Source organism: Cupressus sempervirens, chromosome 9 (genome assembly GCF_028749045.1).
Source record: "Cupressus sempervirens isolate cs-2001-9-10 chromosome 9, ASM2874904v1, whole genome shotgun sequence".
Classification (NCBI taxonomy): domain Eukaryota; kingdom Viridiplantae; phylum Streptophyta; class Pinopsida; order Cupressales; family Cupressaceae; genus Cupressus; species Cupressus sempervirens.
The window spans coordinates 55,922,311-55,994,399 of record NC_143126.1 but is presented as its reverse complement, the minus strand read 5'-3'; positions in this window follow the sequence as shown (position 1 = coordinate 55,994,399).

Sequence of the window (72,089 nt, the reverse complement as noted above, 5' to 3'; positions counted from 1 at the left end):
GTTTTGCTCTATAGGGAATTAGACCCTCTAACTTGCTCCAAGGACCACATAGACATATTAAATAACACATATGAACTAAAAAAACCTATTCAACCCTTTAAAATCCTATTTTGGTCACTTTCTCACATTTTGGACCTAAATCACCTAGTGAGCAACTTTAGGCCTGTAGACCCATTTTGGATCCTTCTAGCTTAACCAACCTTACCTAAGGACTAGTATAGTCCTATTATTGCACTAGTGATGTGGCTAGCATCACTACAAGCCAAAAATAAGGAAATACCTAGGTTTCAAACTTAGCCTACCTAGGTGCTCCTGCACCAAGACTGTAGGGCCTACTAGAGATGAATAGGTACAATTATTTAGAACTATAAGTAGTATTGTATTATTGCTGACTATAATTTGGATTTCTATTAGTAATCAAAAAATCATTTCAAACAACAAAAATGGCAGCTACAAGTAGATTATAATCATTGAAACTATATTATGCATTTTTTTATTTTTTTTGAAACTCTATGATTCATATACTTATTTTACAAAAAGCATCTAATATGTGCATAAAGGTTTGTGAAAAAAATACTTCCGTCTATAAGGAAATATCATTCCTAGTATTTTTTAAATAAGTTTGCAATGAAAAATCATATTATGAGATGAGCTAGGATTATTTGTAAGTTAAACATCTTTGGCCGAATCATTTATGGATTTTGAAGCATTAGACACATTTTGTTTCAAAATTTATTGAAATTTACAAATACCCATGTCTTAGGATCTTTTTGCACATTTTTGTGAATTTTTAGATTAAGTCTTGTCTTCTTGTGAGGCGGCAGTTGTTTTGGGGAAATTGTGTCATGTTATCTCAACCTTTGTATCCTGTGTTCAACCTAGTCATCTAGTTTATATATGTATTATATATATTTTGCACTAGGATGCCTTATCTTCTATTGTAGTACTAAATTTATTCTTCTTTAGAGTAATTATTTTTTACTAATACCTTATTGGGCTTTTCTTATCAACAAACACTTTTATCATGCCAATTATGTGTGTAGTCAGCTTGCTTTAAAATATTCAAGGCTTTATCAATAGAAATATGGTTACAAATGGAGGGTTGAATCTAGATACTAGAGAGCTATGTCAGTAGATTTTTTGCTCTTAATTGTTTTGGGGTTGCTACCAAGATTGATGTTGTAGTTGGTTTCACAAAATTGATCTGCTTCTATACTCATAGTTGAAGACCTTCTCTTTTGCATGTTTCCCTAACTCATCTTATCTAGAAGTGCTATGACTTCAGGGGAAGCTCCACTCTAGAAACAAAAAATCAAAGGTCAAGAGATATCAGAATGGTGACACTAAAAAGGAATTGAAATAGTGGGTCAACCCATGAGAAGTTTGGAAAAATATTTTTCAAAGACCAGCAACTACAATAAACAAATCACACCTTTCTAAATAGAACACAAAACATCTACATTCAAAGAAGTACATAATAATTTATGAAATCTTATGATCCTACACAACTTTCCCATCCCTAATCTCCAACTTAACTCAAGTTGTCTATGTCTTCTGAAGCTACACATTAACCTCAATAGATAACACTTCACAAACCTCCATCAGCTAGGAATATTTCCTCATAGTAGTTTGTAGGAACTTGCTAAGGAATACATGTCAATAATATTTTTAAGATTGCATCTAGAATGCCACTGAATTTTCCCAGTCAACAATATATTTTATATTGGAAGCATCCACCATAGATAGCCAGAAGTTTTATAGTCAAGGTTGCTATATATGCAAGGCTCATTTATAGACAACCCTCACTAAGACTGCATGCACTTGATGATTTTTTTGTGATATTATAGCAAACTATTTTAGTTCATTCTAGAACTTGATGCTACAATTCAACTTCTTATATTCAAACCCATTAAAAATCAATGTTATCTTTAAAAAATTTATGAGGTTCCTCATCAAATCTTTTAAATGATTTTCTCTACAACCTCTTTATGACGTTCTTGGAGCAACCCACAACTAGAAGAGCTTGACAATTAGAGCTTAAAAGTAATTCTAGTGGTTGTATACACATTTGTAGTTGTCCTAATTGGTGATAGAAGTTAAGAATGTGTGTGTGTGTGTGTGTGTGTGTGTGTGTGTGTGTGTGTGTGTGTGTGCACCCTATTATTCCTTCTCTCTAGAAACAAACTACTGACATGCCACACTTTTTGAGAGATATCTATTAGAAAATTCTTCTTCTTGTTATGTTCAATATTATATATTGTTATGAATGACTAGTGATACAACCATTATTATAGATACTAGCTTGATATGGTAAAATATAATCTCTTTTATATAATATATTGTGTACTTAGATTTTGTGTTTTTCCTATCAGTCATGTTTGGTTGGATGATCATTAAATTTACTCAAATTTTATGTCCAACAATTGTATATATGGATAGAGTAATGATTTCTTCATTATGCTATTATCTCTATGAAAAATAACTACACAAGTTTGACAAAGTAGTAAAATTAAGCTATTGTGGGAATTATGTTGATTCTTTGGTATAAAAGACATTATATTGTCCTATTTTTGTTTTATTTCTTTTCATAAGAAAATATAGTAATGCACTTTGATTTAGATGAGAAGTACAATAATTTATTTACTAAAGTCTTGAAATTTGTATCAAGGTACAATAATATGGTGTGAAATCCATTTTTTATTTTGGTAATTCACATCTTTCTACTTTTTATGCTTGATTTTTCTAATCCGCAAGTGTTTAATGGCTATACAATATCCCCTAGGAAGGGCTTTGTGACTCTTTGATTAACATCCAAAATTTAAGGTGTATGATGGACCCTTCATACTTTTTAGTCTTCCTATAAGTTTGTAGAACATTTCAAAGTTAGAGATTTTTATAGTCCTATTGTTTGGTCAATTTATTAGGTTTTGGTTCAGAGTTGTCTAGATGACTCATTTAAAATATAGTGGTTAAAGCCTAAATGGGACTTTCCCATAGAAATTTTCTAAAGTCTGAAAGGATGACCAAAACTACATTGTTGGAGGATTTATGAAATGCTACAAAATAAAAGGTATATATGTCTTTTATTTATAATTTTGAATTAGTCTAACTTGGAGGCAGTTTGGTGATCCCCTTCTCTCTTTTTGTTCCATATAAACACTTCATTGTAAGTCTCAATGTGTAGTAGATTAATCATTTATATTGTATCAAGAAAGGCTTCATAATCTCTATCCAAGCATCTTATGTCTTCCTTCTTTTCTTCAAGGATAGTGATAATGTTGAATTCCCTAGTCACTATCTGATATGTGTAGCTTAGTGATGAGTTGATGACCTAGAAGGAGTCTAGCATGTTAAATTTTTCATCCAAATGGTGTGGGCCAAAATATTCATTAGGTCTATAGAGCCAATGATCTAAAAAACTACTGAAAGAGTGTGTTGAGTAGATATTGCTTGGAGAAGGATGATTTATTGGGTGTCTCATAGGATGAGCATGCCTCTTTCTGTAATTTCTATGTTGATATATCCTTGCCAAAACTACTTTTGGAGAGGAACAATTTAATACAAAACACAATTTTGTTTCTTATAGAGTAAGAATTTTGATTTCATCCTCCATGATTCTATTTTTAAGGATTCTATGCTTTGAGGAGTCATTGAGTCCTTACATATTCTATGAAATGACTTTCATTGGGAAATAGTAGAGGTGGGATGAGAAGTGCCCTTACTTATCCTTCATCTATTAATCTAGCCTTGAGTTTTGGGAGGATTGTTGGGTTGATCTGCAACCTTATTTCTTACCACATCCTTTTGGATTGTATTGGTCAGGTATTATGTATCTTTCATTCCCAATTTCTATGTCTCACCATGTTCTTGTTTGAATCCCACTTTCTTCAGCTCCTCATGGTAGAGATTTCTTTTTCATTCTTTTGTCGGTGTTCTCCAAGAATGTTTTCCACCCCTTTCTTGTCACAGATCACTGTGTTCTTGTTTAAATGAAGATCTCATAGATCTATTTCTTCAATTTCCTTTATATTTATGGATTTCTTGTTTCATCCATGTTAACATCCACTTTTTCTTTCTTAACTTGAAATGGCCCATTAGATTGACTTGGCTATACCTTCATGGTTTTAATACCCTTTACTAAGGTTCCCTTAACTTGCTGATTGAAGGGTAAAGATATATAGTCAAATACTTGTCATGAAACCTCAAATTTGTTGTTATTTTTTTAATATGTCTTTTATTTATACTTTTTAGTGATTAATATTGAGATTTAGTTCAAATATGAATATTTTAGTTCCATAAAATATAATTTTGGTAATTATTATTATTTTGGTAAGAAAAGAAACTAGAAGAAGATTAATTGAAAATATATAATAAAAGTTGAATCACAATGAAAAACCAATGAATAAGAGAGTGATAGAACCAAAAACTTTAATACAAGGACTAAACAATGACTACACAATATAGAAATTAAATCATAGAATATATAATGACCTTATATTAAAACCCAATGTTCTATCTCTTGAATCAACAAGGAGCTATAATATTGGATAAAAAATATACTATCAATTTATAATGATATTGATTTGTGGGTTAATAGCCAATGTAATGTTTATCATATTACAATAATAGATACTCATCTATTATTAGTTAATGGTTATCTATTGTAAATATCTAGTTAGCTTTAGTTCGATTTCATTTTTTAGCTTTCTCTATTAGAATATAATGTTTCTATTCTTTATGATCATTTCTTAAGGAAACATCATTTTATTCTTTTGTATAAATTGACCTTTTAGTCTTTGTTCATAACAAGGAAATATTTTCCAATTACTTTGTAATATGGTATCAAAGCTAATACATAAATTTTTTTTGACAAAATTTATAATTTCTTCTTGAAATTATTTGTTTAAACTTTTTTGAAATTATTTTTAGCCAATTTCTTCGAAAACCCAACCATAGTTTATGCCTTGAGAAATTCTAATGCAAAGAAACATGTTTTGTTGGAAGTAACAACTGTATTATTGCTTGGGTTTTTTGCATCACTGCTAGGTTGCTAACTCAAAATTGTGATTTTTCTTGCTACTAATTTGTGATTTCCATGTGTGCTTTCTTCTTCTACACATGTGGCTTCCTCTTCCATCTGGTTGGCTTGTATCTGCAAACCACTGTAGTCTTTTAAACACAGAACAACCCATATTTTTGCTCCCCAAAGTTGCATTTTTCTATTTCATATTTTTATCAATGTAGAAACCCAAATTTGAGCATCAAAATGCCATATTTCATGCCACCTCAAATAAACACCTCACTCTGCTATGGAAAGCATCTATTTTTTTGCCTTTAAAACTCCATTATTCTGCAAATATGAGCTTTCATTGCTGTTAACTATATTTTTTTGAAACCCTAATTTTTGAGCTCAAAAAAATATTTTGATTTTAAATTATTGGTGGGTTTTTCAAGATCTCAATTGTATTGTTGTCTATTTATTCTAGATGCCTAATTTTTTATGCCTCATTTTTCAAGCTAGCAGATCTAGAAAATGATAACATATTCCTTCTAGGTTTTTTGAGCTCTCTTTTGGGTCACTCTCCATTTCTTCTGGGTCTTCCATTTTTTTTCCTTGAACAACATGCATTTATAGACTTCCATATTTTTTCATTAAAAAATGTGCCATGGCATCTTTGACACAAATTTTGCTCAAGCACAACTACAAATTCAATGGTCAAAATTATGGCACTTGAAAGTAATGGATCATCACAATTTTTAAATATCATAACATCGATCAACTTGTATTGGGGTCTACAAAGTGTCTAACTTCTTTGGGTCTTGATCAAGATACATGGGATTAAATAATTGAGAGTCAGTGATGCTTCTTAAATTATTTGTGGCTGATGATCATCTTTCTTAGATTCCATCTAGCAAGATAGCTACCAAGATCTAGACACATCTTAAAGGTCTTCATGAGACTTCTGAAAAAAGCATAGCCTTCTTTATAAAAAACACATTGTTTTCTATTATCATGGATGAGCACACCTCTCTCTAGGCACATCTAAATTGGATTTAGGAAATAAGTGATCAGTTACTTGCCATCGGTCACCAGATGGAGGAAGAGGACATTGTACTAATCACTCTTTAGAGCTTACCAAAATCCTATGAGCATTTTACAAGACTCTAACCATCACATCTTCTAATGTTGATTTGAAGTTCACTGATCTCTACACCCTATTACTTTAGCAAGATTAGTGAAACAATAGCGTGGTAGTAGATCCAATTCCAACTCCACAAAGCAACCCTTTGCTATGAAATCCTTTCATAAGGATAAAGTCAAGTTTCGATAGCCATCTCAACAAAAGTCTTCTGCTCTAGCTTTAGATGTTTCCCAAAAGAATAAAATTCAATGCAACTACTACTACAAGTTTGGACACATGAAGGTTGAATGTCATAAATTCTTAGCTGCATAGTCTAAGCAATTAGATTTGTAAACCAAAGTGAAAAATGTAGAGTATACAGAGTAGGAGGAATCTTCCTTTTATGCCTTCCTAGCTAAAAGGCCTATAGATTATGTCAAGTCATCTACCTGGTACATTGATTCAGGTGCTTCTCGTCATTTCACTCACAATAGAGAATGGTTTACTAACTATCAGCTTTATTCAGACTTTTTAAATTTTTGTTAGCAAAGAAGAGTACATAGTTGTTGAAAAAGGAAACATTTAGATTCAGTCTATTGGGAGAAATCTCACATTCCTTAATATATACTACATTCTAGAGATGGAACTAAATCTACTCTTAGATAGTCATTTTTTGTGACATTCTCTACACTTGGCAGTCACCTTCAATTCACATTAGTGCATCATCACTGATCAAGTGACTAAGTCTACTATTATAGTGGGTCTTGAGTGTCACAGTCTTTTCAAACTTACTAATTCTTGTCATTCTTAGGACTTAGCTATGGTTACTAAATGGTGTTTTGTCAACACACTTTGGCATCAATGATATGGGAAATTAAATGTGCATTATCTCCTACAACTTGCTTGGGATGAGCTTGTTCTCAGATTGCCTAAGATTCAGACTCAACAACTTGGATTTTGTGATGCATGCTAGGTTGGCAAGCAACATCAAAAACCTTTCATTAGTGATGATTCATGGTGAGCTTCTTAGGTACTTCAACTTTTTCATGCCAATATTTGTGGCCCTATGACCACTCCTTCTATTCTTGGGTCTACGTATTTTCTATTTTTTGTTGACAATCTTAGTAAAAAAATGTGGGTATATTTCCTTAAGAGGAAATAAAATTCATTTCATGTATTTTACAATTTTAAACCTTTAGTTGAAAAAGAATGTAGGAAATCTATTATTACTCTTAGATTAGACAATGGGGGGAATTTTGTTCTAATGTTTTCTCCAACTTCTTGGATACACATGGCATCAAATGATAGTTAACTACACCCCACCAACCATAATATAATAGTGTAGTTGAACATCAAAACATGATGATCACCAAGATGGCTCAATCCATGCTCAAACACAAACATGTTTTGAAGTAGTTAACCCTCTAGTTTATCTATTGAACTAGATACCCATAGTGACAATCAAAGATAAAAAGCTTGGTCAGGTCATAAGCCCAAAATCAGCCACTTGAAGGTTTTTGGCTCCCTTTCTTTTGTTTGGATCCTTGATGTGTCACACACCAAGTTAGATGCCAAGAGTTAGAAATTCATGCTTGATGGATATAACAGTCTTCACGAAGCCTATTTCCTAATCAATGTTGAGACATCTCATCTCATCTAGAGTCATGATGTCATCTTTGATGAGAAATGATGACCATTTATGCATGTTTCTCCTATTCTTGATCCAAAAAACCAACCTTTGATAGCTTATGATTTAGGAGTTTGGCTTCCATTAGGTATGTACCTAATGGGAGGGCTCCAATAGCTCATGTAGCTCCAATGATACCTAAAAAAACACTTCTAGCTTCTCCTATAGGATCACCTCATTTTGTAGATACTTCACTTGAGTTTGATCCATATTCTTTTGATGAGGAACTTGCTACTCAAGAATCTCCTAATACTCATGTTGGTTATTCTCCTATCCATCCTAAGTGGTGGGCTAAGACACTTGCTGATCTCCATGATGATGAGCTCATTAATGGGAAAACTACTTGGAAAAAAGAAAAACTATAGATTCTATTAAATTTGCTCTCATGGCAAACATTCATAGTGTGTTTGAACCTCAAACATATTCTATGGCTAAAGGAATTCTAGAGTGGGAACAAGCTATGACATCTAAACACCAGAGCTTGCTAAAGAAAAAAACTTGGGTCCTTTCTGATCTTCCACCAAGGGAGAAATTGATTAGCTACAAATGGGTCTACACAATCGAATACAAATTGGATGGTACTTATGATAAGTACAAAGCTCATTTAGTGGTGAAGGGATTTTCTTAGTGTTAGGACATTGATAATGAGGAGACCTTTTCTCCTATTGCAAAGATGAGCACCATCAGATTAGTCTTAGCCATGGTAGCACAATTTGGCTAGAAGGTCCATCAAATGAATCTCAAGAGTCCTTTCCTAAATGGTGATCTCTATGAAGTGGTCTACATGATGTAGCCTCCTAGTTTCAAGGTTACTGGTAAAGACCATCAGGTTCTCAAATTGGTAAAAGTTCTCTATGGATTGAAGTAGGCCCCATAGGCATGGTACTTAAAAATTCATAAGTACCTCAATTGTGATGAGGACACAACCCAAGAACAGAATGGATACAATAGAAAAGGGAAATTATATTAACTGAGAAAATAAGCTAGTACAAATAGTACAGAGAAAATAAACTTTAGAACATGCCCTAAGGGCTTACAATAGCATAAATTTGGAGAATATTTCTCCTTTTAGTACCTCCTCTCAAACTCCACTCCGAACTGCCTTTTACAATGCTATTCTAGAAAGTGCTAGTAGGCATCCACCGACGAAATAGAAGGTTCCAGAAGCTGCATTAGAAGTTGGTGCAAATCTAGAAGAATCCAAAAATGGTAACCGAACTTTTGAGAGGCATAAATTTTGAACCGTAGCTTCGATTGACGAACCGTTTACATTTTTGGAAAGCTCTCGAAGCGCTCTATAGCCCTATGGACTAGCTTCACTCATCCCCCATTTTTTGACCCTTTTCAAGGTCATTTAATGCCCCAAACCTGACTTTGAAGCATTCTTAGGAGGTCTCCAAAACCCGAAAAACTACAATAACTTTCAAACCGTGGGGCCTATTGACCTGATTCTTTTTTTGGAATGCTCTAAATCATGATTACATTCATCTAGCCAATTCACACCTTCTAGTTTACCAAAATGATGGCCCAAATACATGCTCCTATTTTTTTAGGATTTTCAAACGCACTGATAGTTGAACTATGAGAGTTGGAACCTTTATTTGAGACAAATGGGTATCCAAAAATGCAAAGACATGAAACAAAAAAACTAAGTCTAAGTACATCTTTTTTGGGTGACACAGGATTGCCCTTATACCTCTGGATGCTCTCGCATCAGACACCCAGGGTAGATTGAAAAGTGACCCTGTCACTTTATGGATGGTAGAGGAAATCCCAAATGGGAAACCTCAGCTGCTGAAATCCAAGTTGAGTCCTCGATTGGCCATCCTTTCCATTTGACCAAATACTCTTCATACTGCCTGTTTCTAGTACTCCTACCCACATGATGATCTAGAATGTCTTCTATCTCCTCCTTCTTAGAAGTAGGAATCAGACATGGCTCTAACACCAGCTCCTCATCTGCACCATCATCATGATACTCTGTTAAATTTGCAATTTTGAAAATGGGAGAAATCTGAATACCATCTGGCAGCTCTACTTCATATGCATTTCCTGAGTCATGTTTCTTCAAAATTTTGCAGGGGCCAAATTTCTTCATTTTCAGCTTGTTGTAAGTACCGGCTGGAAATCTTTCTTTTCGTAAGTGTACCATGACTAAATCTCCTACTTGGAATTCCTTATGTCTTCTCCTTTGATCAACCCTAGCTTTATACTCTTGATTCATCTTGGTTATGTGTGCTTGAATCTCCTCATGTAGATGCTTGATATGTTCAACAAATTCCTTAGCTTCAGCACTTGTCCTCTCCCCTTGTTCTATCTTCCTTAGCTCTGGTGCAATCCTTGGGCTATTCCCATATACAATTTGGAATGGCAATTTTCTAGTACTCCTATTTATAGAGTTATTATAAGCAAACTTTGCCTGTGGTAGAATCAAATCCCATCCCTTGGGCTTATCTCCAACTAAACATCTCAGCAAATTGCCCAGACTTCTATTTACCACTTCTGTTTGGCCATCAGTCTGTGGGTGATGCATGGAACTGAATTTCAAGTCTATTCTCAACTTCTTCCACAATGTACTCCAGAAATACCCCACAAATTTAGTATCTCTCTCAGAAACTATACTCCTTGGAAGACCATGTAGTCTTACCACCTCTTTGAAAAACAAGTCTGCAATATGGACAAGATCATGAGTTTTGTGGCATGGAATGAAATGTGCCATTTTGGAGAACCTATCAACCATGACGAATACTGAGTCATTACCCCTTTGTGTCCTTGGAAATCCAAGAAAAAAATCCATACTTATGTCCTCCTATGGCCTTGATGGAACAGGCAATGGCTGATATAGGCCAGTATTTTGACTAAACCCCTTGGCAACTCTGTACAAACTTCTTCACATCCTGTGTAATTTGAGGCCAAAAATAATGTTCTCTAAGAATGGCAATGGTCTTATCCTGACCAAAATGTCCTGCCATCCCTCCACTGTGTTTCTCCTTAATCAGATTTTCCCTCATGGAACTCCTTGGAATGCACAATTGACTACCTTTGAACAACATGCCATCCTGAATCAAATAGTCTAACCACTTGGTTCTATCTACAGCAACAGGTTCTTTACAAGCTTTCCATGCTTCAGCAAAATCAGGATCCTCGGGGTACAAATTCTTGAGTTCATCAAACCCAACTACTTCAACCTGCATTGTTGTAAGCAACAACTGTCTCCTACTTAGTGCATCTGCAACCCTATTAGATTTTCCACTTCTATGCTTCAACACAAATGTATAACTCTGCAAGAATTCTACCCACTTCATATGCCTCTAATTAAATTTACCATGGCTATTTAGGTACTGTAATGCCTGATGATCAGCATACAAAACAAATTCCTTTGGCAATAAATAATGCCTCCATTTCTTTAAGGCCTGAACTATTGCATAGAACTCTTGATCATAAACATAATACTTCTTGTTTGCATCATTCAATTTTTCACTAAAATATGCAATAGGCTTACCTTCTTGGCTTAATACAACCCCAATAGCACTACCACTAGCATCACAATCCACCTGGAATACTTTTCTAAAATTTGGAAGTGCCAACACAGGCTATTCAGTCACCTTCTTCTTCAGCAATTCAAAACTTCTCGTAGCTGCTGCAGTCCATTTGAACTCTTTTCTATCCCCTCTTATTGTATCAGTTAGGGGTGCACATATGCCACTAAAATTCTTAATAAACTTCCTGTAAAAACTAACCAGACCATGAAATGATCTTACCTTAGTAGCAGACCTTGGAGTAGGCCATTCCAAGATGGCTTTTACCTTCTCTGGATCCATTTTGAGACCTTCAGGTGATATAACAAATCCCAAATAGACTAACTCCCTTTTTGCAAAGACACACTTCTTTAGATTAATTAACAGTTTCTCTTCCCTTAGCCTTTCAAGGACACTATGAATATGTAGTAAATGTTCTTCCAAAGTCTTGCTAAAAATTAAAATATCATCCAAATAGACAATAACAAATTTTCCCAAGAACTTCTTAAGTACCTCATTCATGAGCCGCATGAAGGTGCTTGGGGCGTTCGTCAATCCAAAGGGCATGACTAACCATTCATAAAGACCCTCCTTGGTCTTGAAGGCTGTTTTCCACTCATCTCCTTCTCAAATCCATATCTGATGATAGCCACTCTTCAGATCTATCTTTGTGAAGTACTGAGCTCCACTCAAGTAGTCCATAAGATCATCCATCCTTGGTAAAGGAAACCGGTACTTGATGGTTATCCTATTCATAGCTCGAGAATCTGTACACATCCTCCACTCTCCATCCTTCTTTGGTGCAAGTACTATAGGTACTGCACATGGACTCAAGCTCTCTTGAATCAAGCCCTTCCTCAAAAATTCCTAAAACTATCTATTTAGCTCCTCTATTTTAGTAGGAGTCATCCTGTGAGCAGCCTTGTTAGGCAAACTAGCTCCTGGAATCAGATCTATCTAATGACTGATTTGCCTTACTGGTGGCAATCCATCTAGAACATTATCAAAGATAATATCTCCAAATTCCCCTAGTAAATCTAAAACTTCAAATGGTATTTCACTACTACCTTCTTTATCTTTCCTAGGAATCAAAGCATAGCACATATGCTGATGTTTCATGCCATCTAAAAACTTCCTTCCATCAACAAGACAAATCCTAGCACTGATGCATACCTTTTCACCTTCCTTTTTCATGGGCTTCAATTTGTGGCGAACTCCATCCTTTGTCAGAGAGTATGTGTTTGCATGTCCATAATGTATTGCATGTCTATCAAACTGCCATGGTCTACCCAACAATAGATGGCAAACATCCATCGAAATAACATCATAGAGAACTTCATCATGGTAACTCCCAATTTTGAATTTTACTAAACATTGTTCACTTACCAGGACCTTATGATCATCTTTTACCCAAGAAATCCGATAGGGTTGGGGATGTTTCTCCCTCTTGAGCTTTAGCTTAGAGACCATCTCTTCTGATACCAGGTTATCAGTGCTACCACCATCAATGATCACATCACAACATTTATCCTCATACTTGCATCTGGTACGAAACAAACTCCTTCGTTGTCCTGGTTCATTCTCACCACTTAGTAGGACTCTTTCATTTACCAAGGTCTCTCCTCTTTCTGCATCCTCTGAATGTGATGATTGTGCATCCTCATCCACATGAGCAACCCTAGCTTGGCCCTTAGCTCTCCTATCTATCCTTCCTTGTCGTTGAGGGCATTCAAAGGCATGATGACCTTCTTGATTGCAATGGAAATAGGTACCACGAAAGCCTCCTCTTCCTTGTCCACGTCCTCTACCTCTTCCTCTTTGATTTCCAAAGTCTTGATCATGGGAGCGGTTGAAACCCTCATTCCTTTGGTTTCTGCTAGTACCCACATCTTCATTTTTCTTTTGGGTTTCATTGCGGCCTCTAGATGATCTACTGCTTCCCCTTCCTCCTTAACTACACCCTCTTTGTCTTCCTTCAAACCTTTTATTCAGCTTCTCTTCAACTCGTAGGGCAAACTGGTATGCCTCTTCAACGCTGGTCATTCTTACCAGACTTAATTCCTCCTGGATGCTAGGTTGCAACCCACTGATATAATGAGAAACCTTCTCCTTATTTTCTTTTGCATGCCTCACTCTAATCAAGAGTTGATAAAACTCCTCTGTATATTCTTGGACTGATCTTCTTGCTTGCTTTAACCCATGCATCTTCTTAAATAGATCAAGCTCGTAGTCCACAGGAATGAACTGCTTCTTCAATTTGTCCACCATGCAATCCCATCTTGTGATCTTCTCCTTTCCTCTTCTAAGTCTTTCCAATTGAACCTCTTGCCACCAAATTTTGGCATGGCCTTTTAGTTTGGCCTTTGAAAACTTAACCCTATCTGGGTCCCTTATATCCTCATACTCAAAGTATTCTTCCAGTTCATTGATCCAATCGATCAACTCATCTGGTTTCAGATTTCCTAAAAATATACCCACTTCAATTGTAGGTCTTTTCCCAAACTTAGTAATGGCCCTAAAAAGCCTTTCCTCTACAGGATTCAGAACTTCTCTGTCAACTTCCTCTTCTGGTCCCATTACTTCCTCTTCATTGTCATCCTCACTATTGTCACCTGCGGCAACATTTGCTCCTCTACGAAGCTCCTCTTGCAATGCTTGTACTTGCCTCTAGAGGGCTCTAACCTCCTCAAGATCAATAGCTCTGGCCCTTTTGCCATGCTCTCTTTGTGGAGACATCTTCTAACTTGAACCCACAACCACACAGTCCTGGTGCAAACTGCCTCACAGTCGGCGCTTTGTCTACACATTCAGGAAAACCCACTCTGATACCACTTGATGGGGACACAACCCAAGAATAGAATGGATACAACAGAAAAGGAAAATTATATTAACTAAGAAAATAAGCTAGTACAAATAGTACAGAGAAAATAAACTTCAGAACATGCCCTAAGGGCTTACAATAGCATAAATCTGGAGAATATTTCTCCTTTTAGCACCTCCTCTCAAACTCCACTCCGAACTGCCTTTTACAATGCCAGAAATCTCCTTAAATAGACCCTAGAGGGTTAAGGACTAGGAGTACATTCTAGAAAGTTCTAGTAGGCATCCATCAATGAAATAGAAGGTTTTGGAAGCTACATTAGAAGTCGGTGCAAATCTAGAAGAATCCAGAAATGGTAACCGAACTTCTGGGAGGCATAACTTTTGAACCGTAGCTCCAATTGACAAACCATTTACATTTTTGGAAAGCTCTCGAAGTGATCTATAGCCCTATGGACCAGCTTTTCTCATCCCCCATTTTTTGACCCTTTTCAAGATCATTTAATGCCCCAAACCTAACTTTGAAGCATTCTTAGGAGGTCTCCAAAACCTAAAAAAATGCAATAACTTTCAAATCGTGGGGCCTATTGACCTGATTCTTTTTCTGGAATGCTCTAAATCATGATTACATTCATCTAGCCAATTCACACCTTCTAGTTTACCCAAATGATGGCCCAAATACATGCTCCTATTTTTTTGGGATTTTCAAACGCACTGATAGTTGAACTATGAGAGTTGGAACCTTTATTTGAGCCAAATGGGTATCCAAAAATGTAAAGACATAAAATAGAAACTAAGTCTAAGCAAATTTTTTTTTGGGTGACACAGGATTGCCCTTATACCTCTGGATGCTCTTGCATCAAATTGTCAAGGCTTCAAGAGGAGTTCTTCAAACTCAAATCTATACATCAAGACTACTAATAGTGACATCATCCTTCTAGTTATTTATGTGGATGATTTTCAATCATCATTGGTAGTTTGACACCTTTGATTCAAGGAATCAAATAGAATTTATGCTAGTATTTTGATATGACTAACCTTGGGCTCATGCATTATTGCCTAGGTGTTGAAGTTTGACAAAAATCTTCTAGTATATTCATATCTTAGTCCAAATATGCCAGGGCCCTATTAGAAATATTTTGGATGCAAGATTGAAAGCTTGCATCTATACCTATGGAGAAAGGTCTCAAGTTATCTACAAAGTCTAATTCTTCTTCCATTGATGATACTGCATACAAGAAACTAATAGGTAGTCTCATCTACCTCTTTGCTACTAGGCCTGATATCAAATTTGTAGTCAACTTTATTTCAGGCTTTATGACAACTCCTAAGGCTGATAATTGGATGACAACAAAGCGTGTGCTTTATTATGTAAAGGGTACTTCAAATTATGGACTTCTATACTCTTAAAGTTCTAATCCTAAACTCAGTGGGTTCACATATTTGGATTGGGCAGGCTTTGTTGATGATAAAAATTCAACTTTTGGATAAGTGTTTAGTTTGGGATTTGGTGCAGTCACATGAACTAGTAAGAAGTAGCAGGCAATTTCTCTCTCCTCTATAGAGGCTGAATATAGAGGGGTTGTTAAGGTATGATGTGAAGCTGTTTGGCTTTCTTAGATGCTTAGGGATATGCAGATGTCAATAGTATGATCAACTACTATGTTTTTTGATAAGGAAGGCATTATCAAATTAGCATGAAATCCAGTCTTCCATGAATGAACCAAGCATCTGGGTGTTCATTGACATTACATATGACAACTAGTTGAAGATAGGAGTATAGATTTTTAGTATGTTCCTACCATAGATCAGACTATAGACATTCTCACCAAGCCTCTTGGCCTTAATAGGTTTGTCAAATTTAGAGGATAGCTTGGTGTTCTCGACAGATTAATCATTAAGGGAGGTTATTATGATAATAGTTAATCATCTATTATTATTTACTGGTTATCTATTGTAAATATCTAATTAGCTTTAGTTTTCTTTCATTTTTTAGCTTTCTTTGTTAGAATAGAATGTTTCTATTCTTTACAATCATTTCCCAAGGAAACATTGTTTTATAGTTTTGTATAAATTGACCTTTTGGTCTCTATTAATAACAAGCAAATCTTTTCCAATTACTTTGTAATATATGATTCATTTTTCCTTTGAAGCACACATTCTCTTTATGATGACCTACTCATAGTTTATTTTGAACATTAGCATATTTAATGATACCTCTTTTGGGGGCTTTGGTGGGCAATGTTTTACCTAGGATATCTCTATCAGGGGAAGGTTTTAACCAAGAGTCTTCATCTTATTTTATTCTTGTTTTCTTCAACCTTGTTTATCTGTGAGTGAAATTGAACTTCAAAAAGCCTTAGAGACATATTTATCATCAATAATTATTTAATCATGTTTCCACCGACAATAGAATAAACATTTGATTTGGCTCATTATTTTATTAAAAGTCATTTTATAATTATAATCTCTACTCCCTTGTAGGAGCCCTATATGATGCACTAGTTTTTACTACAAACCAAATGTAACCCAAGGGTTAGAAATGAAAGAAGATTTACAAAAGAAGATATCTATTGATTTGCAAGGGAGACTAGTCTTCAAAAGAAAGAGTAGAGGGTTAAAGGTATGTTCTTTTATAGTGGGTATGTCTAGATTCAATCTATTCATTTATTAATTTCTACACTTTGTATGAAGGTTCAGATGAGAAGTGGTTTCGTAGTCTTGGATGAGTTCCATGAAGTTATAAATGGATTATTTGATCTTCAATTTTTCCATGAACATACATGGCATTTCTTGTTGGTTTTCTTGCTCTCACATTTGGTGAAGACTTCTATTTATTAAGGCAATTGTGATGCATTATTCATCTTTGATCTCTTCAATCAATTGTTTTGATCATGAGATAAATAAAATTCTATAATTCAATTTGATTGAATCAAATATTTGTTTAAATTTATTGTTGTTTCAATTTGTCTCTATTATTTATTCACAATCTATGTATTTGTGAAGCTCAAGAATATTTATTCTTCATGGCATAATTTTGGTCAATGTTTGGATTAAAAAAGGTATGAGTTTTGTGAAAGGATAGCTTATGGTGGCATATTGGATAATATGGTAATTTAATTCACAACCACACAGAATGAAGACATTATTTCTGCCTCAACTGATACCATTTGGATTGATACTATGTCAACTATGCCTCTCCTTACTGCTTACATTGCTAATACTGACTGTGGATGATACTGGAATGCTTAAATTGTGGATAAATAACTTTATGTCTTCTCCACAGAATTTTCAGATTTCCTAAGAAGGTACATTTTCTTTAGCATAAAAAATACCTAATCTCCATTTCCCTACATTTGGAATTCTCAAAGGTTTTGGCATTATTGTTTAAGTTTTCTTTGGGAGATGAGGAGCATCTGTAATAGGTAAACAAGGCCTTCTTAAAGGTGTTTGTTTAGTTGGAATTTGTAGTTGTAATTCAAACCCTTGACAGATGACCACAATTATAGTAGTAAACTATGGTACACAACTGACCATCAAATACATGATCCACTATAGTTACTATATCTTGTGTACTAGCACATGATTTGTGTTTTCATATGTATTGTCTTTAGATGATCTCAAATCCAAAGAAATAGATCCACTGGAATTTATTATTTGTAATTCTTTTGTCTATAATCAATCAAGTAAATATCTCCATAACTCATGGCTATATTGCTGCTAAAATCCATTGAATTGTGATTCCTTGTCACAAATGGCATGTAAAAGAGCATTAGGGTTGATGATGCCATTCATTTTCATTCCATTTTTAGACTTACCTAGATCTCCTTGCCCCAAACCCTCTAAACTTGTTTCAAAATAAAACTTCCTTAGAGCCAAAGTCATGGGTCCTTATTGACTATGCTTCAACATTTTTCCCATATGTCTATCTATGCATTGATAACTACTACCTTGTTCAAATGCTCCCATTTTGGTACATGTAGGGAGTATGCTAGAAAAGGTAGTGGAGTCTACCTTTACACCTACTTACAATATTTCCTTGAAAGTTTTAAAAGACTCTTCAACAAATTCCTTTTTTGCATTTCCTATAATCACTACATTCCATACAATGACACTTATGAGGTATTTTTTTCATGCACTTTATCTTTCTTTACACATGTGGCATACATGTCTGTCAGGGAAGTCACAACCACAACTCGTTCCTTGCATCTGGTGAAACAATGTGACTACCTCATGAGGATAGCCATGTCTTTTTTATTTTTTAATAATCATACTCCATGAAACCCTATCCTATTCTTTCATATAGTCAAACACTTTTGAGAATATACCAAACTTCCACACTTGAAATACATGTAAATAAGCCTATTATGAAAATTTGGCTATGCAACAAATGCAAATCTCCTATGAGTGATGAAAGAGTGTACATGTTTTTCTTATGAAAATACATTTTTGAGAATACAAGTTTCCAGTAATTGAACATATGCAGAGGATTCTTGTGGTAGGTTTTTTCTGGTAAGTGGAATTTTTAGCCCCTCCTTCAACTAATCATCTTTGCATAATGTCAAAGATTTAGATGAATTGTGGATTGCAATGACAAAATTGGAGCCTAGAAAATGTGCACTCCTAGTTATATTTTCAATATGTAAGCAATTTTGCTGGGTAATAAGTAACAATACCAAACACTCAAAGGATTGTTCAATATTTTGTCTTCACAAATTTTAATGTAACAAAGTTGTAAAGCCAACTCCAATATTTTTATGTTGGTTGAACACCTGCATGTGGTAGCAACTAGTAGTTTCACTCCTTCAGCTTCTAGTACAATCCCCAATGTATCCATTTCTCTTCTCTAATGTGAACTTGAAAAATTGGAATGACCTTAAGAGAATATAATTAATTCAAAGTCCAATTAAGGAATGATTTTGGTTTCAATTACTAATCAAAGTTTATGCCAACAAAAAATTACTTTTGAAGGAACATTACGTTAAACACATAATATAAGAAAAATTGTCCATAAATTTATGCTATGGGTAAATATCATTTTTATGATCTTGTTTATCAAGAGCATCTATGACTAAATGATCTTGGTTATCAAAGAGTGTTTGTGACCACAAAAATAAGATGGGTTGGTTTAATAGAGCCTTCTCTAACAACCTGATTATAAATATGAGTAGATGTGTGTTGTTATATGAGCTCTCCATAATTTTTCAATATAAAATCAACATCTAGACTAATCTCTTTATGGATCCATCCCTTGATATTAAGGGCACAAAGAACATTGACCATTTTTATTGGAAACCAACAATGTTATATGTTAGTTAGTTACACCTTAAACACACTTTAAAAGCCCCTCATAATTATTAAATTTTAACCAAGATTCCAAAGATCAATTGATTTGGATCATGTGAGAAAATTTTCTAGAAATATAAACCAAGGAACATAGTTTGATGAATTATCCCTTAGAAGTAGACAAGTCTTTCTTAATTTTGATGAAAGTGTTAACTAATTTGATTAGGGATTTGATGAGACTCATGGTTAGCATAACCAAAGGAAAATTGTAAAGACAACTGAATAAAAAAAAAGGAAATCCAAACCAAATTTAAAGATTAAAAAGGAGACCAATGGGCCCAAAAAAATAACAAAAATTGTAGTAAAAACAAGGTTTGTTGTCCAAAAAAAACATGTAATCATCAAAATTAAGAGAAGTGGCAAGGAAGAAACTGTGGTCTAGAAGCTCCATTGTAGCAGTAGGAAAGAAACCTTAATTCCTTTAAGACCAAATTGTCAAATCATCTAGTGAAGGCATCCTTTGAAATATTCTAAAAAGAAGTGCTTGTATCTTCATCATCTTCTATCCTTGAGAATTTAGTCTTGTACCATAGACTAGAAAACACGACTTGTTTTACTTATTACAAGTACACCATATTTCTTATATTTGCATAAAGAAATTGTATGGAAAATAACATCAGTTGGTTATAAATAGTCCCTTCCAAGTCTATAAATGGATTTTTGCTCTTGCCATTTCACAACTACATGATTATTGATATTGATCAATTTTTTTTTGCTTATCACATTTTCTTATACACTATCTTATGCTGAAATTTACTTTTATTTTTTACCCTTTTGTTTCTTAGCTAACTTTTCTTCTCTTTGAGTGTTAACACCACCACTAGAGTGGTAGTGTTCAATTGTACTAGAGTTGCTCCAATGCTTTCGAAATACATGGCAAAGGCCAAGTGAATTGACTTGAATCTTTAACATACTATATCTAAACATGACATCTTAGTGTTAGGATGAACCTCAAATAGAAATAATAGTTACATGGAAATATAACCAATGTCAAAAAATAATAGATTACACAGAAGAGAACACAAGACACTAAGATTTAACATGGTTCACCCAATCCTTGGGGTACATCCACCAACAATTAGCCCAAAATTATTAGTATCCATTGATTACAATCCAAAATCCCTTATAGCTCAATACTACCGCAAGAAGCTACAATATCACCATTACATTATGATATCTCTAACCCTATGAATTTTTATACAAGCTTTTTCCACTTACAAAATTAGGGCTAGAATAAGTTGTCCAATGGAAATATAGTGATTGACACCTTTTACAATATAAGGTCATTTTTGGCTTCCCCAAGACCTTGTAGGGGCACTGCCCCTTGACCCCATCTTGGGTATGCTACCTCCAAACCCATGTAGAAAAAATATGGGGAGAAAACCATGATGAATAAACTTCTAAGTATGATTAGGCTCCACATCACAACAATTTCCCACCTGGAGATTGATCAAACTCCACAATAATAACACTTACTATTAGAACTACATTATATGAACAAGAGTTTTCTTGCATTAATTTAACACAATGTTTCCCTTTAGGGTTTAAATTTACAATTGGTGATGATTCCACTACATATGTTACATCCTAATCAAGTTGAGTTTACATTGAAATGTGTGCACAGTTTGAGTTTACATTGAAATGTGTGCACAGTTCTATAAATAATGGATCTAGGGAAAAGAAACTTGAGCTTCTAATGCAATTGTGTCTGATAACAATGGTCCTTTATATGTAATGTGTTATCATCTATATATTCTTTTACTATTGATATAACGAGGTGAATGAAAGGACATGGCAAGGTGAATTTTTATTTTTGGCCTTATGCTTTCTATAGGAAAATTGTACAAGATAGTTTCTCAATGTTGTTTATCCAAACATGTAATAAAGAAGAAAAAAAATTACATTTAAAATTTAGCTCTCAAGATTAAAGTTAAGGTGAATAGTGTGATATTTTTTCAATTTTTTTGGATGTTCATTTGAATTATAGATATGAAAAATAAATTCAATGTTTTCTATATTGAATGAACTAGCTCCAATGGAAGATATAATTCTAGCTTAATCTATTTTATATGGTGGGATTCATTATAGGTGGGTGGAAGGAACAAATTTCTTGTAGATGCTCTTTACAGGAGGATATCTCTTGTCACTAATTTTCCAACTATAATAGTTGGAGCGAATTTAACTCATCCTCATCTTGGAGAGGACACCAATCCTTCCATAGCATCTGTAAGAAAATAATGTCGCCCTCTTTAATTTAGTTCATTGATGTTGTGTATCTTTAAATTATTTCACAAAATTTATTTTAAGTGTTAGAGTTGGCATGTATGCTTTTTTTGTAGAGATAAAAAAAATGGGATATATCAACGACTTTCCTCATGATTTCTAATTATTCACATAAACTACAGTTTGAATTTTTATCTTTGTCCCATCTTATTTCAAATCTATGTGATAGATGTCAACCAGGTCATGGCTTCTCAAGATCAACCACAAGTTACTAGGGTAGGTGCTTCAATTATCCTCAATCACATCATCAAGAGATGATTGAAGACCTTTATGAGGTTGTCCAAGATCCTAAAAGAGGACCTATTGCTGGTGTTATGATAAGGTATACTTAAAATCTTGAACTAATTTAACTAGATCTTTGTAGTGACTCTTAAAAGTATATATTGAGAACTTGGTAATGTATCATCCTACTTCTAATTTGTTAAGTATGAGGCTTTTTTTCAAAGATGAATTTTATTTTTTTGTAGATCTCCATGAAAGGGTTTGTGAAAAATTATTATGAAAACTAGCTGATTTGAAATTTATGCAATGCAGGTGTTTGAATTGCCTAGCAAAGACAAGTTCTTGGATCCAAAAATTGGAGATAATTATTATGTAGCATTTTTTAGAGTTATTCAAGTGACATTTTCTAAACTCAAGGAATGAGTGCTACCCAGCCATCAACAAGCTTGATGCTTTCAATACTATTAGGGGAGGCTTCTAGTGATCATATCTGTAAAATGAGCTTTGAAGATTCCATAAGACTTTCACTACTCTCATCAAGTACAAAAGAACTTTCAGACCACTTACACTTACTTCAACTCTTATGGTTCTTCAAATAGTTGTCAAAAATGTGGTGGGCTCTATGGTTCTTCAATCACTTGTCAACCATTTTTTTTTATTACAAAAAAAAAAAAAAAAAAACTCCTATACACTCTTTTTTGCACATACATAAATGTGCAACTACTAGTGTTTGATGTCATGTTCATGATATGTTCCTCTTGAGGATTAGCTCCCACATTATTTTGTATGAATATATTGATAATGAATGTACTAAATATGATTTCTTTATTCAAAATTATTTTATACCATTTTTTAAAGTGCTTTGCAAGAATATATATTGAAAATAATTATAGTAAATACTGTATAATTGATATTTGGAAACATTAAATGTGAAATTCATATCAAAATTAAGTTGCTTTATTTTTATTACATTTATTCTTATAATGATATTAAAAAACATAGTCTCTCAAATTAAAGAACTATTATATCGACACAAAGTGAAATTAAAGATGATAATTAAAGGTTTCATATCATTTTGAAGAGACAATAATTATAGATAACAATTAAAGATGATAATTAAATGCTTTAAATTGTCTTCAAGAGATAATAATTAATGGCAATAATTAAAGAAATTGAATTAAAGAAAATATTTATGAGAATAAACAACTTCTATTTCATCTCAAATAAAGACAAGTAACTCAACAATTGTCTCTATTTTTGTCTTCACTCCTAGCTTCATGTAGTAGTGTGTACGTGTGTGTGTGTGTGTGTATGATAGAAGAATCACCCATGAAAACTACAATGTCTCATGTCAAAAGTTACCTGACATAAGAAGAAACATTTTTGCTCATCAAGTGAGCAATGGAAGCCATGGCTAGGAAAATATATGTTTGGCAACAAAAAAGACAATGGCTTGTGAAAGTAGAAAAAAAATTTAAACATCATTGCAAGTAGAAAAAAAATGGATTAAACTAACATCATCATGCACATGTCATTTTTATAGCCTCTACCTTGAGGCACATCAATTCATCATTATCCTCAACCATGACCAAGAGATAAGAGGTTGTATACCTGAATTAATGAAATCATTGTGCATAGATCTTGTGTGTGTGTGTGTGTGTGTGTGTGTGTGTGTGTGTGTGTGTGTGTGTGTGTGTGCGCGCGCGCGCGCGCGTGTGTATGGTCAAAGAATCACCCCTAAAAAATGAAATGTGTCATGCCAAAAGTTTTCTGATGTAAGAAGAAACATTTGCACTCGTCAAGTGAGCAATGGTGGCCATAGCCAGGAAAATATATGTGAAGCAACAAAAAAGATAATGGCCTGTGACATTAGAAAAACAATTCAAACATCATTGCAAGTAGAAAAAAAGAGAGATTAAACTAAAATTATCATACATGTGTCATTTTTCTAGCCTCCACCTTGAGGCACAATGATTTGTCATTATCCTTAGCCACAACCAAGAGATAAGAGGTCACACACCCAAATTAATGAAATCTCCTAAGGGTGTGGCTTTCTCACCAGCTTAGGAGGACAATACAAATACCATCTCAAAAATCAAAAATAATATGGAGAGTAGTAATGGAATAGATTTACCTCCACTAAATAAGGAGATCTCAGTTAATTCAGCAAGTAAGGAGAAAAAGGGGCGGGGTGAAGACATCAAAATTTTGGAGGAGCCAATGGACATAGGTAAAACCCACTACGCCAAAGGTGACAAAACTATGGAGGAGATTGAAAATGAAGATAAAACCCTAGAATATGTATTTCCTAATGATGTACTCAAATCTGTTGAGGATTATTAGTATAGATTTATAATTTTTTTCTTTTCAAAGGGCATTCTAGATGAAAGTGATTTGTTTAAATAGGCTAAATTAAACTAGGACACCAAAGGGTGGGAAATTGAAGCTCTGAGAGGGCTGGGTAAAGGTTATATTTCTTGTAAATTCAAATTTTTTGATATTCTGTAGATAGTTCTCCAATATGTGAGATGGGTAATATTTGGATAGATTTGTTATTTATAGGATTGGACATTATAGTTTCATCCTGAAGGCCCTACTAGATCAAAATACCTAATGCAAATTGAGTTATCATTTCTTAATCTAGCATTCAGACTATTTTTGAAAAATATAGTGGAGCAACTTGGGAGGGTTATTTGGTGCAAGAATAATGATGATAAGTTCTCTAGCTTAAGAGTGCATCCAAGGGCTTGAGTGGAGATAGATTTGAATAACCAATTACTAGAAACTATCAAGTTAGTTGGGCCAAGCTTTGAGTTTTCTTAGCCAGTAATCTAGTTTAATAAACCCAATGCCTATTTTTTATGTAGACAAGAGGGAAATTTGATAAGAGACCACCCATCCCATGAGAATAGAGTTAGTCTCTCCTAGGCCATAGTTCCAACATCAAAGCCTAAGTTGAAAACTCCTCAGCTTATGGTGAGGTCAAATATGACTGCCTAGTCAAAACAATCCAATCAATCTACTAGTGAACCTAAGATCCTAAATGACACAGTTTCATCTCCTACCTATAAAGATGCCATAATGACAGATAGTTGGAGGATGATTAGGAAAAGAAAAGATCCTTCTAGGTCTATTGCTTCACAAAATATGAGGTTTTCATCTTTTCATAATCATTCTCCTTTGCCAACCAGAGCCAATCAAGAATAAGGAAACAACCCTATCTTGTCCTTCCAAAAGGCATAGATCTCCTTCTCCTTCAAAGAGAATCAATTTTTTTTGACTCAAGAGAAATTGATTAAGGTTACCTAGTCCTAATATTAAGGATTAGGGGAATTCTGAGAAGTCTATTGCACATGCAAACTATTTTGATGTGTTGTAATTGACTCTTCTACCTCAATCTACTTATGAACTTTAAAATTATGCCTTGGAATGTTAGAGGGTTATCCCTCCTCACCACCAATTTGAGATTAAGAAAACTATTGTTAAATAGAAGCTTGATGTTGTATTCTCACAAGAGGTCAAGTTAAATGTCCCCTACCTTGCAACTTCATTACTCAATGTATGGAGAGAGGGAATCTTCTTCTACACACTACATAGTTAAGGTTAGGGGGGTGGGGTAGGGGGGGGGGGGGGGGGTGGGGGGGGGGCTAGTCTTGGGGTTGACTTCTTAAATCAATAGGTTTGTCATTGACAGAGGGGAGGACCTTGCACATAGTTGTGTGTGGGTCCTTTCTTTTATCAATGTCCAACCTATTGATTTTTTTTCAATTTATGCCCCTAATAGTGTAAAAGAAAGATGTGAATTATGGGATTAGTTGTCAAATAATTTACTTTAGGCTAATTGGGTTTGTGGAGGTGATTTAAATATGGTTGAGCATCACTCAGATTGTAATTGGTCCATATGTGTAAAAATTTGCAATGATGAATTTGACAAATAGTTTTTTGTTGCAACACTATTGGGGTCATGGATCCAATTAGTAAAAAATACTCAATGCACCATCAAAATTGGTTTACTTGGACTAATTGTAGGATTGGAGCTAAAAGGAAACTTACTAGATTAGATAGATTTTATATCTCCCAAAAATTGCAAATTGTTGAAGGTCCCATAGTTATTTTGGTTAATGTATATTATACTACCACAATTTCAGATCACTTTCCTATTGTTTCTAACATTACTAAGTGGAATTCGATGGTGGATGAATCACAATTACCATTTAAACTTAACAACCCCCATTGAAAGATTTTGTCTTGCATTGATGCTTTGGTTGGGTTGTCAACCTCATTCCCCAAGATAAAAGAAGGAGAGTCTTATAGAGTGTGGTGGCATTTAGCTATCTCAAAATGTGCTAATTTTTTGTGTTCATTTGGCATAGGATTAGCATGGAAGTGAAAAAGGAAAGAGAAGTCTCTGCAGGGAAAACTTGAACTCCAATAAAAATTGTTGAATTCTAATCTAGACATTATAGTTATTCAATCATCCATAGCTTCCATTGAAATTAAACTTCATAATCTTGACCACTATAGAGGCAAGGGAGCCAAAATTAGAGCTAGATTACATTGGTATAAAGAAGGTAATATAGGCTCTAAATATTTCTTTTAGTATTTAAATTATAAGCATAAAAAAAAATTCATTAGACCTATATTCAATGAGGATAGTCAAGTCTATTCTTATTAGATATTTATCTAAAAAGTATTTCAGAGAAATTTTTACGAAAAACTCTTTAGGAAAGATAAATATATGTAGGATATGCATTTGGTCTTAGAAGATATCCTTGAAGATGTTATCCTAAGGAAGGTGGATATAGATTATGGTCATTATATTGATCATGACCTTTCTATTGAGGACTTAGAACATGTTATTTTTTCAATGGCTTGTCACAACAGTCCTGGGATTGATGGATTATCAATTGAGTTCTATAAAACTCTATGGAAGCATATTAAGGAAGATTTCTATTATGTATACCTTGAAGCTATTAAGGAAGGATCCTTAGGTCTAGAGAATAATAGAGGTTTGATTAAGCTTCTACCTAAAGGGAAAAATATAAGTTTGATATTAGGATGGCATCCTATCACACTATTGAATAAATCTTATAAAATTATTGCAAAAGCTTTTGTGACTAGGATTAAACTAGTGACCCAAATAATAGTTAGACCTAGACAAATAGGGTTTCTTGATGGCAGATTCATTTTGGATAATCATATATTAGCATGGGAGGCATGTGAATGGGCCCAAAAATCAAAAGAAAATGCATTGTTAGTTAAGTTGGATTTTGATAAAGCTTATGACAGAATGCAATGGGACTTTATTATACGGATGCTGCAATTGTTGGGGTTTGGGCCAAATATTTGTAGGCATGGTCAAATGTTATTTAGAGATGCTAATTCTCCATTAAGGGTCAAAATCTCATTGTCTAGTCCATTTCCTTTACAATTCTCTATAAGAAAAGGATGTCCATTATCTCTGTTCTTGTATGTTTTAGCTGCCAATGCTCTTGGAAATATTTCTCATAAATACAACCAAATGTGTCTTATTAAGGGCATATCTATTCCCAATAATTTACTGGTAATCAAATCTCATTTTTTTGATGACAGCCTATTATTTTTTCAAAATTCTTAATCTAAAATTGAACATGTAATGGAGGTGTTGGAGTTGTATTGTTTAGTGTTAGGCTCTCAACTTGCGTAACACAAAACAAAGTTCTTGATGATCCAGCCTAATCATGTATCTCCTTGGATTCCTAATCAACAAAAGCTTATTAAACATGGACAAATTACATTTTATCTCATTATTCCCTTTGGTTTGGGGGTCACTCTTTGCGACATGTGGAATTGGTATCTTACTAATTCAAGAACAAACTTTCAAATTGGGGCAACAAATATCTTTCCTTAGCTAGGAAAATACAAGTGATTAATCAAATCTTTTTAACATCACACGTGCATTATTCTTCTTGCTAGATGTCATCTACTAAATATTTTGATGATTTTACTAAGCTTATCTACAAATTCTTGTGGGATAAGTGGGATTGCAAGGCTAGCTTTAGGGCTTCCTTGTGGCTTCATTGTATTCAACCCAAACATAGAGGAGGGTTGGGACTACTAGATCCAAAGATGCAGAGTTTTTTTTTTCTACCAAATGGATAAATAGAGTTGTTTTAGGTGATGAGTCATGGAAGATCTTGGTGTGTAAAAAAGTTACACTTGTTGATATGAATAGGAGGTGGCATTCCATAGGCTAGATGGATAAAATTCTACTTGCCCTGCTTTTCTATATTGGAGGTTCTTTACCTCTGCACTCCATTTGGTGGGCTTGGTAGTTAGTTTGCAGTTGTTTTGAATGGAGAAAAAAATCTTTACAACATGGTTTTAGCTTTTCCAGTTCTTCAATTTGGTGGAATAGGCTTGTTCAATACCATGCACAACCCTTAGCTATATATTTCCCTAAATAGGCTTGATAACTTTTTAGCAAAGGCATTAAACATTATAGTGACATTTGGGACTTTAATGCTCTTTTATGGGCTTCTTGGAAAGATTTCAAGGCCTGCTTTAGTCTACTTAATAGGATTGAAGGATTTTTAATTTTTTTCAGGTCACTAGTGTCTCAGGATCTCTTAATGAAGATGTGTACTCCCTTGCAATACAACGTTTTCAAGGATTGGTGGTGGCTGAAATTTTTTCCATTTTCTACCTTCCCCTTAAAAAAAATCTACCTTGAAATTCTGCCAACCTTAAAATTGAATCCTTGAATTAACAATAAGTGGAACTATAGGTTTTCAGAGAGGACATGGATCAACTTGAGTTTGCAAATTTGGAAATCCAAAGCATAGGAAAATGCATAGATTTTGTCTTGGAAAGTTTTACACCAAAAATTACCAGTTAATGATAGATTAAGATTCTTGTTTGTGAAAGCTAATTCATGCCAATTTTTTCATTAGGCTAAAAATTTGAAACATATCTTTTGGAGTTGTCCTAGAGTAAGAAAGAAATGGAATGTCATATTTCACTATTTTCCTACTATTTTTTTTTCATCATACTTTGAGATGGAATGAGACAATCTTCAGGATCATTGGTCTTCATAAGAATGTAGTTTCAAATTCTATATAGTAATTTATTTCATTACATATCTAAAAAATTAGATGTCGAGCACTTTTTACTAATCATTGTTTGCATTAGGAAATAGATATTCTAGTGTTTTACTTAGAGATGTTGTTTGAATTAGTTTATCTATGTTCACAGCTAAAGATTAAGCATAAAGATGGAGCAAGATATTAGAGATAGCTACATGAGATCAAGTATCAATTTTTGTAGCTGCAGGAAGGTGAAATAAAATGCTTTAGACAGTTTCAGCAACTTCTTAGTTTTAGAGTTTGGTTGATATTTTTGTAATAGTTATTACTTGCTATATGTGACAGCTTGTGAGCTTCTTCTAGTTCTGAGGCCTTTCGTTTGGCTATATGTCATAGCAAGTCAGCTACTTCTAGTTTTTAAGCTTTTCAACTGATTAGAGTATGGTTTTGTTTGTTTAACACTATAAGTTTGCTCTATATATTCATAACTATAGTTATTCGTTTGTATTTTTTTATCAACTTTCTTCAATAAAAAAAGATAATCTTACATGTGAACCTATATTATTTGAAGAAGGATAATTAATACTAATCTTAGGTATTCCCACTAGAATAATATAAGATCATTTACCTACTCTTTAAATTTTAGAGAACATTTCATTGTAAAGTCGAATTAAGAGAACAGAGGTAGTCAAACAGTGTATAGACTTTGTTGTTTTCACATAAGAGTGAATTGGATCATATTGTTAGCAATCCCCATGATGACTCAATAGGAAAATATAAAATAATGACCAAAAAAATAATGATATTGCTTGACAATAAACAATGATAGTGCAATCAATAATAAAATAGAGACAGATTAGTAAGTGATGTATGCTAGTTTCCGTTGTGGTAGTTCACTTTATAATATTTATTAAACTTTAAAAATAATTAATAAAAATATAAATCTATTGTATTTTAATATTTGAAAAAAATAAATTATATTTATAGTGCCCAAAGTCATGGCCAATGTTAACAAATGTTAATGTTTCCTTAATCACTATTATAATATTTTGAAGTAATTAAAATAAATTCAATTATTTATATTATAGAAAGTACAACAATATCCTTATAATTTATATTTAATAATATTGCATACATAATATAATTTGAATGGTTGAACTATGAGTAATTTAGGTGTATTAAAAAAAGGAAAACCTTTTATTGGACAATTCAAATATAGAAAACTAATTTATATAAATGTTATTCAATATTTTCAAGTACATTATAAATATAGTAAATATTATAAAAAAAATGTATAAATTTGAATTAATTACACTAAATTCATTAATTTATGCTTGAATGATTTGAAAAATATAGGTTATATTTCATTGAGTTATTTAAAGAATTAAGTTTGGATTTAATATATTATTCTATTCAATTCTATATGTTTTGCTTTATTTAGGATTTAACATAGAATGTATATTTTATATTATACATTAATTTTTACACTTAAATTTTACTCATAAAAATTTTATGTTATTTTTTCTCAGAGAAATTATCAATTACAAAAGGGTAATTTTTCATAATAAAAAATATCGTTTAAACTCAACTTAAAGATAAGAAAGTTAGGGTGTAAAAATAATGTAGGACACTCTTTATCTTCCCCTAAACAAGAAAAAAGGGGAAGGAGAACTTTAAGGAGAATAATGGAAAAAATGTCTAGGACACTCTATCTTCCACTACGAAATAGAAAAGGGGAAAAAGAATAAGTTGACTTTGAAGGATAATAATAAAAAGAAGGGAAATAATGATAATGTGGAGGAAAGAGAATGTGAGAGACAATAAATAAAAGGAGGAGGAGGAGGATGAGAAGATAAATAAAAAAGGAGAGGGGGAAGATTAAGAAGAAGCACAAGGATAATAAGTGGAATAAAAAGAGAAAAAAAATGAGGAGCAAAGAGGTGGAGAGAGAGAAAAAATAGATTAAGGAGGAAGAGGAGGGGAAGATCATGAAGAAAAAAAAGGTGAAATAGGAGGAGGAGGAGATGATAAAGTAGAAAGGAAAGGGGAAGATGATGTGGAAGAAGAAGAAGAAAGCACAATAAAGAGAAGGAGAGAAAAGAAGAGAAAGAAGAAAATGGATTAAGAAGAAGGAAAAGGACAAGCAACAAAAAAAAAATAACAAAAAAGAGGGGGAGTAGAGAAGAGGGAGAAGAAGAAAGAAAGGGAAAATGAGAAGATAAAGAAGAAAACACAAAATAAGAAGCAAAAAATGAGCAAGGAGAAAGGGGATGAAGGAGAAGGAGGAGGTGAAGAGAAAGGAGAAGGAGAAGAATGAGAAGAAGTAGTAGAAGACAATAAAATTGAAAAAGGAGGAGCAGATTGAGAAGGAGAATACAATTGGTTTTCACTTCCTTCAATTCCTTAGTATATTGAAGAAAATATATCTTTCTATCAGTGTAACAATTGTACCTCATTTTGGTGCAAGTGATAGTATTATAATATCTATAATTGTTTGCATTGTCCAAGATTTCCTTTCCTATCCTAATCATAGTATGAATATAGACTCTAATAAAACATAAATTATACCATGAAAGTCTATGAAATAATGATATTTTGTAGTATACAATGTTTCCTTGTAACGATGAATAAACACACTGTGTCTTTCTTGAGAACTTGAGAACCTTCTTGCTAATTGAAAAAAGGTAAAGTTGTGACTAAAGGACCTAGACCAGGCGAGGTTTTCTCTTTCTTATAAAATAAAGATAAGTATTTTTTGATATATTAGTTTTTCTTTAGATTAGTTTTATTTCCTTGAGCCTATCCAATGAAGTAAGAATCAATATTTAAATAAGAGTGTGTTTCTTATAACTAGAAAACAAAGAAGTTTTTGAAGATAATTTTTTTTTTGATCTTTACAAGAATTAATAGGTAGGAATTTATTTTTGAAGAGGATTATGCATAGGGTCCTCCTTTGTTTTAAGCTTGTACATGCTATCAAAAGCTTGAACTCACATAAACTTTGATCATAATTGGCATGCAAATTGTCATGTCCCTTTTTCATAGGATTCTAAATGTGTTCCTCTCCTTATTTATAGTTGGGTCATTTTCAATTGAACCCATGATCTATGACTTCAAGCTACAAAGTGCATCACATGAGAATGATGTTGGTTTGATTGGACAGTTAAGTGGGCCTTGTACTTCTTTGAATCTATTCATTTTCAAAATTACCTCTAAACTTTAGAGACATATTTTCAATAAAGATAGGTTTTTCACTTTTGTAGTTGTCTATATTGAGCATTATGAGTCTAGAATATACTCAAATCTTAAAGATATTTCATTACATGGGTTCATTGTTAAAACATATGACTCTTTGATTGGTAAATTTTTGGTGAAATACCCAACCATAGTTGTAGTAAGGAAATTTATTGTACCTAAGTAGGTCATCAAGGGTGGTGTAACCATTTTGAGTCTCCCAAATGGAATGTTTTCCCTCTTCCATTTACATGAGGATTCAATCTAGATCTTCCTTCTAGTTTGACTTTATGTTAAGAAACATTTTCTATAGTGAATTTTTTATAGTCAAGGTTTGATCCTTATTCTCAACTAGCTAGCTCTATCCCTACTTGTATTTGCAGGTTGGATCTCCTAAAATTCTAGGATGAAGAGATTATTGTGGGGATTGCTATCTATTTTGGTTAGTCCCTTTCACATCTAGTTAAAAAGAAGAAATCTTAGTTCTTGTATTTTATAACTTTCATGTATCTTTAATTTCTTTCTTAATGTTGTTTCCTTCTATTAAGTTGAGTCTAGATTGGCTTTTTCCACCGAACCTTTTCAACATATGAAAAATTTGTCATTTTTTGATAGCTTTCTCTTTTTTGACTTACCTAAGTGGTGGGTGTCTATGTGGAGGTTGCACAAAGACTAGGCTATTGGCCAACTTGTAAAGCATATATTTGTTCGAGTCTTTTATGGATCTTGGTTCCTCTTGCCATAACTTTATTCCCTTGTATGTTTTTGCTATTTCTATCTCAAAGGTCATGGAGGAAGTTTATGTAAACTTATTGACTCTCCTAGTGGAGTATTATTATGGATCTTCTTCTTTGATGAATGTAAATATGTTCATGGAATCAAAATATTCAAATTATTTCTATAATATAGTTCCCTTGGTTGGATGTTACTACCCTGTATTAGATGGGGCCAATGTTTAAATTTTTGTGGTTGATCTTTCTTTAAGGATTTCAAATTTATTTTCATTCCAACTATGCATATTGCTACCATTACATTCTTAGAAGGCCTTTTGGATGATAAGCATCCTATTGGTCTAGAATACCTATTGTATCTTTTGATGATACCCCATCCTTTGTTAATTTATTATCTTCTCAATTGGGATCCTTGTCCAAAGTTGCGACTAGTTTTGTAGATCCTCCTTGTGTAGGTTTGTTGACTTTAATATAGTTTCTATCCTATAATCAATTTGGTTCTTTAGTGTTGGGACCCCTTTATGTAGAAAAAGGTTAAAAAACTAGTAGAAAATATGATCAAGAGAGAAGGTAGACCTTGGAAGATAAAGACATGGCTAATGGTAGTTGAAGTACTTTAGAGAAAATTTTATCTTTATATAGAGAAAATCATTCATGTGTGTGTACACACACACACACACACACACACACACCCTCTTATTAGGTAAAAGCATAAACTTGTGTCACCCTTTTAGAAAGGGAAAGACTAGAAAAAGTATAATTGTTCACCTTCAATGACATAAAATTGGTATTATTATTAGAATTTGAAAATGAAGTGAACTAATAAAATGTATAGAAATGGATGAATTTTAGGATTATAATTTTACATAATTATTTGAACTAAAAAATGATATATTTTCCTATTTTTTAATGATAACTTTTTAGTTGTTGAAAAATGCTAGAAATCAGGGGTCTAGTTCCCACCACAAAAAACTACATGGAAATAAACTTATTTCTCCTTGATCTCATATTATGTATGGATAACATATGTAGCTAGAAAAATAAAAAGTAAAAATCGGCTTTAGACATATATTTTCTCTTTTATAGCAATTTGAACTTCAACTTATTCAAATTGATAGTTTTCATCTCCCACCACATTTTCCAAAATAATTCTATTCTAACCAAAATAAAACTTATAGATTATGAAAGAGGACTCTTTGCTCTAGAACGTCTTTAGTAATTGGATACTAACAAGTATAAAACATACATTTAATAGATAGTTCCAATTGGAAATGTGTGAGACCATATATAACTTAGCCAATTTTTTTTTATCAAGATCATATGTTTGAACAAAATTTAGTTTTAGATAGAAATACTCAAATTCAGTCATTCTAATAAGTAGCCTAAAAGGTGACACAACTTTGTACTTTTACCCTATTTTTTTTATGAATTCTATAAAATGATTCCCTCCTCTAAGCTAGATGGCTTAATTCCACCAAACAAAACATTGATCAAGTTGGTGGGGGTGGCATAATCAAAGATGATAATGATAATATGAAGCTATTCTCTTCATTTTTTGAGGAATTCAAACCTCAAATTGTTTGAGGTGAAACTAAACTTTAAAGATATATCTCTACCTAAATAAAAAATGCATTTGTAGTATCATCATTTAATGGACTCTAAAAATGTAATCATGATTCTTTGTGATGAAGCATCCCTAGGTTGAGAAATAAAATATGTCATATGTACAAGCCACCACAACATGTCCTTTATAAATCACATTAAATCTAATTGTACCCTTAGGGATGTGAATAACTTAGCAGACAAATTGGTAAACCTTAGTCCATATACCACTTTTTCACAAATGTGGACTTCCTTGAATGATCTCCCAACTATAGCCATGTCACGATCCAATAAGACTAAATCACACTTGAAACCTAAGGATTTTCATATTTCGATTTTAATAAAATAATTTACAATAATTTTCTTTAATAATTGTTTTATGGGAAGTCATCTTATTTTTTCAAAAGATTTCTCTCTATGTGTGTGTGTGTGTGTGTGTGTGTGTGTACATATGTGTGTGTACACACACACACACACACACACACACACAGACACACAGACACACAGACACACAGACACACACACACACACACACACACACACACACACACACACACACACACACACACACACACACACACACATCCCCTACTATTGTAGTTAGAAATTGTATCACATAGCTCTCTCCTCCAACCTAGATGGCTTAATTCCACAAAATAGAACATTGACCAAGTTAGTAGGGGTGGCATAATCAAAGGTGATAAATGTAATTTGAAGCCATCCTACTAATATTTTATTGTAATTTAAAACTTAAAGAAAAAGGTTTTTATAGTAAACTCATTTAAGGAACTCCAAAAATGTAGTCACGATGATTTCAGATGAAGCATCCCTAGGTTGAGAAATAAAATATCTCATATATACAAGTCACCACATCATTTTTTCTATAAATCTGGTTAAATTTAATCATACCCTTAGGGAGGGGAATAAATTAGTAGACAATTTGGTGAACCTTAGTCTATAAACCACTTTTTCACAAATCTACACTTCCTTGAGTGATCTCCCAACTATATTCATGTCAAGATCCAATAAGAATAAATCACACTTGAAACATAAGGAATTTAATATTTCCATTTTAATAATGATTTTTACAATCATTTTATTCAATAATTATTTAATGGGAAGTCGTCTTTTTTTTAAAAAGAAAATTTTCTTTTTCTTTATTTTGTATTTTTTTTAATCTTTACTATTTTTTTCTAGTATGCTACTCATATCCATTGTATTTTTATTTATTCATCTTTCATTAGGGTGGGGCAAAGGGGGGAGGGGTGAGATAATGTCTATGGAATTTGATTCAAGAAAACCCTGATAACTATGAAAAAAAATAAAATTATAAGGTCATTTGGCTTATGTTTGTTAAGGGAAACTTCTCCCTATACATTGAGTAAATTTATGACATCAATCATAGTGCCTTTTCAAAATTTCTACATTCTTTGGGTATGGGAAAATTTCCCATTTCTGTAGTGTCTTTCACTATGTCATGGATTCTATTATGACCATTATTGGGTAAGTTTTGGATTATGCAATCTTTCCTAAAAAACCTAAGTTTTTCTATAAAGAGAACTTCAAATTCAAAATATTTTTAATGGATGAGAAGAAAATATATCATTTGAAAAATGAATTTAATATATAGAATTTCATATTAGATTTTGGTAAACACATACCTAATGTTACTCCTAAGACATGTTCTTGGACGAATTAGTGTCAAATAGTTAATAATGAAGGAGGAAGATATCAATCGATGGACACTATCATGGAGTTACACTATTTTTCCTGAGCACAAGGAAAGAATAAAGTATAATTTATTTAGTTATAACCAAGCATTATTATACATTGAGTAATTCAATATTGACCTTGAGCATAGAAGTCACCAATAAACTACAATAATAATCAAGTTTAGAAGACACCAACTAACATCACATGGCATATGCACCAAGATTGTGTGGAAAAAATTGGACACAATAAATTTTTTCAAAAATACACATACTGTGATCATGTTTGTGTACTTTCAATAAAATTTCAAAATGGGCCTTGGCTCATTATAACGAGCCAACAAAAAAAAATTCAAATATTTGAACATTAACATAACAAAATAACATTATAGACATGATTGTGTTATACCTAACAAAATGTGATCATGTTTATAGGAACTCGAAGCATTGCTTCTATTTCTCCATAACCCCATTGCACTATGAAGAACCAAAAGAAATGATAGTGATATATATAGAGAGGGGGGTAAAGGAGATGTGAGAGAGAGGGATGAGGTAGGGATAGAGATGGAGAGGGATGATAGAGAACTTATATTCCTCTATGGATAATTCCACAACACTTATCACTTCTCTATGTGAATTTTTTTTAATTGCATATGCACTGAAGACCTTCTATCACTACTTGAGCTACTAATATTGATAGATTAATTAGATATTTCCCTATTAACTCTAGTTTTCTTAAGCTAAAATTTAAGCATCTAATAATTAATTATTTTATTAATTATTATGATACAAACTAGGTTAGACCTATTTAGTGTTTCTATCTCCTTTATAAGGATGATCTCTCATGTAAAATTCATTCACTTTTGATCATAGAAATATCTCTTTTTTCTCATCAATAATGTCTCATCAATGGATCTAGCAATTCTAGCCTCCATAGATTTTTATTCTCTCTTTTTGTGATAGGTTTTTGCATGCAAGTGATTATTGGGAGTTGTGGGGTTGATCTTTCATCAACTTCAACATGGTATCGGAGCCTTAGATCTTCATGCCCCTATTATATTTGTGAGAGATTTGGCATCATTTTTTTAGATCTATAGTTTTTAGAGAATTTTGTATTGGATCTAGAGAGGTCCTATTTTTTCGAGCACATTGAGCCCAAATGGACATTATTGTTGTGATCAAAGCACTCAAAAACTCCCATTTCCATATAAAATACATCCAATTTTGACGTTATTGAAATTTGAGGAAATTCTTTTATACCTAGGGCATTTTGACCTAGGCACACAAATCAAGGGGACCATAATTTTTTGATTTATTTTATCAAAAAAATTATCACATTTTTTATTGGTTTTTTTCAAAGCATTGCCTTTTGTTTTTGGGGGTGGGGGGGGTGTTGTGCATGAAACTTTAATTGGAAAAGTACATGTTTTTTGGTAGGAATGTGAGTCTTAGTCTTTGTGCATAAATATCATTGTTGACCTTGTGCAAGGAACCCTATACATCCTTGACCCTTGTACTCATGGCTATCCCTTTGGAAAAATAAATTTCCAAAGTTTTTTGCATGATAGATGACTTGCTAATCTTTTTGGAATGGGGAATTTTTTTTGTGGTGTTTGCCATGATGGAGTGAACATGTGGCTTGTAATGCATGGTGGTCACATTTTATATGACCATGCAATTGGTTCTTGAGTCTCCTGTGAATTTTTTTTGGTGGACCCAGTAGAGTGTTTGGCTCTTGTGCATGCTTTTGTGAATACAAACATCTTTAACCCCTACCTAAGGCTATTTTTTTTCTAGCATATGAAGTGATTTGTTTTGGGGACCACATGTACCATGTCCCTATCTTCTCCAATGCACTTTGAAGGCTAGCCCTAGTCAAACCCACTTTTCCTTCTATACAATGACAATTTGACACTATGTCAAAGCCAATGTAGGCCTTCCTACCTCCATGTCAATATTTGAACATCTTTAAGTGCTCAATGCATTCATTTAGTTGGCATTTTTCTCCTTTTTAGAAGGCTTTTATTTTGTGTCACCAATGGAGGCATTTTTTGATGGAGTCCATGCCTTGTTCCTTGTTCCTTGTCCTCTTAGTGGGTTTGTCCCATCTTGCCAATGACTTAATTTTTAGAAGGAGGAGATAGTTTTTAATATTTTAGGTGCAATTTTTCTAGGCAACCACTCTAATAGTGGCCACATCAATGGTATGAGACCCACTTCTATCAACAATATGGTAGATTTATGGTAGTTTATTTGCATGACAATGATTTGGCTAAATTTATTTCAGTGATTGTGTAGCCAATGGTTTGAGTGATGGAAATTTTTTCTTTTATTGGTAAAGCTCTTTATCTAGCCTAAGTTAGCAATCTTTTCTCAACACCACTTTCCAAGAAGATATTTTGAACTTGTGATGGAAGAGTACATGTTTTGCATGGATCAAGGAATTTTTTATGTGATAGAATGAAATTCCCTATACCTCAGCCCTCATGGTATGAAAAACTCATGTTTAACATTTTTTAATTGAGTAGACTAGTCTACAATCTCTATTGCATGTGCATGTCAAGCTTGTTAGAAACAATAGTCCACCAAGCTAATTGAGAGGGTGAGGGTGAATTAGTTATTCAATAGTTAAAACATTTATCCTCTTTAAACAAACTTAACCATTGAACTAATGTAAATAGTAACCATAAAGAAGCACATAAACAATTAAACTAGATATGTTGACTAGGGAAACCCTTGATCAGAGGGAAAACACTAGTGGGAATGATGCCCAAAAGATGATGTACTAATATAAATATTCCTTGTTAGAGGATGGACCTTGTTAAGAGTCTATTACAACATTTAGTACAAAGAATCCCTATTAGGAGACTATGAATCTCTGTTAGGAGATTCCAACCCTATTAGGAGTTGTGGAAGGCAACTAAACCCACTATCCAAATAGCTTTAGGATGAGATCAACGAACCGACTATCAAATTGATCTTGGTACTATTCCTTTTAGAATACTAGATGTGAAATAAGATTTTACTTTTTCCTCTATCTAGGATGTCAGACGTCTTCTCCTTTATATAGTGCAATCAGATATGGAACTCTATACTTTGTAACAGTCACCCTTAAGGTCACTTACACACATTAGTAGGTCACTCTTCTCTACTACTCAATAATTTGCAAGTCTTATCTTCATTTTGTATACTAAACATAGAAAACATCTTTCCTTTATATCTTGATCAATAATAAATCCTTGAGTTTGCTTTCCACTTAATCCTAATATGTTAATTAATAGAATACACATTTAGTTAATGTTGTCAACTCATAACTATGATCAAACCTTCACACATGCAAATTTCATACATGTGCACTCTCTAACATCATCAATGGTCAATATGCTACCTCCAGTTTATTGTACAATTCTTCACTACATTCCTAATACTCTATTTTTATATGGTTCTCTGTAGATCAATCATATCTTTTGTACAATACTAAATTAGGTTCTACACACTTACCCTTATATCAAATACATATTGTAGTATGTGCTGGAAATTGTGGATCATTAGATAACTAATATAATGTTCTTAATACAAAAATCATAGTCTACTGCACTGTTAGTTGTTGCACCCTTATTACTATGTTGTCACCAATGAAAAACACAGTCATAAATACATCATATCAATGTTTTGCAATGCTCCCCCATAGCATCAGCATTCATGCTAACAATCTCCCCCTTTGGCACTGATGACAACATAGATGAAAAACATCTAAGTTCCAAGAATGCCAAATCGTGTTTTGATTTCTTTCCAATTGAACTACATAGAATGTTTTTCATGTCACTTTCTCTCCCATTGACATCAATGTCAAAGATAATACACACAAGGCTTAATTGTTTGAATATAAAATTATTTATTAGCACAACCACAAGCCACTCTATTGCTTTACAACTTTTTTATATAAATCCATAAACAACTCAAATGTATAGAAATACTATTGCATACCAACTACCAATCACCAAGAGTCCTTTACTGACATTGCTCATCAAAGATACCACCCAATTAATGAAGCATCAAAATTCAGTTTAGTCTAACAATGGTGCTCTATTCCCTGGACTGATGCACTTTTACATATTCTATTCTAAAATAGCTAGGGGCATAACCCCAGGCATACCTTTTAGGTACTCAAATGTGTCCTTTAGTAAGGCCTTTGTGAAAATGTTTGCAATCTATTCCTTAGTGTTAATATACTCCAATCTGATTTCTTTCTCTACAACTTTCTCTCAACACATGATATTTTATAGAGATGTTCTTAGTCTTAGAATGTAAAATAGGATTCTTAGACATGCTCACTATACTTGTGCTATCACAGTAAATGATAACAGGTTCTTTGAATGTACTTCAAATATCCTTCACCATCTACTTCATCCATATAACTTGATTATATTTGTTTGCTGCTGTAACATATTCTACCTCTATAGTACTCTATGAAGTGTAATCTTTTTTCTTGCCGAGCCGAGAAACAAATCTTCCACCAAGAAAGAATGCTCCTCCACTAGTGCTTTTTCTATCATCCATATCTCTAGCCCAATTAGCATCAATATAAGTGTAAATAGTAAAATCATTACTTCTATCATGCCAAATGTCATAATTAGATGTCCCTTTTAGATATTTGAATATCATTTTTACTATTACATAGTGCTATTCTTTAGGATCAACCTAAAATCGTGCCATAATTCCAACCACATTAGCTATATCTGGTCTACTAGGAGTTAGATACTAGAATCCTCCAATCATAGATCTATACTTCTTTTGTTCAATAGTAGGTGTCTCAACATTGCTTGATAACTTGTGACTAGTTACCATAGGAGTTCCAATAGGTTTACAATTTTCTAGTCCAAATATTTTTAGCAAATCTTTAAAATATTTAGTCTAAGAAATAAAGATACCTTCTTTATTTTGAACAATTTGCAATCCTAAGAAAAATTTCATTTCTCCTATCATACTCATCTCAAATTCATTCTCCATATCTTCTGAGAATTTGTTACTAGCTTCATTGTTTCCTACAAAAAAGATATCATCAATAAATACAACAATTATTAACAAACCACTTTCTATTTCTTTCAAATACAAGTTGCTATTTGTTATTCCTTTAGAAAATTCAAGCTTTGCTAAGTATTTATCTAACCTTGCATACCAAGTTCTAGGTGCTTGTTTTAATCCATACAAGGCTTTCTTTAATTTGCAAACCATATTTTTCTCTTCTATCAAAGGAAAAGCTTTTGGGTACTCAATATAAAATTCTACTCTAAGTTTTCCATTTAGGAATGCTGACTTAACATCCATTTGATATACCTTGAAATTTTTATTTGCTACATATGCCAAAAATATTCTAGCTACTTCCATTCTTTCTATAGCTGCATATGTTTCCTCATAGTCTATTCCTTCTTGCTGAGAGTAGCCTTTGCATACTAGTCTTGCTTTGTTTTTTATTACTTCTCCTTGTTCATTCATTTTGTTTCTGAATACCCAATTTGTGCCAATCACATTCTTGTCCTTAGGTCTAGGAACTAATTCCCATGTCTTATTCTTTATTATTTGTTGAAGTCCTTCCTTCATTGCTTTCATCCAATGATCATCCTTGATTGCTTCATCTATGCACTTTGGTTCTACTTGAGATATTAGGCATAGTTCTTCGTTGATTCTTCTTGTTGTCATTACTCCTTTTTCTTTATTTCCTATTATCTAATTTGTAGGATGATTTTTCATCACATTCTTATTTGGGGTAGGAGTTGCTACTTCAACTCTTATTTCAAGTAGTATCTCTATTCTTCTATTACTTCTTTAGTTTGCACATTATTTTACAAGTCATTGTTAGTCTTGAGAAATAATTCATTACATCTATTGGTCATCCCAGAATAATTATCTTCATCAGAATTACAATCCATCATCTTCTCTTTGGTGCCAAAATTTTCATCTATTCTCACATTTGCGCACTCTACTATAGTTTTTGTTTTATAGTTGAAACATTTATAAGCTTTACTTTTTAATGAATAGCCAAGAAACATACCTTCATCGCTCCTTGGATCAAACTTACCAATATCATCATCTCTTTTGATGTAACATTCTTCCCCAAATATTTTCAACTATTTGACTAATGGAGAGTATCCAAACCATAACTCATAAGATGTTTTCTCCATAGCTTTTATGATCTATACTCTATTCAGAGTGTATACTATTGTGTTGACTACTTCTCTCCTAAATGTCTTTGGAACATCATTCTCAAATAACATAGCTCTTGTTGCTTCAACAATTGATTTGTTTCTTTTTTCAGCAATCCCATTCTACTTAGGTGAATGAGGTGAAGATAGCTATCTCTTGATTCCATGCTCTTCACAATAGATATTGAATTCTCTAGAAGTGAATTCTCCTCCTCTATCCAATCTTAAGCTCTTGAGTTTAACTCCTAATTCATTCTCTACTTTTTTCTTGAATATCCTAAATTTCTCAAATGCTTCTAATTTTTCTTTAAGAAAAGCTACCCACATCATTCTAGTAAAATCATCAACAAAAATCATAAAATACCTTTCTCCATAGAATCCTCTTGTCCTTGTGGGACCACTCAAATCTGTATGGACCAATTCCAACTTTTGTGTAGTAGAAAATTGCTTGCTAGGAAATAAAACTTTCTTTTGCTTAGCCAAGATACATTCCTTAGATATAATGCCAGTGGGATTAGTGATCTTAGGTAAATCTCTCACAACAAGTGTATTACTATCTTTCACAATGTTATCAAAGTTTATGTGACAAAATCTTATGTGCCATAACCAACTATTGTTATCTTTAGCTACTAAACATGTTATTTCAATGATGTTCAACTAAAATACATTACCTCTGGTTTTTGTAATAGTACAAAGCAATTTTCCTTCCTTTTCCTTGATGATACATGTGCTATTACCAAAATATAATTGGTAACCCTTGTCCATAAGTTGTCCAACACTTAACAAGTTATGTTTTAGTTCATCAACAAAGTAAACGTCATTAGTATTTTTTTTTTACCATCAAGTGTGATAGATCCAATTCCTATAATGTGATAGGCTACATTGTTCCCTATTCTGGCAATCCTTCCATCATGGCTTTTGAATTTGACAAATTTTCTCATATCACCAGTCATGTGATGTGAAGAACCACTATCAATGATCCAATTTTTCCTTTTAGCTTGTGAAATTAGTGCACTTTCTTCTCTAATCTCTTTATCAAGATTATCCTCCTTTATAGTTACGAATCCCAATTCATCTTCACTTATGCATTAATCAGATTCTTCCCCTTCTTCTTCTTCATTAGCATATAAGCAATTCCTATACCTTCTAGAGTTGAATATTTCATTATACTTTCTTTCTGTTTTAGGACACTTAGATGCATAATGACCATATTCATTACATGTCCAATACTTAAAGATATTCTTACCATCTTTCTCTCTTTCCACAAGAAAAGCCACTCCTTCCTTGATCTTTTCTTCAATAGACTTACTACTGCTAGCAATGTCTCCTTGCAATTTTGTGCTCTATGTTAGACCAAGTTTGACACTTAATACACTGAATGCTATCTCAACTTTTGCTAATTCTCCAAATTGTTTCAAATCAAATTCCATTTCTTCCAATCTAACAAGCAATGTCTCTTTGGTGAAATTTTTAGTACATGGTATCATCAACTGAATCATCTGTGCTATTGTCTTGAAAGGTGGTGTTAGACTTTTCAAGATCTTCCATATTACTTCACCATCAGATTTCTTTCCACCATGAGATGTGATTCCTACAACAATCTTAGATATACTACCAATATAGCTTCTTACAAATTCATCTCCCATCATTCTAGCATCTTGAAATGCACAATGCAAATTTTGTAATCTAACTCTTTTTGCATGTGTATCACCCTCATAATTAGCTTCTAAAGTTTTCCAAATTTCATGAGATGTTTTGAGTAGTTTTACCTGACTATACTCACTTTCAAATAGATCTAACAATATTTCTTCTCTTGCCCTTATGTTGCACATAAATACTTCTCTTGACTACTAGATACAACTTTCAAGATTGTCTTGTTTTGCATTATTCTTAGATGCCTTGGTTACAAGCCAATATCCTAGACCCATGCACAAAAGATGAGTCTTCACCTTATCCTTCTAGCTATCATAATTAGCACCATCAAATCTTGGACTTTTCTTTTTGAACATGTTCACCATAAATATCCCAAAGTTGTTAAACTTTTTCTTCAAGGACTTAATGCTCTGATACCAATTGTTATAAATAGATAATAATGAGAGAGGGGGCTAAATCAGTGTTTTCAATCTTTTTTCCCACAACTAAATATTATTAATTACATTTCCACAAGCATAAGAATGTAAACCAATAATGTTGAATAGTATAATCAACCATACATAGAGCTCATAACATCATAATTTTTTAACTAGGGAAACCCTAGCAATGGAAAAACCTTGGTGGGGATGAAACCCACAAGATGATTCACTATATAAAGAATCTGGTTAAGCATATTGACTCTATTTGGATTCTATGAAGAATTTACAGTGTCTCAAGTCCCTGTTAGGAGACTAGGCCTTGTTAGAAGCCTCAACACTATTAGGAGTTGCTTCAACCCTATTAGGAGTTGGTGGATCTTATGCAAAGGTGTACAAGAAGAGCCCACTTCCCTAACATGAAACTTTATAATTAATTTTTTCAAGAGAATAGATATACATATAATATTGGATCACTTATTGTACTTTATAATTCTTCTAATTTTCAGTTCTTCATGGAAGCCTTTGATGGACTGTAGACAATCTTCCTTCTTGTTCACTTGATGTCATAAATAAAGAGTAATTGTGCATATATCAATTCACATCATATCTCACATTATCATATCACATAACTTGTTCACACTAACTTCAAAAAATGAAGTTCTTTACTTATATCAATCATATTAATAAATCTTTCCTTAGTTAGCTCATGTATCATCCTTGAAGTTGGCTCATTAGGAATTAATAAAAATAATTCTTCAAGCCGTACAACTCAATTTGTTGACTTGCTTTGTTCTATTCAGTGAAGTATCTACATCAATTTTTCCTTCATAACTTGTACTTGGATAACTATACAAACATGCATAGTGGTATACATCATTAGGGTGATGTTATGCATTTATACTCAAATATGCAAGAGAATATTCCATTATCAATAAATCTAAATAAAAATAAGTCAGGGAAAATGACATTGATAGAATGATGAAATCATTCCAAGCTGAAATGAAGTAGAGGTATAGGACACCACTTGTGCTGATAGAGAAATATAAGGATGAACTATGTTTTATGGTAGAAATAGATTTCACATGCATGGAGGTAGTAGTTCCTCAAGTAAAGTTCATTGAACCTATGGGTTATGAAATGAGCACTAAACTAATTAAAGGATATGCAGAGATAATTCTACACTTTGAAGTAGATTTTGGATGCCCTAGATGGGGTACACATATTGAAAAGATGAAAGAGGTCCAAACAAATCTAATGGACAAGGACATCAAGAAGAAAGTTGAAAAAGTAATTGATTCTATCTTAAAAGAATTAGGGATGTCAAGGAAATAATTTGGATAGCCTTGGAGATGAAGGCTAGTGGTCAAATTCAACTACTAACTCCTACGCCTATTGTAATGTTGGACCTACTATAGAGGTTGCAGTTGCACAAACAAGTGCACAAGCATCTGCAGTGCCATATGTAGTAGTTGTGCAGCAGTAACCTTTGAGGAACTAAAAGAAAATAAAAGAACCATCAGTGCCAAGAAAGTCTACAAGGTTTGAGAAAACAAAACTCATGCAGATCCGCTCTCCTAAGAAGAGAACTAAGAAAACTACAAGTGGACCAAGTAAGAGGAGGAAAACCCTATAGATCAGTTCCTTAGAATCTAAAGAAGATACTGGTGGCAGACCAGTAGAGCCTATAGATCAGGAAGTAAAGATTTTAGTAGCAAGGAAAAGATGTAAGCCAAAGGTAGAGAATATTAATGTGAAAATGATTAATGAAAATCATTTTGTGCAATTGAATAAATATTATGACTTGTACAATAATATGGATAGGAGATAGCTAGAAAATGTTGTACTTAGGAACATAATTTTGAAAGATAAAAGGTTTGATAGCATGAAAGGTCAAATCCCTGAAGATTTGTATAATAGAATAAGAAATAGAAAGAGTAGAGTAATTGAGGAAGATAAACAAATAAGAATAAATATGGTGAAAAAGCTATGTATAGTAAATAGTGAGGAAGAGTTAAAGGAAATTTTGAAAGGTATAACACCTTTGCTAAGGAATAAGAAGAGATCCATTCTTCTTATGGGGGGAAATCATGAAGAAGTAAATATGGAAAATCAAAAGGCAATAGTCACATACATGTCTACTATGCCTAAGGAGATTGAGAAGAGTGCGCAGTCATAGAAGACAAACCCTATTATGACAACAATTAGTCCACCTCATAGTTCTAAACAACCAACTAAAATTCAAAATCATTCACTACACATTACCATTGATAGTGAATCCATGCAAGTAAATAACACTAATGTAACAGTGGATAGAACTAAAGATCGATTCAGTTATTTTGGCTCTGTCATTGTTGGTAATATCGTTGACTACAGTAGCTCTTCTAATGAAGAAGAAGAGTTGGAGAAAAAGAAAAAAGATTTATCTTTTGAGAAGAAATTTGAAACTATGTCAATTGGCACTAAGGTAGCTACCACAAGTGTACCTATAGCCATAGTAATAGTAAAACCACCTACACAAGTAGTAGTAGTCACAATAGAAGTATAGTTAGATGATGAAGATGAAGCACAAAACCTCATATCTTCTATAAATTGCTTCCTTGAAAAGAAGAAATCAATTAAGTCAATTGAGAGGACTTTTTAACTTCAGTTTTGGCCAAATTAGAGAAGACAATAAGTTCTTTTGATACATATATAGACATTTAGCAAAGAGCAACAGTTGTGTGCAAAAATTTTGATAATGGGTTTATAATGCTTACCAATGTTGCTACAATGGAAGCATAGAATGAGCATGATGGTAATATTCTTAATACTATGTGTACAAACATAATTAATGATACAAAAACATTAAATATATGCATTAAGGTATTAAGGCAGCTTATGGAGGAAGGAAAGAAGATATATGCTAAGTTCAACATGGCATACCTTCACCTTCACAGTTTTGATGAACAAATCAAAGGAAAGCTATAGATGCTTATTGATAACTTTGTAAAATAAGATTAGAAGTTAGAAAACTTTGAGCATTCAGTGGAAGCAATTCATTATAGAATCTAAAATATATAAGAAGAAAAAGAGAAATCCCTAAAAATATATACTCTTTTGAGAGATCATTTATCACCATAGATTACATTGTTATAGAATTAGTTGGAGGAATGCTTGGTAGCTAAAAGTTTATATGACAAGTTTGTGGCTACAAACTTGAACTTAGAAAAGTTATCCACATATGCCTTAGGTGCACTAATAAGTGTATCAGATGCACTAAAAAATAGTTGGAGATTGTTTCTCTAGATTTTGATACAGCTTTCAGATTTTGACAAAATTTTCTTTTTGTTGATAGCTTTGTCATTGATGTCAAAGGGGGGGAAATAAGTAAAATTATAACTATAAGTTATATATTTTTATTTTGAAGTATAGTAGTAAGCTTTTCTTTAAGCAAGCTTTGCAATTAGAGTTAGAAGTGATGTCATCTTTTTCTCAAAACATGAATATAACATTTTTACTATGTTATGTATATTTATTTACTTTTATTGGTATGATGGTATTTTTGGGACTGAACCAATTTTCCCAAAATGTTGCCAACAATGCCAAAGGGGGAGATTTTTGTCAGTATGACCAATCAGTCAAATAAGATGAGATATTTGGTTGTCATTTATGGAAACATATGTTTTATAATATAGATATGATTTTTTGTGATGGAAAATTGTCTAAGTATTGGACAATGTTATAGTAGCATGATGAGATTGATTGATAATGGAATATTCCTTTAGAATATTCTCTTGTGTAGTTGACTACAGATGCATGACATCACTTGATGATGTATACTAGTGTGTATGTCCATAGAGCCAACCAAGTTCAAGTTATGAAGGAAACATTGATGTAGATACCCGACTAAACAGAATAGGGCAAGTCAAAAAATTGAGTTGTACGACTTGAAGAATTATTTTTATTGATTCTTGTGAGCTGACTCCAAGGATGACATGTGAGTTGACTAAGGAAAGATTTATTAATATGATTGATATAAGTGAATAACTTCATTTTTTGAAGTTAGCGTGAACAAGTTATGTGATATGATAATGATAGATATGATGCAAATTGATAAATGCACAGTTACTCCTTGTTTATGACATTAAGTGAATAGGAAGGAAGATTGTCAATAGTCTATCAAAGACTTGTATGAAGAGTTAAAAATTAGAATAATTGTGATGTACAACAAGTGATCTAGTATTTTATGTATATCTATTCTCTTGAAGAACTTAATTGTATAGTTGCATGTTAGGGCTATGAGCTCTTCTTGCACACATTTGTATATGATCCACCAACTCCTAACAAGGTTGAAGGAACTCCTAATAGGGTTGAGGCTTCTAACAAGGCCTAGTCTCCTCATAGGGACTCAAGACACTATACATTCTCCATAGACTCCTAATAGGTTCAATATCCTTAACTAAATTCTTTATATAGTGAATCATCTTTTGGGTTTCATCCCCACTAGGTTTTTCCCTTGGTCAGGGTTTCCCTAGTTAGAAAAATATGGTGTTATGAGCTCTCTTTATGTATGGTTGTTTATACTATTTAGCATTATTGGTTTACTTTCTCATGCTTGTGGCAAAGTAATTAATAATATCTAGCTATGGGCAAAAAGATTGAAAATACTGATTCACACCTCCCCCTCTTAGTATTATCTATTTCTAACAAAGCCTTTCTTGGAGACATATGATTTCTCTTGAGCTTAGTTCAGAATTTACTTAAGTCTACATGCAACCCATGTCAACCACGTTAGACCAGTTAGTGTGGGACCTAAAATTGTACCACTAATAGGTAAGGAAGTATGAGCGAGGGGTGATTACTATAGCCCTCACATTTCTTTTTAGCTCCCTTTAGTATTTTTCTATTGCTATGTGTTTTTGGCACAAGTGGATTTGGAGGCATCTTGTTTTGGAGCCCATAGATTTCTCACTCATGACACCTAGTTTGTGGTTATATGCCTATTTTTTTTTTTCCCTTTTTTGGGCACAACATAAGTTTTTAAAAAAAAATTATATGTGGGCATACCTCAGTTATTGTGCTCTAGGGGCTTCCTAAGATAACACGTCCTTGGCCACCATAATTTATTTTCTAGCACTAGTCCTTTGTCTGGCACATGTTTCCAGTAGCTAGATTTCTTTTTCCTCTAGGGGTCATTTTTTAGGAATTGTTTTTCCTTGATGATCATTTGATTGTCAAATTTATGCTCATCACTTGCTAAAATCAGCACTACATCTGTACTACATCATCTTATCCTATCACCCCCTTGGGCTATGTTTGGACCTACCTTCATAGTTTTGCTCATATATTGGACATACAGACCCCATTTTTTGTAGACAAGATATTGTCAGAAAGTTGGTTCCAAGCCCATGATAGTGGTATAATTATTTTTAGTTCAATGCTTTTTGAAGGCTTTTTTCTATTGTTAAGGTCAAGGGTATAGTTTTGCACTTTGGGAGAAATATCTTGAGCATATAATCTCTAATTTGGAAATTATTTATATCATTGGAAAGGTCTTTCTGAGCTCTTTCTAGTGATGCTAGTTATTTTTTCAAATTCTTCTCTAGGTACATTCTATTCCATTTTTACATTTTTTTTTATTCTGGTGGATATCTGGGTTGTTTCATCAAGGGTTGTACTATCTATTGCATTAGCCTTATGTCTCTTTTGGTCTATTTAGAGATCATTTGTATGCATTCTTGGAAATGCACTAAGATAAAGTTTCATATTCCATCTATATTTTTAAAGTAGTTTTGTCTTAATTTTCCTTCTGATTCAAGCAGTGTCATCTAAAGACACTCATGTAGATTATTGTATTCTTTGCATTCACCATATCTTGTTCCTTATTATACATGCACTACTCTGATTAAAGTGCCATGGGGTGTTGATGTTTTTCCTTTTTTTCCATCTTCTCTTGTCTAATAAGTTTCCCTTCCATGACATTAGCATCATAACATGTCTGAGATTGATAACCTCAATACACACATGTCTATGATTTTGTGCATATTGATCATGGTTCCTTGACATACAGTTCTTTTGGTCAACTTTTCTAGTTTCTTATCACCTTACCTTTGCCTACATTGGGGGGTGGGGGGGGGGGGGGGGGTGCACTTCTATTATTTCTCATGCTTCCTTAGTTTGATGGAGTGAGTTATGTATTCAATTTTTGTTTCTATGTGCTAGGTGAATGTTACAGTGGATGTTGGTGTTTTTATACTATTAAGAAACAAAATACTTAATACCAAGACAATAAAGATCAAAAAAACCTAAGGATCAACTAAATCCCATAAACAGTTGTGTGCTTTAGATCTGGACCCAACTTCAACAAAATTAGAAAAGATTTTCTACTCTTTTGGCTCTACAAAACCAAGTTGGGTGCACCTAAGGGATGAAAGATTCACAACATAATACTATGTACATTTTTCACTCATTCCATGACATTCTATAACAATACACATCCCTTAAGTAGATTGGTCACAATTCTTCTTAGATCTATAGATAATTCTAGGCAATAGCAGCTAACTAAAACTTAGAGGTTATATGTAAACAAGTGCTGACCAACTTTGACACTCTTCAAACATTTAAAGAAAAATTGATTTTAAATTTAAGCTTTATTCTTATTCATGGTTTCTCCAAATTAAATTGGTTGACCAGTGCCTAATCCATAGGGATTTATAGTCTATTTAATTTTAGACCTAATTGACTGCATTACAATCAACATTATCAACAATTTTCACCAAAAACTCATTCTTCCACATATCCTCCCTAGCACCATGGAGATCTTATCATATTCACTAAAGAATTTACCTAATTCATTGAATTAAAAGCAATAGTGAAAATGATATACAACTTAGCCTAATTGCATTCAACTAAACAAGCTTTGCTCATGCAATTTCAAGATAACCAAGTAATAAAAGGAGACAAGATTCAGGAAGAAAAGATATGGGAACAACTCATCTTTATATTAATTTCATTTGAAAATTGTATAACAACTATAATAGAACTCAAAATGACTCAAGACGTGTAACATCAATGTATTCCCAAATATTTGTAGAGAAATACATCATAAAGTTTGCAACAACGTTGGACCAAACAAAACTTAGTAAAACTAAAATTATGGAATGACTGATACCTCTTTTCTCTAGCCTTGGAATCTCACTTATATAGTATGAGATGCAAAAAGCTTCAAGAATAGAGAACTGATAGCTGTTCTTAAGATAAAAATATATTTACATTGTTATTTTCACAAAAAGATAAAATCTTGTGTAGTAGAAAGACTTTACGTTCAAATATTATATTGGTGGGACTAGCTTTTGTTACACTTTAAAATGTTGTAGCTTTCATGATGGGTGTTGTTACTATTGTAACTCCTTAGAAGATGTAGCCAATAAGTTTCTTTGTGATGTTTTTGGCTTTGATTTCTATAGAATTACTTTAACTCGAGGCTCTCCATTCACATCATCATGCAATATTAAAAAAATAGTTATGTCTGATTCCTCAATTGCCATATCATTAGTTGGGACTATTGTGCTTATCACCGAGGTTGGTTGTTTGGTTTTTTTTTGTTCTACTAATGTATCAATTGTTTGATTCTCTTCTTGGTCCACATCATCTTCCTTTGTTTCCAATTTCTTTGAAAATATGAAATCTTTCATCCATTTGGAAACATTTTCCATCCACACTTTGCAACTAAAGCCATAATAGCACGAATGGAAGTCATTTTAGCAATAGGGGCAAATGTCTCAGTATAGTCAATAACTTCTTCTTGTGAGAAGCCACGGGCCACTAACCTTGCCTTGTATCTTTCAATTGCTCCATCTAATGTGAAATTTTTTTTGTAAGTCCATTTGAGAGCTTGATAGTGCTTTGGTTGTCATAGAATATGGTGGTTGGATGATCTTGTTGATGATGTGAAGAACATCTAGTTCTCATAGAAGGGAAAACCATGAAAGAATACAAATAGATAGAACTAAAGGAAAACAAACTTAAATACCCATCATTAGATTACATTAGTGCCACTTCTTTAGAAAGTTACATCAAATGTCTATCATTAGCTCATAGTGGATTGGCACTATGAGCTAATGATAAACATTTGAGTGTAATTTTCCAAAGAAGTGATACTAATGTAATGTAATGATGGGTATTTAAGTATTTTTTCCTTTAATTCCATCTATTTAGATTTCTAAATCTAAATATAATATTTAGATAGCATAAATAGGGAATTTATGAAATCTTCCATCCATGTTGAAAATTTTGTCATTGGGGCTATCAAAAATCAAGATCGCATGTTGTTTCTTGATCACAAAGTCTCCTATTTTATTTATCTCCAAAAATTTCTTCTCTAATGGAATTATAGAATAACTGTACACTTTAAGAAATTCCTCATTTGTCATTGCCCATAGCAGATGCCTCTTCTCATTTATGACTTCATTCATTCTTTGGCACAATAAATCATCTAATTCTTTTCTCCACTCTTCCTTTCCTTTTATATCTTATCAATCTTTTTAAGTGCCCAAGGAAAAATATCCAATTTCTCACCTAAATATCTAGAAAGGTAAATCATTATTCTTTTTTGAACTACAACCCTCTTCTTGTCAAACTTAGACAGATTATTAGTTATATTAGATGTTTTTTCTATCTATTCACAAGATAGAGCAATAATTGTGATACACAAAAGGGTGATATCTTTATCTCTTCCACACCATTTTTTTCATAATACGCTTTAAAATGTCTTCAACACTTCTTATTTTGTTGTACATGTCTTGGATCTTCACCAATTGCTCATAAAATATTGACCAATCAATCTTATCTTTTAGATATAAGATTTCTTTTCTGAGTTTTTCTTCATACTGGTTATTCGACTCAACGTGTAAGGCCCACAACTTATTCTTTTCTTCCTCAAAATCCTTAGTAGTATAGAATTCTAGCTTTTGTAAAGTGTCAGGTAGCTCTACAATTGGAGTTGACTTAAATAACTCAATTGTGGGGCGAGGATAGACAATTCTAGGCCTGCTATACTCTCCCACTTTTCTTTTTCCTAATTGCTTGTCCATCTGGGATACTTGAGTCTCCAGCTGCTATATCTTATTCCCTCTCTCTTCATATGCCTTATAATTTCTTCAAACTTGGCATTGAGTTCTAGAAATTTATTTTATCTTTTCTAGCAACCACCACCCAAAGTCCACTATTTCTCTAGTCATTTTATTCACCTCCTAACTGTCTACTTCATTTTCTCTATATACCATGACACTATCTGTATGCTCAGCATTTGAAATTTCTTGTATCCTATTTTTGTCTATTTTCTCAATAGACCAAATCACCAATTGTTGGTGATCATTGCTATACTTTATTCCTGTATGTGCTTGCAAAATTTCCTCAATTTTATATTGAATATCTCTTTCTTTCCTAATAGAATCAAAGATCATAACATTAGCTATGCCCCATTCAGGTAATACTAAAACTCTTGACTCTTTCAACAACTATCTTCCCCCTTTAGGGGTAACCTCTTTCTAAATCTTAGACTCCAACTTATTTTGTTGCTCTGCTTTTATTGATTTGCACTTATTCTCAAAATTGCCAATGCTTCTTCTCCATAAAAATTGTGCAAAGACTCTTGATTTCAAAAAATTTTCATCATCAATGAATTTTTTAGAGGATTGTACAATTATAGGGTCTATCTCCCTACCTCTATAGTTTGCAATAGTTATGCCAAAAGATGTCACAAGAGGCTCTTCAAGTACTCCTCCTTCTATATCAACAATTGTAATAACAATGTCCTCTTCCCCTCCAATTAGTCTCAACTATTCTCTTAAAGATGCCTCATCATCTATTTTGAGTGGAGTTTAGGAGGTGTTAGTTTTAATGGAGTATTCCCTAAAAATTTTAGTTTTCCTACAAATTTTTGGTAAGCATCACATTTTCTAACTAACACCTGAGCATCTTTGAAAAGGGAAGGCCACTAGAACCTAATTCTCATCACTTTGTGGGTAGTGGTTTTAGCCATATAATGTCCTCCATAGACTCTAGCATGCATTTCTTTTAATACCTATTTTGACTTGTCTTGATCAACACATTTTAGTAGCTCTCCCTCAAAATTTCTCCACTATAAATTATTCCTAGCAATGATATATTTGATAGTATTTAATTTAGTACTTCTCTTCTCATTTTCTATCAAATGGGAAGGAGCCTCCATGTGTTACAAATAATATATGACATTAGTATACCATTCATAGTGATCCATATAACATAATTATGATCTTAGGTCATTTGCTACTACATTTATCTAATAAGCATCCAAGTTGGATTGAGCCATAGGCTTTACTATCCCTTGACCTCTCACCAATTTTGTGATTTGGATATCAATATTGAATTCTTGGATCCTGTTGATCCATCTATACCTTCCACCTGACACCTCCTACTAAGAAAATATGTCTTTAACAACAACACTAGGTATAAATGCATTAACAATAGCACCTACCAAATAAAACATAAAGGATTTGATAGCTTTTACCAAGGGATAAGCCCATTTCTCATTAATCTCATATTTCAATTTAGTGGGCTGTAGGGACTTGCTAAATAATGCAATTGGTTTTTCATATCCCTCCTCATTCTTTTGTAACAAGAGTATTGCTATAGTATAGAAGGATGCAAAAGAAAATATGTGCATTGGCTTGGTGTAATCTAGGGTCCTAAGGACTAGAGCATATTTTATAGTAGTTTTAATGTCCTAGAAAGCTTTTGAAGATTCACCATCCCGATTAATTGTAGCTCCTTTCTTGAGCATTTTGGAGATAGGTCTACTAATTTTAGAAAAATTTGTAACAAACCTTCTTAGAAAATTGACTTGCCCAAAGAATGATTGTATTCCCTTCACATTATTTAGCTTAGGGACCTTATCAATGGAAGCCACTCTTTTAGAATCTATTTTTACACCATCCTTTGACACTATATGTCCCAACTATCTTCCTTTTGTCACCCCAAATGCACACTTTTTTAGATTCAAAGTACTCCATATTCCAAGGATTTGATGAAAATATTCTCTAAATGTCTACAATGGTCCTCATCTTTCTTGGAGTATACTGTGAGGTCATCTTGGTATACCACCATGAACTTGTCAATATAATCATGGAAGTCTACATCCAAAGCCCTTTGAAAAGTTGCACTTGCATTAATCAATCCAAATGGCATTCTCATATACACATAAGTACCCCATGGAGTTGTAAAATCTATCTTAAATTGTTCATTTTCCTTCACAAGGACTTGATTATACCCTAAGAATCTATCCATCATGGACATCAATCTAGAACTAGTCACTTGTTGTAGCATAGCTTCCATGTTTGGTAACCAATAATTGTCTTTCAGGGAAGCAATATTCAAATTCCTAAAATCTACAGATAGCCTTATATCTCCATTCTTTTTTCTGATAGGCAACCCAAGTGGAATTCCTAATTGGTTTGATTATCCCTCCATCCCTTAGCTTCATTAACTCTTATTGCATTTGAGGGGCTAAGGTAGGGTTCACTAGTCTTTTCTTCTTCCTGAAAGGTTTAACATTTTCTTTGAGTGGAATAAAATGTTGGAATAAATCTTCCCTATAGGCCTTAAGATCATCATATTACCATGCAAAGACATGCCTATATTTCCTTAGTAGATCAATCTTCTAATTTTAGTTGATAAATTTTGACCAATATAAACCTTCTTTGGAGCCTCTAAGGTACCTAGGTTTATTTCTTCTAGTTCTTGAGGCTTATGATCTCTAATTATAGGTTTTACCCTATCTTGGTTGCCAAAAATTCTCTCTAAAACAACCAACCCTTTAGGTGCTTTATTAGTCTTCAATTGTATGATCTCTTGACCAAAAAATATTTCTTTACCATTTGTGGTTTCAATTAAATCACTAGAATCTTACTCTTGACCATGGTATTTGACTTTTCTTAACAAGAAATTTACAAAATCTTTTTTTTCCTCAAAGACTTGCCAATGCTCTATATTTTCAGGTATTGAAGGTTGGTTCTAAACATCAATCTGTGAAATTCCTACAAAATGATACATCCCTGGGATTAATAGCTACATTTTCTAATAGATCGACCATCTTGTTCTAACTTCTATCCCTCCAAGAAATACCAAATGCATTAAATAGTTCAATTTGATCCCACACATTATTTCTATATTGTTTCAACTATTTGTTCTTAGAGGTATGGGTTTCCATTATTTGTAAAATAACCAATTCAAAATCACCTATGACATGCAACCTTTTGATTCCATGATGGGTTGCAACTCTCAAGCCTAATAGAATAGCCTCATATTCTGCTATATTGTTGGTACATGAAAAAATTAATGTGAATGAGTATCTAAATGTGTTCTTTTCAAGGGAAATACAGACTATTCCTACCCCTAAACCTTCTTTAGAATTGGCCCCATCAGAAGACATGGTCCACAAAATTGGGGAGTCTATGCAGCATTCAACTTCATGTGCAATTACAATAGGAAGTTTTTCAATTTCTTGAATAATGAGCTTTGTCTTGAATGTGTTCACAACAGTGTCTAAGAAACAAGTGGAATCATTATCAATTTCTTCCCCAAGAATATGATTGACCCTTGGCTCCCTATCTACCCTAACAACCTTATCACCTATAGGAAAGGTTACATAGCACAAGTCACATTGTAGGCTACCTCCCATAGCAACACTCCATTTTCTAGAGAGCAACATTGCATAGTATGGAGGAATATCAACTACAAGGACTAACATGGTTAATTCTACATCAGGGTATGTAGCCAGCTTGAATGGTAATTCATTTATAGTACCTATGATAGGGACTTCCCTAGCATCCATACCTCTACATCTGCCTTATTTGGTGTCTACTTTCAGACCTAAGGTTTCCATGACTTTAAAAGGCATAATGGCATTAGAGACTCTTGAGTCTATCATACAATTTTAAGAGTCTTTCCTTTTATAATTATACTAAGAAAAATGGGTCAATATCTTGTAAATAAGCCACATATGAGTCATCTAAGAACATTTTGGGACTTTGGGAGACAATGCAATTATCTTCAACTACCACTAGGGTTTGTTGTGTGATATTTTGTTCAATAATATATCTACTATTACCTATTTCATTTAACCATGTCAAGGCTTTACTCTTATGCTCATCAATTCTAAATAATTTAGATAAAGGTACTTTGATGATTATTTATGATAGCATAGATATCATATCAGTAGGTTCAGATATAGTGGGTTTTACAAGCATACCTAGAGTGGAATTCTTTTGAACAATAGGCACTGTCATTTTCTTAACAATATCAAGTCCTAATTTCTTGTCTTGCACCCTTGCCTTTACTGTCTCATTTGTTTTAAATTGGACCTTCTTCTTAGGCTCCCATTTCTTGGCCTTACTATCTTTGAGCTTTTCTATCTCCACATTAGTTTTCTTTTTGTCATCCTTCATCTTATGGGTAATGTCCTTTATGAATAGACTAGAAGGCTACCATATTCATTACCAACTATCATGTTTCTCAAATTATAATTACTATGAATTTGAGAAATCATTTTTGTAGTAATTCTTTCAATCTCCTCTTTAGAAGGCATTCCCAAATGTATATGATCAATAGCTGAGGTTGTGACACAAACCTTGTCTTCATCATAATTTTTATCATTTGCAAATACTTGTTGATGGTGTAGCTGGTAAACTTCTCTCTTATTAGTAATTTCATTTTCATTTTCCTTAGTCAGACTCTACATAGTCATTAGACATGGTAACCATATTACAACTTACATCATCATGGCCCTTTTCTTCTTCTTCCTCCTCATTTTATACACTTTGGTATGTGGCAAATTATTGAGCAAGTATATAGTAATATGAGGAGTGAGGTGATTGACATTTGATGCATCATGGCACATCATCATTCATATTGATATAATTTCTTTGTAGAGGATCAGGGGTTCCCTTATCTTTCACATTTTGAGTTTGATTTAGAATTGGATTCCCATCTTGCCATTGATTAGTGTAAGGGTAATTCTACATCCTTGGTTGTCTATTAAAATGGTTGTTGTTCACTGGTGCCTTTTCACCAGCATTAGACTTATGTGTGTTGAAAGTTGATGGGTTCATTTTCTTCAATAGGTCATTGCCTAGCCTATTGTGGCTTCCTTGGGCTTCTTATTCATAAGAGATTTATCATTTTCCTTTTCATTGTTCTTGGGATTGAACAATTTGGGATCATCTCTCCTTCCTAGCTTACTAGATGCATTTCTATTTTTTTTAATATTCAATGTAACCTTGCAAGCATCCCTCAAAGTTTTAGGATCTTTATCCCTCAACTGATAAGCCATCTTACTATCAAAAGTGTTGAGATATGTTGTAAGGTAGACATTCTCATTCAATCTCATGACTTGGAACAATTTTTATATCCCCTTTTGAAACCTTACATTGAAATCAAATGTAGATTCATTAGAACTCTTCTTGATGTTGTTGAAATCATTCAACATAAAACCAGCATTAGTGTTGTCTCCATATTGTTCCTTGAACAATTTTTCTAAATTACTCCATGAACTAATGATGTCATTAGGCAATATTTTAAACCAATCCCTTGCATCCCTAGTTAGTGAGTGAAAAAACAATTTCATTACCACGTCCTCATGTTAAACTTCAAAATTATTTAGCATATGTATAAAAATTCTCAAATGTTCCTCACTAGTAACAACATTATTTCTAGAAAACTTGACAACTTTGTTTCTTAGGTCAAATGATATTGGGTGTGGAGAGCTGGTGATTTGTAAGAATGACATTTGTCTATACTTTTCTAGGTATATGGTCTTCTTCTAAAAACCAACAACATTTGATGTACTTTCTATATTGGTCTAATTATGGGCAATACTTTGAGGCTAATGTATTTGAACATTAGGGATCTAAGTATTAGTGGTAGATGGTGAAGTAGGGGTAAATTGAGATATGCTTTGATAAGATACTACTAATCCACAAGTAGGTATAGAAATTGTGGCTTGGGTGGACAAATTTGGCCATGACGCTAAAGTAGAATTGGATTTGATGAACTAAATCTTTCTTTTGGTTTCTAGTGCCTGAGCTTCATTTTCAATCTTCTCACGCTCTTTGGCAAGATCCTCCTTCTCCTTTCTATCCTTTTCCAAATCCATATCTAATTTGGACATGGGAGGATTCATAGATTTACTTTGTATAACTTGAGGTTAATTTATTTGGAATCCTATAGCCTTACCTTTTCCTTTATCTATCTACTTGACAGTAGGTTCTACAAGGTCTACTTGGGTAGGCTTGTAGGGCTAGACTTGGGATATTACAAGTTCCTACCTTTTTCTTATGAGCTTTCCTTCTTCTAACACCTTGTATCTTAGACTATCAATATCTCCAAAGACATTAGCATAAAGGGTTGAAGTCCTTTCTTCTAACTTCTTGTTTTTCTCCTTTAAAGAAATCATCCTTCTAAGCAAGTTATCGCTCTCAATGAGAGCATTCATGGTGGCTTGTTCTCTTTATTTTTCTAAATGGGCATGTTTAGCTTCTTCTTTTGCAACCCTCTTCTTCAAAACTCATATTTTTGAGTATACCTCTTTTGGATTTGCAGAAGTGGCTTCTAAATCATCAGGATCATCCAAATCTATAAGGTTAATCTCCATATATGGAACTGATCTAAGATTAAAAGGATCCTCCATTGCATTCTTATATCCCAACCTATGATTTATTTCATCTATCACATCTAGTCTATGTAATGCATCTCCCTTTGGAGATATATTCTTATCTTGATAAGCCCTTTCATCTTGCAATGGGGTACTAAATATTCCTCCTAAGAGCATTGTGGTTTCTAATTCAAAACTTAATGAGGAAAGTTCTTTCCCTACTACTGGTTGGTATTGAGAGCATACTAATGTACTACCCCTTGGGTTTCCAAGTGTGATTTATATTTGCTTTCTTTTTGTTTTGGTTATTGCAACCACCTTGGGGTAAATTGGTATGGTGCAGGAGCATACCTGCAACAAGAAGTCTGGTGGCGACAGGAAGAAAACCTGAAATATCAGTAAAATGTAGAAATTTTGTGATAGGAAGTTTGATAGCGACAAGAAGAAAGCCTATAATATTATTAAAATGCAGAAGTTGTATAATGTTGAAAATATTTATTTATGAGAGAAATATGCACGATGGATGTCCCAAATGTAATGACAAATATTTTGTAACTAAAAGAGAATTCCAAGAGTCATTTGTAACTGCCCAAAGGTAATTATAAAAAGGGCATGATCAATAGAGAGAAGGGAGATAGTTTAGAGGGAAAAGAAAAAATGGAAAATTTATCCCACCCTTTGGCTATTGAAATTCATGGTGATAGTTGTAGTTGTTTTCTAAGTATCTTCAATAAATTTTAGAGTTCTATGTTATTCCATTCTCTTTTTTTATACTCTCCATAGTTTATGTTCCTAGTTTACATTCGAAGTTGGTTTATGTTGTCCATGTATTGAAATTTTTGTAAGGAAGAAACTAGTCAATTTAAGTTAAATCTGTGTAGGAAAATAAATATTGCTACAGGAAGTCGAATGAGTTCATGTTGCATATTTGCCCATTAGCTAGAAATCAAATGTTGCTACAAGAAATAAAGAAAGTTCCTATTGCATGACTATTTATTATTTGGTATTAAGAAGTTAGTTAAATAACAATTTGAGATTGATTTTTAATTGTTCCTAAAGGTTTATGTGCCACTTGAAGCAACTTAATTGAGTGATTGATTTCCTCCTAAGTTTTCCAAGGTGAGGCTCTGCATTATTTTTTGTATCAGAGTTGAGTAAAAGATTTGGGAAGTGGAAGAGTTTTCTAATTTAATTTTTGTTAGTGGAGTTTTTATTGGTTGCAGATGTTTTTTTCACTCACTATAAGAGGTGGACATGGAGGTCTATTATGAGGGCCTCAGAAGGAGGTCCAAGTTTTTTGCCAAAATTCCTAGAGAGAGAGGCATGGAAGGAAATCCTAGGTGAGGCATAAATGTTGTTTGTTTGTGACAAAAGCAGCATTAGAGAATTGGACATTTGGAGGCAGCCATTACAAATTTTAGTGATGAGAATTTTAGTTTGAAGAAGTGGTCCAGTAGAGACACCAAAGAAAGTGAAGAGGAAGAGGAAAAGGTTAAGCTTTTTTTTTTTATAGGTTTTAGTCAAGCACTTTTCCATGGGACATAGAAACCTTTTAAATTTAGGAGTATGGTGCAGGAGCATGCCTACAACAAGAATTTTGGTGGTGACAGGAAGGAAACCTAAAATATTAGTAAAATTCAAAAGTTTTATGACAAGAAGTTTGATAGAGATAGGAAGAAAGCATATAATATTATTAAAATGCAGAAGTTGTATAATGTTGAAAATATTCATTTGTGAGAGAAATATGCACGATGGATGTGCCAAATGTAATGAAAAATATTTTGTAACTGAAAGAGAATTCCAAGAGTCATTTGTAACTATCTAAAGGTAATTATAAAAAGGGCATGATTGATAGAGAGAAGGGAGAGAGTTTAGTGGGAGAGAAAAATGTGAGAATATTTTAGACCTCTGACTATTGATAGTCATGGCCATTTTCCTTTTGTAGTTTTTGTAGTTTTCAATAAAGTTTTCTTAGTGTAAGTTCTATTTTATACCCTATATGCTTCATGTTGTTGGTTTAATGTATTTTCTAGGCAAATTTCACATTTAGTTTTTGGTTGAAAATGTGGCATGTTAGATTCATACCATGATACTGGCAGATTATATCATGAATATAATATTCAAATTTGGGGTTTAGGGGTTATATAACATTGTGTTGATTAATAATCATTTTGCAATTAGTTTGTTATTCCATTTTCTATATTCATAGATGACCAAGTCATCCATGTATTTTAAATATAAATGAGAAAGTGGTCAGATTACACTAAGTTGATCTAGGAAACCAAAATTTGGTGATAGGAGGTCAAGAAAGTTCATGTTGCATGTCAATTTTCAGTGGGTATTGAGAAAGTCAATTGGTTGACAATCTGAGGGAGTTTATACTTGTTCTTAGAAGGTGTATGTGCCCCTTGAATCAACTTAGTTGAGTGATTGATTTCCTCCTAAGTTTTCAAAGGTGAGGCTCTCCATCATAGTATACAATGGTATATTAAGATTGGCTATTGCATAGGCTTGTGTACTTTTCCTCTTGTCAACCATTTTTTGGGTGTTACCTACCAATAAGAACCAGCTTCAAAACCTTAACTAAGTTGCCACCCTATCACTAGGGAAAAGTACAATACAATAACTTGTTGACTTAGGGGAAAATATCACAAGACAATATGAATAAGTTTTGACACATACAAAGAAACCAATCACAATAGATCTAAGACTGCAACTCTTTCTTTGATAGATAAGACACTTTGTTAAGACTGTATATGTCAGTGTACACCTATGGTATTTAAGGTTTTCTCTTTTTCTTTTAAATTGTCAAGGTTTGTCATTAGAAAAGTCCAAAATACCCACAAGAAATAACTAAAGGAATATGACAAAATGTATACTAACAAAACCAAAGAAATTGCAATAATTGTCACACACAAGCATGTGTTGTATAACTCCCCAATAGAGTCTCCATTTTGTTGGTATTTTTTTACACTATTAAGTAAAAAAATACTTAATAATAAGACAATAAATATTACAACAACTTAAGGATTATCCAATTCCCATAAATACTTATGTGTGCTTTAGACCTTGACCCAACATCAACAAAATCAGAAAAGATTGTCTACTCTTTTGGCTTTGCAAAACCAAGGCGGGTGCACCCGAGGAATAAAAGATTTACAACATGATACTACATATATTTTTCACTCATTCCATGAAATTCTATAACAATACACATCCCTTATAGTAGATTGGTCATAATTCTTCTTAGATCTATAGACAATTTTGGGCAATATCACTTAACTAAAACTTAGAGATTATATGTAAACAAGTGCTGACCAGCTTTGACACTCTTCAAACATTTAAAGTAAAATTTATTTTAAATTTAAGCTTGATGTTTATTCATAGTTTCTCCTAATTGAATTGGTTGACTAGTGCCTAATCCATTGGGATTTAGAGTCTATTCAATTTTAGACTTGATTGACTATATTACAATCAATATTATCAACATTTTTAACTAAAAACTCATTCTTACACATACCCTCTCTTGCACCATGAAGATCTTATCATATTCACTAAAGAATTTACCTAGTTCATTGAGTTAAAAGCAATAGTGAAAATGATATATAACTTAGCCTAATTTCATTCAATTGAACAAGCTTTGCTTATGCAATTTCAAAGTAACTAGGTAATAAAAGGAGACAAGATTTAGGAAGAAAAAATATGGGAACAACTCATCTTTATATTAATTTCCTTAAAAAATTGTATAATAGTTATAATAGAAATCAAAATGACTCAAGATAAGGCAACAAGATCCTATAAAATCAATGCATTCTCAAATATTTGCAGAGAAAATACATTATAAAGTTTGCAACAAGACTGGATTGAACAAAACTTACAAAAACTAAAATTATGCAATGACTCAGACCCCTTTTCTCTAGCCTTGGAATCTTAGTTATATTGTATGAGGTGCAACAACCTTTAGGCATAGAGAACTAACAATTGTCCTTAAGAAAAAAGATATTTACATTTTATTCTCACACAAGACAAAATTTTGTGCAACAAAAAAACTTTACATTCAAATATTCTTTTGGTGGGACCACCTTTTGTTATGCTTTAAAATGTTGTAGATTTTATGATTGGTTTATTTGCTATTGTAACTCCTAGGAAGATGTAGCCAATAATGTTTTTTGTGATGTTTGTAGCTTTGATTTCTATAGACTTACTTTAACTCCAACTCTCCATTTACATCATCATGTACTCTTAAGACAACACTTATTTTTGATTCCCCAATTTTCATATCATCAGTTGGGACTATTGTGCTTATGCCAAAAGATAGCATAGGAGGCTCTTTAGGTACTCCTCCTCCTATATCAGAGATTTTAATAACAATGACCCCTTCCCCTACAATTTGTATTAGTTATTCTCTTAGAGATGCCTCATCATCTATTCTGAGTGGAGTCAGGGATGGTGAATATTCTTCTACATAGGAAGATGATCATTGTTCCAAACTCTGCTTCTTGGGGGTATTTGTGTGAGGTGGACTTTTAGTTCTTGACCTCTTTTATGGAGGAAAATATTGTATATTCTGAGCCACAACATATCCAGTGTTTCTTTGTAATGTATATTGCCTTTTAGTTACAATCATCTTGCTATTTAATCTTCTTTCAACCTTAGTAGCTTTATGTAGATGTTTCTTTGCCATAATGTCTTTCTTCTCATTCAAGGTTTGCATAATTCTAGAAAAATTATTCATCAATATATCTATTCCCCCCTGCCAATATTTCTTATCTATCAAAGGGTCATATTTGGGCTAAAAAGCATTTATAATGTCCAAGACTTTTCTATAAACTATCCATTTTTGTTTTCTGACCTCCTGCTCATGTAGTGAGAATTTATTTTTGATTATATCCTTAGGGAAATATACAGTTTGTGTAAGAGCCTCAACCTTACTTCTTTCCTTGAGGAGATCATAGAATCCCCTTGGATCAATATAATGCACATGGTATTGGACCATTTGATACTTATCTAAAAATTTCCCAAACTTCTCCATCCCTTCTTAACAAACACAAAATCATGGACAATATTAACCATTGGAAAGACTATACCTTTATACTTTCCTAGAAAATCTCTTTCATCAATTGACCTAATTTGTCATAAAAATTATGTAATTCCTACCTTCAAAGACACTTGGTAAGGTAGCACATGGGGTTTTCCCAAGAAGCCATAAACTCTAAGAATAGTAGAAACAAAATATGGGATGATATCTCCCCAATTATGGGTTACGAACAGTCCCTTAGCATGACTCTTAGGTCTTATTAACTCTAATAGGGATTGTAGTATTCTATAGCTATCCCCTCTTAACAACACCCTAAGCCTTAAAGCAAGATATCTATCAAATCTAGCAAAACTAGCATCAGTGACCTCCCATGTCATGTCTACACTCCACAACTAAACTGACAGTCTTTCTCCATCTCTCTCCAATTCTAATTTCATCTCTTTGGAGAAGAAAGTAAGTCCTTTATATAGACATCTATACATCAATAATGAGTACCAAAAAAAGGGCCCATTAATCTTAGCCTTTGCTATTCCAATTAGTCCATTATGAATCTCCTTAGCTAGAAAAGTAGCAAAATCTAGAATCAAACTCATTCCTTACTACAAATTTTGAGCTATGATAAGAACAATAAATCCATGAATGTGATCTTGTTCATCCATTCTAAAGATTTTACAAAGAGAAAAATATGTAAGGAATGTGCCCCAGGATTAAAATAATTTTTCAACAAGGGTTTTGGGGTATTAAGTATGACCAAAGGCAATGATCCATTTTTAATGAAATGTTGTTGCAATGGTCCTACCCTTAGTTATACCCTTCATGCATCATATATAGCTTGAAAATCTTCCATATCAATTTTCTCATGAGAAGCATGGTTAGGGTTAAGCTTGAATACTTCTCTAATTAGTTCGAGTGAAACCCTAAAAAGGTTATCCCCTACATTGTTTTTAACAACCCTAGTAATTGATCATTTTTTTTGTCCATGTTTGCTAGTACGTGATGCAGGAGCATCTAGAGGTATAAGGGCAATCATGTGTCATCCAAAAAATTTTTTTTAGAGTTAGTTTCTGATTCATGTGTTTTCATTTTTGGATACCCATTTGGGTCAAATAAAGGTTCCAACTCTCACAGTTCCACTATTAGTGTTCTGGGTTAGAGTTTTTAATCACCTTGGGATACATGTAAATGTCAAAAAAATAAGAGTATGTAATTGAGCCATCATTTTGGTGAACTAGAAGGTGTAAATTGGCCAGATGAATGTAACTATAATTTAGAGCATTCTAGAAAAAGAATTAGGTCAAAAGGCCCCACAGTTTGAAAGTTATCACTATTTTTCAATTTCTGGAGACATCCTATGAATGCTTTAAAGTCAAGTTAGGGGCATTAAGTGACCTCAAAAAGGGAAAAAAATTAGGAGAGGAGAAAAGATCATCCATAGGGCTATAGAGCACTTCAAGAGCTTTCCAAAAATGTAAACAGTTTATCAATCGAAGCTACGGTTCAAAAGTTATGCCTCTTGAAAGTTCGGTTACCATTTTTGGATTTTTCTAATTTTGTGCCAAATTCTAATGCAACTTCTAGAGCCTTCTATTTGGTCAGTGGATGCCAACTAGCACTTTATAGAATGTATTCCTAATGCTTAACCCTTTGGGGTCTATTTAAGAACATTTTAGGCATTGTAAAAGGCAGTTTGGAGTGGAGTTTGAGAGAAGGTACTAGGATAAGAAATTATCTCCAGATTTATACTATTGTAAGTCCATAGGGAATGTTTTGGAGTTTGTTTCTCTAAACTAAGTGTACTAGCATATTTTTACAGTTAATAAAATTTTCCCTTTCCTGTTGTATCCATTCTGTGCTTGGGTTGTGTCCCCATCAAGTGGTATCAAAGCTGGTTTTCCTGAGTGTGTAGATAGAGCGCTGACTGTGAGGTAGTTTGCACCAGGACTATGTGGTTGTGGGTTTGAGTTAAGAAGATGCCTCCATGAAGAGAGAATGGTGGAAGGGCTACAACTATTAATTTTGAGGAGGTTAGAGCCCTCTAAAGGTAGGTATAAGCATTGCAGGAGGAGCTTCGTAGAGGAACAAATGTTGCTATAGGTGATGAAAGTGAGGATGACAATGAAGAAGAAGAAATTGGACCAGAAGGAGAATTTGATAGGGAAGTTCTGAATCAGGCAGAGGAAAGGCTTTTTAGGGCCATTACTAAGTTTTGGAAAAGACCTACAATTGATGTGGGTGTATTTTCAGGGAATTTGAAACCATATGAGTTGATCAATTGGATCAATGAACTGGAAGAGTACTTTGATTATGAGGATATCAGGGATCTAGATAGCATTAAGTTTGCAAAGGCCAAACTAAAAGGCCATGCCAAAATTTAGTGGGAAGAGGTTCAATTGGAATGAAATAGAAGAGGAAAGGATAAGATCACAAGGTGGGATCGCATGGTGGACAAATTGAAGAAGCAATTCATTCTTGTTGACTACGAGCTTGATTTGTTTAAGAAGATGCATGGGTTAAAGCAAGTAGGAAAATCAGTTGGGAATATATAGAGGAGTTTTATCAACTTTTTATTAGAGTAGGGCATGCTAAAGAAAATAAGGAGAAGGTTTCTCATTATATCAGTGGGTTGCAACCTAACATCTAGGAGGAATTAAGTCTGGTAAGAATGACTACTGTTGAAGAGGCATACCAGTTTTCCCTACGAGTTGAAGAGAAGCTAAATAAGAGGTTTGAAGGGAGACAAAGAGGGCATGGTCAAGGAGGAAGGGGTAGTGGTAGGTCATCTGGAGGCTGAAATGAAACCCAATAGAAAAATGAAGATGTGGGTACTAGCAGGAACCAGAGGAATGAGGGTTTCAACTGCTCTCTTGATCAAGAATTTGGAAATTAGAGAGGAAGAGGTAGAGGACATGGACAAGGAAGAGGAGGCTTCTATGGTACCTATTTCCATTGTAATGAAGAAGGTTATCATGCCTTTGAATTCCCTCAATGACAAGGAAGGACAGATAGGAGAGCTGAGAGTCAAGCTAGGGTTGCTCATGTGGATGAGGATGCACAATCATCACATTTAGAAAATGCAAAAAGATGAGAGACTTTAATAAATGAAAGGGTCCTACCAAGTGGTGAGATTGAACTAGGACAAAGGAGGAGTTTATTCCATACCAGGTGCAAGTGTGAGGATAAATGTTGTGATGTGATCATTGATGGTGGTAGCACTGATAACTTGGTATTAGAGGAGATGGTCTCTAAGCTGAATCTCAAGAGGAAGAAACACCCCCAACCCTATTGGATTGCTTGGGTGAAAGATGATCATAAGGTCCTGGTAAGTGAACAATGTTTAGTGAAATAAAAAATTGGGAGTTACCATGATGAAGTTCTCTATGATGTTATTCCAATGGATGTTTTCCATCTATTGTTGGGTAGATCATGGTAGTTTGATAGGCATGCATTACATGATGGTCATGCAAGCACATACTCTCTAACAAAGGGTGGAGTTCACCACAAACTGAAGCCCATGAAAAAGGGAGGCAAAAAGGTATGTAGTAGTGCTAGGATTTGTCTTGTTGATGGAAGGAAGTTTTTAGATGGCATGAAACATCAGTGTATGTGCTATGCTTTGATCCCTAGGAAAGATAAAGAAGGTAGTAGTGAAATACCACTTGAAGTTTTAGATTTACTAGGTGAGTTTGGAGATATCATCTTTGATACTATTCCAGAAGGATTACCACCAGTAAGGCAAATCAGTCATCAAATAGATTTAATCCTAGGAGCTTGTTTTCCTAACAAGGCTGCTCACAAGATAACTCCTACTAAAATTGAGGAGCTAAATAGATAGGTTCAGGAGCTATTGAGTAAGGGCTTGATTTAGGAGATCCTGAGTCCATGTGCAGTACCTGTAGTATTGGCACCAAAGAAGGATGGAGAGTGGAGGATGTTTACAGACTCTCTAGCTATAAATAGGATAACCATCAAGTATAAGTTTCTTTTGCCAAGAATGGATGATCTTATGGACTGCTCGAGTGGAGCTCAATACTTCAAAAAGATAGATCTTGAGAGTGGATATCATCAGATATGGATACGAGAAGGAGATGAGTGGAAAACAGCCTTCAAGACCAAGAAGGGTCTTTATGAGTGGTTAGTCATGCCCTTTGGATTGATGAACACCCCAAGCACCTTCATGCGGCTTATGAATGAGGTACTTAAGAAGTTCTTGGGAAAATTTTTTATTGTCTATTTGGATGATATTTTAATTTTCAGCAAGACTTTGGAAGAACATTTATTGGATATTCGTAGTGTCCTTGAAAGGTTAAGGGAAGAGAAACTGTTAATTAATTTGAAGAAGTGTATCTTTGCAAAAAGGGAGTTAGTCTACGTGGGGTTTGTTATATCACCTGAAGGTCTCAAAATGGATCCAGAGAAGGTAAAAGCCATCTTGGAATGGCCTACTCCAAGGTCTACTACTGAGGTAAGATCATTTCATGGTGTGGTTAATTTTTACTAGAAGTTCATTAAGAATTTCAGTGGCATATGTGCACCCTTGACTGACACAATAAGAGGGGATAGAAAAGAGTTCAAATGGACTATAGTAGCTGCAAGAAGTTTTGAATTGCTGAAGAAGAATGTGACAGAACAACCCGTGTTGGCACTTCCAAATTTTAGAAAGGTGTTCTAGGTGGATTGTGATGCTAGTGGCAGTGCTATTGGGGCTATATTGAGCCAAGAAGGTAAGCCTATTGCATATTTTAGTGAGAAATTGAATGATGCAAAAAAGAAATATTATGTTTATGATCAAGAGTTCTATGCAATAGCTTAGGCCTTAAAGAAATGGAGGTATTATTTATTGCCAAAGAAATTTGTTTTATATACTGATCACCAGGCATTATAGTACCTAAACAGCTAAGGTAAATTGAATCAGAGGCATATGAAGTGGGTAGAGTTCTTGCAAAGCTATACATTTGTGTTGAAGAATAGAAGTGGAAAATATAATAGGGTTGTAGATGCACTAAGTAGGAGATAGTTGTTGCTTACAATAATGTAGGTTAAAGTAGTTGGGTTTGATGAAATCAAGAATCTGTACCCTGAGGATCCTGATTTTGCTGAAGTGTGGAAAGCTTGTAAAGAGCCTATTGCTGTAGACAGAAGTAAGTGGTTAGACTATCTGATTCAGGATGGTATGTTATTCAAGGGCAGTCAATTATGCATTCCAAGGAATTCCATGATGGAAAATTTGATTAAGGAGAAACATAGTGGAGAGATGGTAGGACAGTTTGGTTGAGATAAGACCATTGCCATACTTAGGGAACATTATTTTTGGCCTCAGATTTCATAGGATGTGAAGAAGTTTGTACAGAGTTGTTAGATTTGTCAAGTTGCCAAGGGATTTAGTCACAATACTGGACTATATCAGCCATTGCTTGTTCCATCAAAGCCATGGGAGGACATAAGTATGGATTTTGTTCTTGGATTGCTAAGGACATAAAGGGGTAATGACTCAATATTTTTTGTGGTTGATAGGTTCTCCAAAATGGCACATTTCATTCCATGTCAGAAAACTCATGATGCTGTTCATATTGTAGACTTGTTTTTTAGAGAGGTGGTAAGACTACATGGTCTCCGAAGGAGTATAGTTTCTAATAAAGATACTAAATTTGTGGGGTATTTACGAAGAACATTGTGGAAGAAGTTGAGAATAGACTTGAAATTCAGTTTCACACATCACCTGTAGACTAACGGCCAAACAAAAGTCTGGGCAATTTGTTGAGATGTTTAGTTGGGGATAAGCCCAAGGGATGGGATTTGATTCTACCACAAGCAGAGTTTTCTTACAATAACTCTATAAATAGGAGTAGTGGTAGATCACCATTCCAAATTGTATATGGAAGTAGCCCAAGGACTGCACCAGAATTGAGGAAGATAGAGCAAGGGGAGAGGACAAGTGCTGAAGCTAAAGAATTTGCTAAACATATCAAGCATCTACATGAGGAGGTCCAGACACACATTACTAAGATGAACCAATAGTATAAAGCTAGGGCTGATCAAATGAGAAGACATAAGGAATTCCAAGTAGGGGATCTAGTCATGGTACACTTACGAAAAAAAAGATTTCCAATCGATACTTACAACAAGCTGAAAATGAAGAAATTTGGCCCCTGCAAAATTTTGAAGAAACATGACTCAAGAAATGCATATGAGGTGGAGTTGCCAGATGGTATTCACATTTCTCCTATTTTCAACATTGTAGACTTAACAGAGTATCATGATGATGGTGCAGATGAGGAGCCGATATTAGAGCCATGTCCAATTCCTGCTTCTAAGGAAGAGATAGAAGACATTCTCGATCATCGTGTGGGTAGGAGTACCAGAAATAGGCAGTATGAAGAGTATCTAGTCAAGTGGAAAGGACGACCGATAGAGGACTCAACTTGGATATTAGCAGCTGAGGTTTCCCATTTGGGATTTCCTCTAACATTCAAAAAGTGACAGGGTCACTTTTTAATCTACCCTAGGTGTCTGATGCAGGAGCATCCAGAGGTGTAAGGGTAATCCTGTGTCATCCAAAAAAATGTACTTAGACTTAGTTTCTATTCCATGTGTTTTCATTTCTCGATACCCATTTGGGTCAATAAAGGTTTCAACTCTCATAGTTCCACTATTAGTGTTTTGGGTTAGAGTTTTTAATCACCTTGGGATACGTGTAAATGCAAAAAAAAAAGGATTATGTAATTGAGCCATCATTTCGGTGAACTAGAAGATGTAAATTGGATAGATGAATGT